The 71,381-nt window shown below is 43.8% G+C and overlaps 3 protein-coding genes and 1 long non-coding RNA gene across 6 annotated transcripts in view; 2 read left to right on the top strand and 2 right to left on the bottom strand.

The window, feature by feature from the left end:
- Positions 1–23,322: 23,322 nt before the first annotated feature.
- Positions 23,323–39,660, bottom strand: TENT5D (terminal nucleotidyltransferase 5D). 3 transcript variants are annotated; one of them, XM_053373169.1, is made up of 5 exons: positions 39,358–39,660; positions 36,159–36,378; positions 32,609–32,733; positions 30,418–30,554; positions 23,323–24,616 (listed from the first exon to the last, which is right to left on the bottom strand). In XM_053373169.1, exons 4-5 carry the CDS (start codon positions 30,510–30,512, stop codon positions 23,422–23,424), a joined length of 1,290 nt encoding a protein of 429 aa, XP_053229144.1. In that variant the 5' UTR covers positions 30,513–30,554; positions 32,609–32,733; positions 36,159–36,378; positions 39,358–39,660; the 3' UTR covers positions 23,323–23,421. The 3 variants fall into 3 exon arrangements, with proteins under 3 accessions (XP_053229144.1, XP_053229143.1, XP_053229145.1); XM_053373168.1 differs by lacking the exon at positions 36,159–36,378; XM_053373170.1 differs by lacking the exons at positions 32,609–32,733; positions 36,159–36,378; positions 39,358–39,660 and adding an exon at positions 29,674–29,763 and having other exon boundaries at positions 30,418–30,508.
- A 117-nt stretch (positions 39,661–39,777) lies between these two features.
- On the top strand, positions 39,778–40,150 carry LOC128406154 (uncharacterized). The gene is made up of 2 exons (XR_008328411.1): positions 39,778–39,885; positions 40,035–40,150. It is a non-coding gene; the product is annotated as an uncharacterized LOC128406154 (long non-coding RNA).
- Positions 40,151–57,267: 17,117 nt separating this feature from the next.
- On the bottom strand, positions 57,268–64,355 carry LOC128406150 (DNA excision repair protein ERCC-6-like). The gene is made up of 2 exons (XM_053373167.1): positions 64,238–64,355; positions 57,268–61,146 (listed from the first exon to the last, which is right to left on the bottom strand). Exons 1-2 carry the CDS (start codon positions 64,288–64,290, stop codon positions 57,597–57,599), a joined length of 3,603 nt encoding a protein of 1,200 aa, XP_053229142.1. The 5' UTR covers positions 64,291–64,355; the 3' UTR covers positions 57,268–57,596.
- A 5,905-nt stretch (positions 64,356–70,260) lies between these two features.
- The window catches only part of CHMP1B (charged multivesicular body protein 1B), a 12,634-nt gene continuing 11,513 nt past the window's right edge, over positions 70,261–71,381 (top strand). The window contains exon 1 of the mRNA XM_053373173.1: positions 70,261–70,406. Within this exon, the coding sequence (XP_053229148.1) occupies positions 70,391–70,406 (16 nt within the window). The 5' untranslated portion in view covers positions 70,261–70,390. The remainder of the gene's footprint in view (positions 70,407–71,381) is intronic.

Here is a 71,381-nt window from a genome sequence, read left to right as displayed (position 1 = left end):
ATAATTTAACAAGATAATAGGGTAACAGGGAAAGATCAGCAATGGACACTTCAGCAGAACCTTCATGAGGTCCTGGGCACTGCAGAGATATCCAAGGTTGCTAGGAACCATGAGGTTTGGGCCTTCTTAAAGGGGCAGTCTTCGTTGGGGCCATTCTGTCCAAAGCAGTCCCCTATGGATCTCCATACCAGGGTAAAGAAAAAGACTTGTGCCTGGTACCAGAAAAATGTTAGTGCCAGGTGAACCATCCTGGGGAGAGCATCCTAGAAATGGGATGCTACAACTAAGAGGGCCCTGAGAAGTCAGGGAAAAGAGGTCTATAAGAGCCCTTGAGTTGGATGCTGTGATGCATATTAGGAACAGATCCAGTTATGAACACTCCTAGGCTCCAGATGGACCTGGACTTGGAGGATGTGTGTCAGGAATATGGGGTCCAAATCCCTCATTCTTATGTTTACTTCCCATCACTAATGAAGATATCAAGCTGCATTCTTTTGAATCACACCTCAGGTTCATCTAGCCTAGTAATTTTTTCCTACAGCTTTTCCCAACCTGGGGCCCTCTAGATGGTGTTGGGCTACAGCTCCCAGAATCCCCAACTATTGGACATGCTGGCTGAGATTGATGGGTGATGTAATCTCAAATATTTTAAGAGCTGTTCTACTCATGTTGGAAGCAGATCTACAGTACAGTGGTACCTCGGGTTACATACACTTCAGGTTACGTACGCTTCAGGTTACAGACTCCGCTAACCCAGAAATAGTACCTCGGGTTAAGAACTTTGCTTCAGGATAAGAACAGAAATTGTGCTCCGGCGGCATGGCGGCAGCAGGAGGCCCCATTAGCTAAAGTGGTGCTTCAGGTTAAGAACAGTTTTAGGTTAAGAACAGACCTCCAGAACGAATTAAGTACTTAACCCAAGGTACCACTGTATCTGGGTCTTTCTCATCCTTGCTGCAGGAGATGTCAAAAAATGAAGCCTGGACTTTTTGCATGCCTTCTCTCCTACTGAGCTAGGAACCTGTGGCCTTCCAGATGTTTTTGGACTCCAATACCCATCAGCCCCAGCAAGTTTGACCAACAGTGAGGGATGAGTTGGCCTATACTCCCGCATCATCTCTCAAAGGCACAATCTCTTAATGAAGATGAAAGCAGTGCCACATAGCTGAGTGAGTGATGACTTAACCATGTCAACTCCATATCTATAGCAGTTGAGAATTCAGGGGTTTTCTATATGTGGTGGCATATAATAGAAACCTACACCAAGGATGCTTGATATCCAGGATTCCTGTGACAACTCATTTCTAGAATTAGAATTAGAATTAGATTAATGCTGAGACACCTTGAACCCCTCTCAACAGCATACTTGGAACCCCTTTCTCTCTTTCTTCAGATGAGCCAGGCTACAACTCTCTTGCCCCTTCTAAAGCAGCAGTGAGGAACATTTTCATCCCCAGGGTCATCATCCCTCCTGGGAAACTTTCTGGGGTTCCCTATCCCTGCTCTAAAGCCCTGATCCTCACCAGAACCTCTTCCTCAGAACTGGGAGCCTTCGAGCCTTGATAATGGTGTCCCTCGTTGTCCTGGGCCCCAAGAAAAGACCTAGACATCTTGCTATTTAAGACACCCCTCCCATCAAACAAGGCAGTCAAGAGTCAAGACAAGAAGTCAAGGCAGAAAATACCACAAGTCTCAGTCTCTCTCTCTCTCTCTCTCTCTCTCTCTCTCTCTCTCTCTCTCTCTGTCTCTCTCTCTCTCCCTCCCTCCCTCCCTCCCTCCCTCTCCCTCTCTCTCCTTCCTTGTCAGTAAAAGTGCAATAAAAAGAAATGTGATGACGAACAAATTGCTGCCTTTTGATTACATCTGAAATCAGCTGCCTAAATAACGAGAAGGTTACTGCTCATTCAGGCTAAAGGCCCATCTCTTCCTACATCATGTTCTCACAGGTAACCCACAAGTGGGATCAAAGCACAAGAGCCCTCTTTCCTCCTGCAGTTTCCAGCAACTGGTATTCAGAGATAACCTGCCTCTGACTGTGGAGGCAGAGCTTAGCCATTGTAGCTAGTAGCCATTGAGCTACTTGTCTTCCATGAATTCGTCTAATCCTCTTTTAGAGCCATCTATGTTGGTGGCTCCCCCAGCCTCATAATATAAGCATAATAAAGCAGGTAAGCATTGTAGGTCACTACACCTCAAAAGTTACTTCTTGGCCAGTGGTGTGAGGTCAGTGGATGAGGGGGACTAGGCTAGTCCCTAAATGTTCCTGGTGAATTAGAGTATTAAGGTGTGCACCTTTTACTCCAACTTGCTTGTATACATTCACTTTTAAACTGTGATATAAAAGTGACAAATCATTTGTTCAAGAGCTGTTCCCTTGGTTCATTTCCTGCTAAACCCATTGCTGCATGTGAATGCATTTTGTGCAGTCCTGCATCCATATCCGCTTGTGGCTAATGAGTTCTCAGTGGGAGTGGCCGCAACTAAGGAACAAGAAAGCAATAGCTAGTCTATAGGGTGAAGTGCCTTATTTTTCCGTCTATAAGATGTCCCCCATGTATAAGTCACCCTCTATTTTGAGGGACTGAGATTTAAGAAAACTGGAAGAGATGGCTCTGTGTATAAGACACCCCCTAATTTTTTTTATAATAATTTTTATTCATTTTAAAACATAGTAATTGTCATACATTCCACAAAATTTCACCTCTCGTACAGTCTTTTGGACTTCCATCAGCACCTCTGATGATCTCCCATTTTTATAGACACCCCCAAATTTTTGACACTATTTTTTAGGAAAAAACCCTAGTCTTATACACAGAAAAATACAGTAACTATATGTGGAATGCTGTCATTCAGTGCTTTACGTTTAATGTGTCTCCTTGTGTTCTGAAGACAACATCACACAGTTCTCCCCCCCCCCCCATGGCAATTAAAAGCATACAGTTTCAAGTGTTCAAGTGAAGTGTGAGGTGACCAGAAAGACCATACATCTGTACTTCAGATAGAAAGCATGGAGAGGGACTCGGTTGAAGAAATGCTTGCCTCCTTAGAGAATGCATCTGCACAACTATCACTGAGCTGCATGGCTGTGCCAAGGCCAACTCAACTTGGTAAAATGTGCCTGCTTCCACAACACATCGTTCGGAGCCTTGCATCTTCAAGAAGAACAAGACATAATATCAGATACATTCAGTGGTGTTAAAGCAGCTCCGCTGTACACTGACAGTTGGATGGAACCTGCAACTATTCTCAAAAACACTGGGTACTATCTACCAGCGTAGTTTCATAAAGCAGCTATTCCTAACTGTTCCCCTATGAAAAATTTCACCGCACACCACAGTTCTTGGCTTTTCCATGGGATGAAAAATGATCCTTTTAAAGAGCTTTCTTTCTTACCAGTAAAATAAGACATCCATTTCCCCTGTCCCACATCTAGTCTTTTGTGTAGCCACGAGAGATCCCTTTTCTGAATCAGCATATCTACTAATTCATAAAAGCTTCTAACACATGCTGTACAATAATAAACAAATGAGTTAAAATTCATTATATCTTGACATCAGCAATGACTGTATTTAGATTCAGTGCTGCGTGTCAATTTGACTAAAAGCTGGAGCGTAGCTCCAAGAGGAACAGTCTCCCTTAATAACACACTAATGAGGCCCAACTGCAAAAATGATGAATTATGAATCAAACTTACTTTTTCCCCTTAACAAAATACGATTACTTCTCCAGATGAACACAAATGGGTACAGATTAACTAATAGATTGGGATGTAAATCAAGAGCACCGTGACAGCAGCATGTGGCTGGCCAGCTTCTGTTCAGCTCATTAATAGTATTAGTATGTCTGTTGTATTTTATTTTTTTAAATGATTGTTAAATGTTTTGGTATATTTAAAGCAATGGTTCATAGCCTTTTTCTCTGTCATAAAATGGAAGGCCCTCTTAAATTCTGAAGAGCTTTTAGTGGTTGTTATACATGCATATTTACATGGAACAATGGAAGTCGTCTTATACTGAGTCAGAACATTGGTCCATTTAGCTCAGCATTTCCTACACTCCTGGGCAGGGGCTCCCTACCTGGAGATACTAGGAACTGAACCTGAGGCCTTCTGCAAGCAGGTGCTCTATCACTGATCCACAGCCCTTCAGTGGGAGTAAGTTCCATTGAATTTGATGGGACTTTCTTCCTGGGTTGCTACCTGTCCTGAGAAAAAATGTGATTGTTGTTTCTTTGGAGAAAAGCATCCCCTGTCCTGTTCAGACTTCAAATGCAATGCCTTTCCCCTCCATGTATTCGAGCTCATCCACCTCCTCATGTTCAAAACTGTGTGGGCAGAGGATGGATCCAGTGGGTGGAGGAGAGCAAGAGCCTGAGCTGGTGTTTGTGTGGGCAGAGGGTGAGTCCATGAGGAGGAGAACTGAGAGTAAGAGCGAGTTTTTGCACAGGCAGAGAGGGTGGGGTGTATCAGAATCAGAGTGAGAGAGGGGGCTTGTATGGCCCTGGTCAAGAGCAGGTAATGGGGAGAGAGACTTTTTGCATGGGCAAAGGTGGGTGGGTTGAAGACAGGGACTTAAAGACTGAGAGAGGGGTTTTTTTTTTTTAATGAATATTTATTAGATTTTCCAATTTTATATAAACACATAAAAAAAAAAGAAAAAGAAAAATATTAAAAACAATTCAGTTTCAGTAACATTTTTTCAATCACATGTTTCTTTGACTTCCTCATACCTCCCCTTCTTGTTCTCTAATTCAATTTGTTTATTCAGCAAATCCTATTCTCTTAGCATTCCTTTTAGAATATCACCTTATTTTCCACTCACCTTTTTTCTTTTTTAAATTTCATAACAAAAGCAATTATAATCCCCATTATCTTTATCATAACAGCTAGAGACCATCAAAGTTCAATCCAACATCTTTTCAAAATTCATTAATTTTATAATATTTCTGTAGATATTCCTTAAATTTCTTCCAATCTTCTTCTGCTGACTTTTCTCCCTGGTCGCGGATTCTGCCGGTCATTTCTGCCAGTCCCATATAGTCAATCAGCTTCATCTGCCATTCTTCCAGAGTGGGTAAATCTTGAGTCTTCCAGTACTTTGCAATAAGTATTCTTGCTGCCGTTGTAGCATACATAAAAAACGTTCTGTCCTTCTTTGGCACCAAATGGCCGACTATGCCCAAGAGAAAAGCCTCTGGTTTTTTCAGGAAAGTGTACTTAAATATCTTTTTCATTTCATTATAAATCATTTCCCAGAAGGCCTTAATCTTTGGGCAAGTCCACCAAAGGTGAAAGAATGAACCTTCAACCTCCTTACACTTCCAGCATTTATTTTCGGGCAAGTGATATATTTTTGCAAGCTTGACTGGGGTCATGTACCACCTGTATATCATTTTCATAATATTTTCTCTTAAGGCATTACATGCCGTGAATTTCATACCTGTGGTCCATAACTGTTCCCAATCAGCAAACATAATGTTATGTCCAAGATCTTGTGCCCATTTAATCATAGCTGACTTAACCGTTTCGTCCTGTGTATTCCATTTCAGCAGCAAGTTATACATTTTTGACATGATTTTAGTTTTAGGTTCTAACACTTCTGTTTCTAGTTTAGATTTTTCCACCTGGAAGCCAATTTTCCTGTCCAAATTATATGCCTCCCTTATCTGAAAATAATGTAGCCAGTCTCGGACTTTATTTTTTAATTTCTCAAAACTCTGCAATTTCAATCTATCTCCTTCTTGCTCCAAAATTTCCCAATATTTTGGCCAACTGGCCTCCATATTGAGTTTTTTCTGAGCTTTCGCTTCCATTGGTGACAACCACCTTGGGGTTTTATTTTCCAATAAATCCTTGTATCTAATCCAAACGTTAAACAAAGATCTCCTAACGATATGATTTTTAAACGCTTTGTGAGCTTTAACCTTGTCATACCACAAATATGCATGCCATCCAAAAACATTGTTAAAACCTTCTAAATCCAAAATGTCTGTGTTTTCAAGAAGCAGCCAGTCTTTCAACCAGCAAAAAGCTGCTGACTCATAATACAGTCTAAAGTCTGGCAGGGCGAAGCCACCCCTTTCCTTTGCATCAGTTAAAATCTTATATTTTATCCTAGGCTTCTTGCCCTGCCAGACAAATTTGGAAATATCTTTCTGCCACTTCTTAAAACATTCCATCTTGTCCACAATTTGTAATGTTTGAAACAAAAACAACATTTTAGGCAATACATTCATCTTTATAGCTGCTATTCGACCCATCAAGGAAAGCTTCAAGTTTGACCATATTTCAAGATCTTTTTTCACTTCTGACCAACATTTCTCATAATTGTTTTTAAATAAGTTCCCATTTTTAGATGTCATGTTAATCCCCAGATATTTCACCTTCCTCACCACAGACAGACCTGTTTCATTCTGGAATTTCTCTTTTTCAAACAATGTCATATTTTTCTCTAAAACCTTGGTTTTGGTCTTATTCAATTTAAATCCTGCCACCTGACCAAATTCTTGGATTAATTCTAAAACTCTTTTTGTACTAGATTCTGGCTCCTGTAATGTCAAAACTAGATCATCTGCAAATGCTCTCAATTTATATTGTTTGGCTCCGACCTGTATACCTTTAACCAACCGGTCCCTTCTGATCATGTTCAGCAAGACCTCCAGGACCGATATGAAAAGTAAAGGGGAAATTGGGCATCCTTGTCGTGTCCCTTTTTCAATCTTAAATTGTTCCGTAACCACATTATTTACAATTAATTTGGCCTTTTGTTCGGAATATATTGCACCTATACCATTTTCAAACCCTTGGCCTACCCCCATACCCTGTAGGTTCTTTTTCATAAAACTCCAAGAAATGTTATCAAAGGCTTTCTCCGCATCCACAAATATCAGAACAGCTTTAGTATTTATATCCACATCTAGCTTTTCCAAGATGTCAATTACGTTCCTCAAATTGTCAGATATATGTCTTCCCGGCAGAAAGCCCGCCTGGTCCTTATGTATCTCTTCAATCAATACTCTTTTCAATCTCTTAGCCAAAATGTCGGCAAAAATTTTGTAATCCACATTTAATAAGGATATGGGACGGTAGTTTTTAAGTTGGGTCTTTTCAGTCTCTGTTTTCGGTATAAGTGTAATGTAAGCCTCTTTCCACGATTCTGGTGCCTTTTTCCCTTCCAAAATCTCGTTGCAGACTTCCTTCAGAGGTTGTACTATCCAATCCTTCAAGGATCTATAATATCTGGAAGTCAGTCCATCCGGTCCCGGAGATTTGCCCAATTGCATATTTAAGATGGCACCTTCTATCTCCTGATCTGTTATTTTACAGTTCAACAATGCTTTACTTTCCTGTGAGATTTTTTGTAATCCATTTGTTTTCAAAAATCCATCAATGTCCCTTTCATTCTGTGGCCCTTGTGCGTATAATTGCTTAAAATACTTCTGAAAACAATTTCTTATCTCATTTGGGTTGTTTATGTCTTTTCCCTCTACTTCCAGATTTGTGATTGTATTTAATTTTTGTCTTTTTTTCAGTTGCCATGCCAGTAATTTCCCACATTTATCCGCCGATTCAAATGTCTTCTGTCTCATTTGTTTAATTTTCCATTCTATTTCCTGGTTCATCAGTTCCATATATTGTGTTTGGTAGATCTTTATTTCTCTCAAAATCTCTTGTGACTTCGGCTTGGCTCTCAGTTTTTTCTCACCTTCTTTAATTTTCTCCAAAATTTTATCTTTTTTCTCATTTTGCCTTCTCTTTTTTAATGCATTCTGTTGTATCAAAAACCCTCTCATCACGGCTTTACTTGCATCCCAGATTACTCTTTTCTCCACATTTGTTGGCAAGTTTAATTCAAAATAGTCTTTTAAAGTCTTTTGGGCCTTGTTGTATACTTCTTCATCTCTAAATAGGGTGTCATTCATCCTCCATCTAAAGGTACCGGTTGTTGTTGACTTCATCTCCATCTTTACAGCGTTATGGTCGGAGCATGTTTTAGGGCAGATTTCCACTTTTTTTATCTTTGGAGCCATTCCTCTAGTAATCCAAATTTGGTCAATTCTGGTCCATGTCATCTTGGCTTCAGAGAAGAATGTTCCTTCTCTCTCCAAGGGGTTCTTAGTTCTCCAAATATCAATCAAGTCCATGTTATCAGTCATTTCAAAAAAAGTTTTTGGTAGTCTACCATCTTTGGTAACTACCTGTTTTTGGGCCTTGTCCATATTAGTTGATACCACTCCATTCATGTCCCCCATCAAGATTATGTTGTAGTCCATAAAGTCCATCAAAGTCTCATGCAGCTTCTTGAAAAATTCCGACTTCCCCTCATTTGGTGCATACACACCTACTATCAAAAATTTTTCCCCTTGAAACTGAATTTCAATAGCCAAATATCTTCCTTGTTCATCTTTGAGGATGAATTTCGGTGAAAATTTCTCCTTAGCGTAAATCACCACTCCTCTTTTTTTGACTTTGTCAGACGAAATAAATTCTTGCCCTAATCTTTTATTTACCAATATTTTCCTGTGTAGCCTCATAACATGAGTCTCTTGTAAGCAAATCAAGTCCAAATGTTCTTTCTTTAATATATAAAATATCTCTTTTCTCCTTCTAGGGGAGTTCAATCCATTACAATTCCAGCTTAAAAGTTGCAGAGACATGGTTAGTTAATTGGTTTTCCCTCCTACTGCACCAAGTTGTTGTTCTTCTTCTGTCGGTGGCTTGTCTCTCCTTGGGCCGGAGCGTCCAGATAACAGATTTGCAATCTCCAAAAGTCCTTGTCCTGGCGTCAATACGTCCTCAGCAGAGTCCACTTCCTTCTGCAGGTCCTCTTCGTGGTCTTTCAAAAACTTGTCCTTGTCATTCACTGTCCTTATTCTTATTTTCTTTCCTCTATATTTAAAAGATAGACCTTGGGGGAATTCCCACCTAAAAATTATTCTGTTTTTCCTCAGCAACGCAACCAAATCTCTATAGTGGGTCCTTACCTCCAAGATATGTTTAGGTATATCTTTGAAGATTTCCACATAAGTGTCCCCAATTTCCAGGGTTCTTTGATAGTGTAGGTTCAGTATCTTATCTCTTTCTTCCTTAGTTTTCAAAATTATCAGACAGTCTCTTGCTTTGTTCTTTCCTTGCCTTCTGCCAAGTCTGAAAGCACTCACAATAGTAAATTCTTCCTCCCCCAGGTCTTTTTGCCAAAATTGTGTAAATTCTTTTGTAAGAAATTCTACCAAATTATCTTTCTCACCTTCTGGCACGCCTCTTATTCTTAAGTTTTTCGCTTTTCTTTCAAGATCTATCATCGACAACGTCAAATCATACTCTTCAAATTTCTTATGTACCGGTGGAATCTGTTCCTGGGCAGCAGTTGCAATTTCCTTGGCTTCCTCAGCAAGTTTTCTGGTTGACGCCGATTCTTCCAATAATTTTTCAATAGACTGCGTATTAGAATTCACCTTTTTCCCTAGTTCATTTATACTTGAGGTATTCAAATTAATGCTAGCGGTGTTCGCCTCAATTTTTGCACAGGCCTCTGCCACTTGTTTATTTGTCTCTTCAACTCTGTTTGCCAATTTCTCCAGAGATGCATCAATTTTACCCAATGCTTGGGCTAACAGTTCATCAGTTGACATAGCCTTTACTTTTGCCTGTGGGGCAACAGCTCCTGCTGTGCCCGCTACACCCCCCGTTGAGGGCCTTCTAGTAGTGTCTACTTTATATTGTTTTCCGGACCTGGTAGTTTTGTCCTGTGTCAACTCTGCTTTGTCTGCCATAACACTCACATGCACTCCCAAGGTCAGTCACACACTTAAGGAATTTGTTTTGGTAGAATAGGAATTTTCCCACAGCAAAACTTGCAGTCTAAAGTGTCTTTGCAACGTAGTTGCCACTAGGGGTCTCAGGCCAGCTTCTTATTGCAACTTTATAACCAATAATGTTCAAAAGGCCCCCATTTCTTAGTATCAAATTAGTATCAAATTTTTAGTCCCAAAATGTTACTTTCCTTTCCCAGCTACTGTATCCTTTGCAGAGCTAAATCAAACTTTTAACTCCATTCTCCGTTGACAGTTCCCTCTGATCGGCTTCTCTGTCATAGGCAGTCCGTTCCCAAGTTTTAAAGTCAGCAGATGTATTTTAAAAAATTCCTCTCTTTGCAGGTCTAAGATCTTTCAATATCTCTCCACTGTTCCTGCTAACAGTGGGGTGAGTTTTCTCTTCAGATATTGGGTTTTAATCCTCCCAGAAATTCTCCCGAAAAAGTCTCAGCTTTGAAGTCTCTTTACTTTGATCTGTTAACAGTCCGGGAAGACAGACTTCCTGTTTTTTGCCTTTCCCGTTTTCGGCCGAATTCTTTAAAAATTTTCTTTCAAATAGTGTCAAATTCCTACTCACGGGTAGTTGTTTTCGAGTCCGATTAACCAGAGAAGAAATCAGCGCTCTCCGATCCTGGCTGTGCGGCTTCACTTCGCGGAGACGGGTAAACGGCTCTCAGCTTCGCACCCTTTTCCCCCGGTCCGTTCCGGAGCCTTTAAAAAGGCTCCTTTGCAGCGGGGGGGGCACAAATGGAGCCCGCCGAGCCTACAGCTCACAGGCTTCCCCACCTGTGGTTTTTTTCGGGTCCCCGCTTCGCCGTAGCGGTAGAACCCCAGCTCCACGAAGCCGATCTCCTCCGGTGTTTAGAGGAAATCCGCCATTACGATCGCTGGCGCTGACCGGAAGTCTCTGAGAGAGGGGGTTTTTTTCCTTAACAGTTGGAAATATCATAGTGCTTTAGCCATTTTTTTTCATTGAATAAGCCACTGAAAACCCCATGTGTCATTGTAATGGGTTGCTTTGAAGTCATTTCTGCACCATGTAAAGTAATTTTTAGCCCCCAGCAGTCATTCCTCCTCTGGTCACTGCTAAGGATGCAAGACCTGACTGTTTGTGCACTGCAGTCGTCTGCAAGAAGTTGCCACACAGCAGGGTTGATGTTGCCAGAATGAATGAAAGCTGTCTAAAGCAACCAGCTGAAACACAGAGGGGGAAGGGAGGGTTCAAAATTCCTTTGCTATGCTTTCCTTAAACTCTGAAAGTAACTGCCCACCTTTGTTTTTTGTGAACAGGGAGCACATATGAATAATGGCCTGGCCACATCTGGCTTGGCCTTTAGAAAGGTGTGCAGAAAACAATTCCTGCAATCTCCTTGGCCAGCTTAGCTAGGACTCGGCCGATGTGACAATTACCTTGAAATCACCCAGCCCAGTGCTCCAGAGAGGGCTACCGATCACATTATGAATGCTGCTAATGAACAGCCTGTAAATTGTTTACATTATTTATCTTCAGCTATGACACACACTGAGATTTTAAAATGCTAGCTGCCCTATTGCAAACATCAAATAAAATCATTTCCAGTGCAACCCTTATGACCATAAATGCATTCACCGCTAATGATAAAATAAGCCTGAAAAACAGGCCAATTATACTGATGATCCCTAAAGCAACAATCACCATCACAGTTATCATCTGTCTTCTCTTTCTGAGGGAGAATGCAATGCATGTGTTCTGTGTAGTTGCTTCTTTAGCGAAAGGACCATAGTTGGAGGAATTAACATAGCTGAGTGACAGAGCATCCACTATGCATGCAGAATGTCCCGAATGTTCAGGCCCCAGATAGGCCTGGGAGAGAATTCTGTCTGAAACAGTGGAGAGCTGAGGACCACAAGCAGGAAAAGGCCATTGCACTCAGGTTCTGCTTTTGGGCTTCCCAATAGGCATCTCTGAAAAAAGGCTTGTGGTTCAGTGGGAGAACGTCCTAGGTTCAGTCCCCAGCATCTCCAGGTAGTTCTGGGAATGTCCCCCGCCTGAAACTCTGGTGAACTGCTGACAGTCAAGGCTGAAACTACTGAGTTATATGGACAATTGTGAGAACAGAATGCTGAATTAGACAGGTGTTTGGCCTGCTCAAGCCGGGTTCTTATTATATTCTTAGATAGCCCTTCTGTGAGCTTGGCAGGCTACTCTCCAATATATATCATTTTGGGTAGCCTGTCAGCAACAGCAGCAGGGAGACAGATGGCTTGTGGCCTTTGTGACTGCATCCACCACCAGCGCCACTTCAAGACCTTTATTCTGGGGCAATTAAAATTGTGGCATGGGTGAGTCCATCCATGCAGCATTCCTGCTGGTGTTTGGAAAGGGGGGTGGAATGACAGACAGACAGAGATTAAGTGTGTTATGTGATAGCACCAGGCTTGCTCTGTCAGAGTACTAGTGGTCCAACCTTGAATATGTTGGTTCAAGAATTCCTGGATGCCAAGATCCAAGTTTGGGGTAAGAACTCTTTGGTGAGAGAACCCCAACAAAGATATAAAAATAACAAAATAAGCAGCAGGGTAAAGTGTGGAAATATGGGCTGTTGGATCTTAAAAATATGCCCTTGTAAGTTCCAAAACTTCTCTCTTCCCATAGCATAGAAAAAGACCACATATTTTGTAAGTTAAGAATGGTTTACCTACAAGCTCTTCAAATGCCAGATTCATGTGCTTCAGAAAGTTGCATAGGCAGTAAAACCTGGCTTAGTTACAGGGGTGCAATTTCCATTGGTATAGGAACTCAAGAGTGGCTTGTCAGAGTCATGCAGTTGGAACTTGGAGCAACCAGCTCAGACCTCTTCATACTCTCAGCTTCTCAGGTAGACTGGGGTGTGTGGGGTGGGACAAAGATTTAATTACCTAGCCTATCCCAAGGTCAGCTAAGCCTGGTAGGACAACTTACTCTGTGATCTTAACCACTTTATGCATGAATTAGACTTAAGCATGTTGGTTATATGAGGCTGGTTATCTCACAGAATAAGGCACCATTCTGTGTGCCTATACCAAAGGTCATCACCATATCCACCAAGTCAACATATCTGTAGTTCAAGATCCATTAAAACAGGGCTGGAGAACTCAGAACCGAGGTCTAAATGAAGTCTCCAGAGCTTTCTATCTGTTCTGAGGGATTCCCCGTAGGCAGTGCCCCTTCTCAGACCACATTCCTGCTTACCAGGCTCCACCCTTCACAAGACATGCTTTCACACCTTCTTGAGTGATTCTGCATGGCTGGAATGAATTGTGACAATGCCTCTTGATTAGCTGTATGTTGAGAAGGGTAGATAGAAATCTCTGCCTTCTTCATGGCTGGAATATAGCCTACTATCCAAAGGTAAGAGTCATCTGTGTGGCTCAACCCACTGTTGTCTCTGGTCCCATGCAGCCTGAGGACAGTTGTCCCTGAGGCAATATGATTCTTGGGCTGAAAAAGGGTTCCCTGTCTCTGCTTTAGGAGAAATAAATGTATAAGATTCATTTCCTCAAATGCTTTGTGCCAAATTACATTATTAATCTTTGACAACGATTCATTCATGTCTAATTGGTTTGTGGTGTCAATTAAAGCTTAGAGTCTAGCTCTCCATTCTCCCTCAGTGCTTTATGGAAATCTTTATGTCCCCTACTTTGCCAGCCACAAGAAGCTGTAATATATTTAACTCAATGTTTCAGCCTGTATTCCTCTGGTCACAGTGACACACACACATTATTTACAACCTGCCAATCAGCTGGGAAATCTGTAAACCCTTAGGCAGTTTATTGAATTAAAATCAATGTCTTCATTTAGCCTGTTTCGAGATATGACATGAAAGTTGTGAACAACAGGATTATGTTGGTCAAAGGAAGGGCTTTGTTGCAGTTGCTGCCAATTCCTTCATGTGAGTTATTAAAATATAATGGGAATAGCCTCTTAGGGAAGCGAACCACTTTTTATGAAGGACATTGTGAATTTCTCATTCAACCTGTGCAATTTATCTTCACTGCTGAGTGGAAGATGAGCAAGCAAACTGATTCAGATGCAAGCTGTATGTTACCCTTAAGGCAACCTCATTTATGTGATGCAAGATCAGACTGTATTATTTTAAGACTAGGACAAACCTTTCGCCCTATTGCCCACCCCATGTTTTCAAAAAATATTCTTCCTCTGATTTTCTGCTGCTTTCCTGGACAGCAGGGAGAGAAATTGCTATAACATTTCCAGACGTGATTGAAACTTATCTTACCGTATCTAGCCAGAAAGTGTGGTGGGTAGCAAGTTGTGGAGCGAGCCATGAGAGGCCACACTTCTTGGAATTCCTTCAAAGTGGTGTGTTTTGATGTAATATAGCATCTAAGAATTGCTTGGGAGTGATACTGTGAGATGTAATGTAATATCCTGGAAGGTCTTGGAAGAGAAGCATTCTGATGCAATTAGCATCCAGGAACATCTTAGGAGGGATGTGATCTTTTAGGATCTTTTGGGATGATTTTGTTTTTTTTCCAACCCAGAAATGACCAAAAAAGAGAATTTTCTAATTGGCACAGCTGTAGTTTCTCTACCTTTGAGCAGGGGCACAGGTTGCCAGCACCCAGGGCTGTGCGGAGGGGTGGCTGGGTGGGAGACAAATGGACAGAGTACGCATGTGCATTCAACTGCGTAATGACATCTGCATCACCCAGGAGATCGCAGCCACAGAGGTAAGAAAAGAAGAGTCATCCCCCCCCACCAGATGTCAAAGAGAAAAATAACTACCAAACTTTTAGAAGACATCTGAAGGCAGCCCTGTTTAGGGAAGCTTTTAATGTTTAATAGGTTACTGTATTTTAGTGTTTTGTTGGAAGCTGCCCAGAGTGGCTGGGGAAACCCAGCCAGATGGGAGGGGTATAAAATAATAATAATAATAATAATAATAATAATAATTGTCTGGAGAGGTCACTTCCTGGTTTGCAGAGCCCAGCATTTGAAGTGCACAGCTGTATTAAGGCACTGTATTTTCAGCACCATTGGGTGCTGAAAATTTGCACCTCAACAATTTTGCACTCAGGGCAACCACCCCTATGGCTCCTCCCACCCATGCCACTGCCCTGAAGTGCTGTATAGCTGGAGTTAGTTCATATATAGCTTATACCATTCAACAGGAAGCTATGGGCCATGTACCAACTGGGAATGAAGAAGTATGAATGCCCCAGAATGTTTGCAGGCACAAAATGTATCGAAGCAGGATTGCTTATAGCCATCTGCATACGATCATACAAATCATCAGGAATGCACAATAAAAAAGAAGTCTGGATGGGCCCTGCCATAAAGCTGCCCTCCTCTGAACCCCTTCCAATTTGTCTATAGCCTAAATCTTTTAAGTGAGGCATTTTATGCTGCTGGTTTTTTTTTTATTATTCTGCTGCCAGTGCTGATTATTACTCATTCATTGTTTAAAATCTTCTTTAAAATGTGAAGTGCACTATAAATTCTTATTGAAGGGTGATATACAAATGAAAACATTAAAAAAAGACATTGTTGAGGGAGTTGTTTGGGATTGATTCAAAGGAGATCACCTTGCATGCATCTCCAGTTTGGGGAGGGAACAGCAGCCACTACAAGTTCAGAAACATTATGGGAAGATAATTAGCGGTTTAAGTTAAGAGGGACTGAAAGGCCCATTATGGTTCTGCCTGATCCTCTAACAAGAGCATGTCAGTGAGACACAGAAATATCTGTGATTGTTTACTCTCTCTGTGTTGCTATTAAACATAATGTGTAAAGTAATTGGTGGGAAAAACAGCAACAGTGACAGCTGTGATGGGATCTGAAGTAGTTGGCCTCTTCTGCAAATAAACGAACATATGGATGGCATGATGTTCTTGAAAGTGAGAAGATGTCTAGCAGCAAATAATGTGAACTGAAGTGCTGTAGGAGAAAGTAAGCACATGTATTTGAAAAAGGAGGACTCCAAGGATCATCTCTGGTGTGATTGCAAGGGAAAGTTGGGGACTTGTCTGTTTCTGAGCACTTAATGCAACACAGAAGGGTTGCTAGAGCTAAAACAAAACATGATCATTTTGATAACGTATGGTCCCCATATATCCAATATGTCAATAGAACTGAACAGCCACACACAATTTCTTATGGAGAGGCTACATCATGGATCGTTGAAGCCTTGGCATCAGTGGAAGCTAGTAGTGTTTTTGTGGGGGAGGGGATTTTCTTCTGAGATCCCAGTGCAATTGGAAAGGGATAAGCCCATGTCTGTGTGGCATGGCCCCAATTCTGATTCCCTTCTGACCTTCTGAAGTTGTTAATCAAATAACAACAGTCAGCCATATAAAATGCATGCATATATTTCATGTATCATATGATATGATAAAGAGAGGGAGAGAGAAGTGTGTGTATTCCATGTTTTATTTTTCAACATTATGGTGCTTGGTGAAAACTACTTCCAGCAGGCCTTTGAGTAAGCTCCTTGATTTTAACTGATTCGTCTCAGTTATATATTTTGTAATCACATGATACACCGCCACTTAGAAAACATGGTGTTAAAGATAAGTAAATTGATGAAATAAAATTTGGGAATGGGATCTAATTACCACCCTGTGTGTGTCCTATTTATCTCTCCTAATATTTTCTAGCATTCTGTTTGGGCTGCAACAAGTTTTTCCCAGCATGTTTATTATTTATTATTTATTAAGTTTCGAAACCTCCCTTCATCTGAGGTCCACAGGGTGTTTTACAACATAAAAACACAACAATACATAACATAGAAGGGTTGCCATATTTGGAAGGGCAAAAAAGAAGATACACACACACACACACACACACACACACACACACATATATATATATATACACATGGCTGGCTCAGTTGGTGATCTTAAAGAAGCCCCAATGCTGTTATTACTTGCCTGCTGCCAAGCAAAAAAAACCCCAGACATTTTGCCAAGGTTTTTTTAAAAAACCCACACACCCATACTCAGCTTTTACCACCAAAAAAGAGGACGTGTCCAGGCAAATCCAACCCTTTCATAGTCACACCCACACACCTACACACCTGTAGTTTATCTATCTAGTAAAACCCCTCCCACACTGGAGCTGTTTGTATGGATTGCTTTACTTATCCATTTATCCATACATTGGCCTTTGTCAGAGTTCTTTAAGAGGAATAAAAGGGTTCATCCATTCAGGAAGCACTGCTCTGACCTGGGCTTTGCTTATGCTTTCTTATTGGCTAGGGTCACCCATCTGACCAGTTGAATAAGGGCTACCTTTTCTTTCAATTAGCTCCATTGCCCTGCAACAATACCAGCACCTGTTTATACCTGCTATTGTGATGTCACCACATTCATGACATCAAGATAATGAATGTGGCATCTACCAGTCACTGTGGACTACAATGCTCATCAACCATCAAAGCCAGTGTTCAAGGATGATGGGTGTTATGAAGATTATCAATCTATGAAGAAGAATAAAGTTTTTAAAAAAGAAAAAAGCAAAGCAGTAGCAGGATACCAAGGGGAAAATGTCTTCCAACGGGCATGAAAAATGGAAAATATTCTCAGGGATGGGGTTAGGAAACATCACCATCCCTGCAAAAAAACAAAAAACAACAACACCCACTTTTGTCTCCAGATGTGACTATCCTATTTCCATCAGTAGTTGTTGAATGACTGATGTTTACACCACTCCAATGTTGCAAAACAATGAAATGAATCTGTATTCACAAAGAGACAAGACACTTAGGTTAAAAACAAATGTTTATTTTAAAATGATCTTTCCCCAAATACCCAAAGGCACTAGTCAACACATGGACTAATGACCTACAAATAGATGTGGCCAGTACATTTTTTTAGCATTACATTTTTTCTTTTGCACAACTTTAGATGGGACATCAAGTGAATTACGTCCTCACAGTACAATTTCATTCTCAGAACAGCAGATCATTGTCTGATATTAGTACAAAAAAAACCATGCAGATCGAAACAAGAACTGATTTGTTAAATCTGTGATGTTGACCAGGACTCACACACCTCCAGGTATGCACAGGTGCAATACATCCACGATGTCACATGTACATGGCCACTTCCTCAAGCTTCCATTTCATAATTATAGCACACAACTAAGATCCCAGGAAGTGAAAAACTAGCATCCTTACAAAATATGCCCCACCCTACCTCTTTGAAAGCAGAGATGCAGCTGTATAGACATTAAATTAATATGGAAGGGGAAAAGAATGTTCTTGCAAATCTACTAGAGAAACTGAACATTTATAGTCTTCTAATTAGATATATCTTCCACCTAGCATGCCCAGTTACAGACATGGTTAGTTCTGAGTGTGTTGGCAGGACTACTGCTATACACGAATGAAATCAGCCGATCCTAAATTAATCAATGAGTTTAGAAAACAAAGTATTTTTCAAATGGGCAAGCAGGATTCTTCCATGCATTTTTCAAAGTATTTTTTTAAAAACAGGAATGAACATTGGGTTGTGCGTGTGCGTGTGTGTATTCAGAAATATTGCTAGGTTTTGAATTTGTGCCAAATGTTACATTGTGCTTGTCTGGCAGTGGAGATTGAAAACCACCACATTGGGGTCCAATGCGCTGAAGCAGGACCATTTTATACTGAGCAATGGTAAAAACTCATGAAACAAATACCAGAATTTGCAGTAAATTGACCATGCTAATAAAATATTTGAGGGGGGCATCCCCCCCCCAAGTTGGTGGGCATTGGCATTCAAATGATGTGTGTGTGCTGCGTCTTGTGATCAGTTATGTGAGGAGGGGCTTACCTGCCCCCCCCCAATATTTTATTCAAGTTGGCACCCCTGTATAGGCATTTCCATCATTGCAATGATTGGTAAAGCTCTTTGGCTTACATAGTGCTTCTTAATACTGAATAAAACCATGGGTTGATTTATCCCAGTACATTGTCTTCTCTCCCTGAAGCAGCAATCCAGGGTCTCAGGGAGAGGACATTCCCATCACCTGCTCTTTCACTCTTTCTTTCTTTTTTAATAACTGAACTTGCCAGGGATTGAACCTGGGACTCTACCTCTGAGCTCTGCACATCAGAGGTTGTATTACTTGCACAAGACTGCCGTATAGACCTGCAGAGCTTTAGATCAGGGCAATACGTTTAGGGCTATGACAACTTTGGCAGGTATACAGTGGCAGAATACTGGATGAATCTAGCCCATTACATTTTATTCTTAAAAACAAACAACACTTTGCAGGATCACTAGACCACAGGAAAAATATTATCATGACAGAGAATAACTATACATTCCCCCCCTCCCTTTTACTCATTGTGAAAAACGAAGCAGTGTGTTTAAGTGATATAAATGTGACAGCTTACATCCTAAACAAAATACTATAAAATATCTGCTTTCAATCTTCTACAATTATAATGAAAAATGTCTTCAAGGATTTATAGTTTTATATATCTATATCTTTATATCTTTTAGGAAAGAACTTAGACCTTAACACACACAGCCTGACAATATTAGATTACTCAACGCTGTAAACTTTCGATAAGTTTGAAAGCAATGTGTTGAAATCAGGCACTCGCACCGTTTTTAAAATAACAATTACACAGTAGGATATTACATAAACATAAGAGTAAAATTTATAGATATGAAAAATGAAAAAAAACCAACAACACCAGAGTGAATTCTTGGTATAGATCTGGAATACCTGACCTGTGGCCCTCCAGATGTTGCTTAATGCAGTTGCTGTTGTCCTTGAGCAGTGTCCATGCTGGCAGTGCAGCTGGTGGGAATTGGGATCTGACAATATCTGGTAGGCCACAGTTAGCCACCCCTGATATAGATGTATACCTGAAGGTCATAAGATAGTTGGACAGTTTGTCCATCTCATCCAGTATTGTCTACTCTGACAGGAAGCAGCTCTCCAAGTTATAAGCAGAGGTATTCCCCAAAACTTGCTACCTGATCCTTTTCACTGGAGAAGCCAGGGACTGAACTGGTCATAGCGGTAAAGTACATTGCTCAGTGATAGATCACATATGGAGAGGCCCTAACAGAGAGATGGTGTTTTGCATGCAGGTCTGAAGCTCACAGGCCCTCCAAGTGTCCCTATTGTCCAGGGATGTCCCTGATTTAGAGTAGCTGCCCCAGTTTCTGATCTGATCCCAGAATGTCCCGATTTTCCCTAGGGTGTCCCTATTTTCGTGGGAGAAATGTTGGAGGGTGTGGAGTTATCCAACTCCCGAGCTGTCTGAAGGAATAGGGAAGGGTTTTTTTTAATGGTTAATTTTTTAATGTTTTTATATATGTTGGAAGCTGCTCAGAGTTGCTGGGGCAACCCAATAAGATGTGTGGTGTATAAACAGTAAAAATATCATTATTGAATGGGAAGCCCCTGTTTTCATCAGAGAAATGTTGGCGGGTATGAATTCAGTACCCAGGATCTAGAGGTTGGTCTGGAGAAGACTCCTTTCTGAAACCCTGGAGAGCTTCTGTCAGTCAATGTAGGCAATACTAATCAAAACTGATTTGTTATGAGGTAGCTTCCAAGGAGTTTACTTGGGATTGTTTGCATGCAAAACATGTGATCTAATGCTGAGCTGTGGTACCCCCTCAAAAGAGCCAGCTATTTATTAACTGCTGTGCACTGCCAAGCCCCTATCACTACTTAGATATTCAGGAAAGTGGGACGTAAGGGTTGGTAACACATAGTCTACCACATGCAGTGAATACATAGAGCAACCTGAGAGCCACCACAGACTTTTCTTTTTTAAAAAACCAGCCACTAGGGAGTAAATATACTGTGAATTCACTCAGAGTTACGCAAAAACACACCTGTGCAGTTGTGCAACTCTCATTCATTTCAACAGGACTTTCACCAGGGATGCTCCCTGAGTACTGTGCTCAAGACCGAGATAAGAGGTTTCTGCAATGCATCTTAGAAACCCAACATTCTCAAGCTGCTGTTTGGACATGAAAATCCCCTGTGATTAAAACAAACAAGCAAACAAACCAATCAACAGAATCAATGCTACTTTAGAATATTTATACATCTCTAATTGAACTTTTAAGAAATTATGAAACTTATGAAAAGTGGAGGGCTGAATCCAGAACATTTTCTGTCTGGAAGTACAAAGGCAAGCCTTAATGTTGCGAAACAAAAGAACCTAGTGCAACAATTGCAACAGCAGAAACTTGTTTCACAACAAATCCACACTCACACAAAATATATAGATATCCCAAGTGGTTACCATCTGATGACATTCAACTGCAACCTCTATGTAGGAAATATGAGACCTTTTAAAATCTATTGAAAGCTTCAATTTATACCTGAGACTTTTTTTTGCATATTGAAGTCTTTCATAATGTATAACATTGAAGATCTATATATCATGATACATCTTAGCAAAAGACCAAAAATGTCAACTGGAGCATATCAATTGACTTCTGTGGTTCAGTTCCAGACCAGCTGGTAAAGGTTGTATGGGCTTAAAAGTAACCAGAACTTAAAGATATAAAATGAAATTAGACAAATTGTACAAGAAGTAGAAGAATACATGGGCTGGTTTTTGAACACCAGTAGATTCCTTCATTGTTGCTTATACTTTTCACAATGAAAGCTTCATCTAACACAATAATAGTATGTGCCAGTTTTCAAAGGTAAAAATGACACTTATAGGCATAGCTTGATCTTCAAAGTCCAACAAGGCACACCAAGTGAATGATTCTCCTGACTACAGTATCTCTCACATTCAAATTTTGAAAACAAAATTTGAACATGTTCAAAATTCAAAAAGTTTGAATGCTGTTTCTTTTATAATCATGGCCAAATGTTTTGCAAAATTTTGCTTCAGCTAGTAATGATGCATCTACACCAAACTGGTTTAATACTCTGTCCAGGAAACTATAGTTCTGTGGAATTAAAGAATATTATCAGCATTATCAACCAACTGTCATCCCCAGGACCCAGGGCAGGGGGATGGGAAGGCAAGGAATGAGCATAAAAGATATTTGAGGCAACTTTCCTGGCCATCCAGGTGTAGCCTTTGTACTTAACCTGTCTCCTCCTTGAAATGCTTCTACTTCCCTGTAGTAATTACTAAAGCTTAACAGTTCAGCAAGTCAGCTGAGCACTAAGTATGTCCAGACTGTAAAAAAGACACTACATTTTGGGGGAAGATAGGATTGAGGCCCATTTTTAAAGTTATGGGAGCATTGTGATGGCAGCTGTTCCACAGTTCCATGTCATGTTGCTTCGGTAACTGCAGAAAACACATATGTAGGATGACCAGGCTCACACAAGAAGCTTTGTGATCATCCATATCTCAAGGATCAGAGTGTCAATTACTGAAACAAGTGAGTAGCTTTTACAAAACTTGTGAAGTTCTCTATCAGAATTTGCCATACTGAATTGTTTGGCTTTCCACAGTTTTCTACAGAATTTCTGAAATTGATTAGATACTTATCACATTAGGTAGCACAGCAACATGGCATTAAAATTGGATCCACTCACGAACCATTCAACATTCACTTCAGTGAGGCACTTGGATAAGATTTCCAGTTCAGTTGCACTGGTATTATATTCCCCCACTTCAGTGGGCTCGTGCTCTATACACTTTCACTATGAAATGAGGCATAGAGTCTTCACTCTCTTCGTTTCTTGCAGCTGAGGGACAAAAGCTCAATTTTGCACTCCAGAATGCATATACAGGTACAACAGATGAATCTATTGAGAATGGAGGACAGAATCACTCATGCCATATTTAGTGATCTTCTAGCCAGAAGACACAGTTCTGTCATCCTGCAGTATTGCTATCTCTCCAGTCGTACTGGAGCCAAAAACTTAAACACCAAGCCTGCACCTCCATGACAATGGAGCCTATTATAACTCAGGTCTGTTCAGCCTACATAAGACTTCAATTGGCTGTGCTCCCTGCAGAGGCAACAACTTCTGTGGCTCCGTTAAATGGAGAATGCTTTATGTCATCAGTGTTCTGCTGGAGTTGCCCAAGGTCTTGTTTTCATGCCTATCTCCTATATCTGCTTGTTTAGACTGGACACTGCCAGCTTTCTCCAGAAGCGTCACACTGTCACAAAAGTGGATAATATATTCCAGTCTCCATCCCTATGCCTTGTGCAGGTTTTGCCTCTTAGTCTCTTAGTAGCAACACAGCACTGTAACAAAAGAACAAAAGGCAGGAGTGTAGACTTGATGCTGTAGCCAAACTCACAAACTTTTGCATTTCGGTCCAGGCACACAACATTAGTCTCAGTGCTTGTGCCATTTGTAAGATACTATTGCTTGGTTGGCAACGTTGGTGGTCTGGCCAAATTGCTGCAAAACAGAGAAACTTGAGGGTGCACATAAACTGTTTTAGGAAACTTGCTGAGAATCTCACATGAACTCCAGCACACAGTTCATTCAATATGTAGGACAATATTTCAGTAGGCCAATGTTTGGCAACATGCACAGACTCACCCCAAAAAAAGATGTCCTGAAAATCAAAAGTGATAGGAAAATTTGCTTTAACATGGGCTTTATTTTGAAGAGCCCTCAGGGGAATGGGGGGCTAGGGAAAGGTTGGTCAATGATGTAAGGCAATGAGGTTTTGTGGTTGGCTACACCATGCCACTCTGCATGGGAATGTGAAAGGAATAGGGCTGGTAGATAATGGGTGGCTGTCTAGGAGCAATATAGTAATTGTTGAAGTTCCTGTCGCTGATGTAGGGAGCAGGTTGATAGTAGCATGTTACATTGGCTGCATTGGGAATGATATTCTGCTCTCCAAGCACTTTGAGAGCCAAGATGGTAATCATGTTCAGTGTCTGCCTTCGCTCATGTCCCATAAGGCAGACCGTGCTCTCGTCCACAACCCCACGCAGAGTCATCAGGTAGTCGTACTTGCTCTTCCCTTCCCCAATGAAGTGATTGCGCAAGTATGACTCAATCTTCCGCTGCTGCTCTGTTACATCAGGGAAATCAATGAAGAATCTAGAACACATGTAACGTTCCAGTGATTTAATTTCTGCCTCATTTACTGGCTTAAAATCCCGAACCAGAAGGTTGCTATATTTCAAAAGGCCTCCACCACGGATCTCTTCGGGTTTTTTTGTAGCAATCAGTTTGTACTTCAGGTGCTCCATGGCCTCATCAAAGTCTCCATACATGCTTTCAGCAATGATGGACAAATTAGAATCTTCTGACAGCTCACCATCTGCATTGCTATAGACATCTAACACAGGATTGAGGATTATCTGAAAGGAATCAACACTGAACTCAAACTGCCGTCGGAGAGAGTTGACAAATTTAAGCTCAACATTCTTCCCACTGTTGTTTGTCAAGGAGATAAGACTCCAGCGATCATAATCTGTAGACACTTTCACCATCTTCTGCACATAGGCATCCTTCATTGTCTTTGCTGTGATCTTTTCTTTGTTGACACCTTTTGGTAAGAAGTCTAAGATGCAATTAAGGACAGACTCCTTCACAACCTGAAATTGATGCTCATTTCGAAGCTCAGCAGAAAAAATGATATCCAGGTCCTTGTAGCTGGGACCATTTTGTTTTAAAAGGATGTGGCTTGCTGTGGAGCCATTCAGGCGTATGTCTTGGACAGCGATCTGATTTTTGATCAGCTGCTCCTTGACGGCACAAATGATGTATTTTGGCTTCACCTCCAACGTCGGGAAATTCCCTCTGCCATGAATGGGGATCACCTCACTTAACACTTGATCCAGTATTTTAATCTGATCCCAAGTGAGAAAACTGAACCTTGGATCTAAATCCTCAGTCATCATGAAATCAGCTGGTAAACTAAGAGGAAAACACAAAGGAAGAAGTCAGAGACATCTTAAAAAGCAGTGACAGATCAAGCACTTCAATGACATGACAAATAGCACAGGAATTGATTGATTGCCCCACCTCGGGTTTGGAAGGAAGTCCTACCCACCCAATCTAATTGGCTAGAGAGGGGTTCCTTCATTCATGTATTCAGTAGTTACATTGGAAGAGGGGCAATAGAATCATGCCTTATGGCCATAAACCTTGACCCCAAAATTACTGCTCACTATGTGTGTGTTAAGGCTGTCCTTGTTAAAGCTATCACTGAACGTGCAGTTCACAGAGGTACCAACAGTGGACAAAATCCTCCTCTTCACTCATAAATACAATGGTTGTGTGGGGAAAAACATAACAAGAGCCATGCTGGATCAGACCAATGGTTCACCTAGTACAGCAACCCATCCTCACAGTGGCCAATCAAACCTATGGGAAGCTCAAAAACAAGATCTTAATGCAGCAGCACACTGCCCACTTGTGATTCCCAGCAATGGGCATAGACAGGCATACCAACAGTGGAGATACATCATAACCATCGTGGCTAGTATTAGGAGCTTGTATTATTATTTTTTGCTACAGTAGATAGGTAGGTAGGTAGATCTATCTATCTATCTCAGCCATCAAAAAGTGTGTGTATCAAGGGGGGAAATCCAAAAGAATGTCAGGTTTCTAATGCTTCCAACACAACATTGGGAAGGCATTGTTTTCCTGGAGGTTTATTATGGGTTGTTGCAAAATTAAGTGCCCCAGTGTTGTGATTTTAAGTATGCACACTATGAATGTAATTAAGGGAAATTACAGTACTGTGCAATTAGAGGAAATTACAGTAATTAAGTACACAACCAAATATGGCAAATATGCAAGTAGATTTAAAAATAATAACAAATGTTCTGTAATGTCTATAGCATTGATTATTTACATTCAAGGAATCATCTTGATATTGTGGATCTGTAATCTTTGTGCTCTTGTCCAATAAATTGTCTGCGCTATATTTTTATTTCATTTCATTTCTTAAAAAAAGATTGGCCTGGTTTCCCGTCAAAGAATAAGAAATAAATGTTGCTTAGAGCACTCTTACTCAAAATAAAATAAATAAAATAAATTTGCCTTTCTTTATATTTTGTGAACACCTGATTATTGATTGGGGAATGGGAAGCAGGGTGGAGAGGGAGATGACAATGAACAGTAATGGCAATTTGGCTTTTTCTAGTATCTTGTACATACCAGTAGATACCTAAAATGGAGTTTTAGGTGAGTAGGAAGTTGCCTAATACTATGTGAGACTATTTGGCCATCCAGTCCAGTAGTGTCAATTCTGAAGGGCAGCAACTCTCTAGTGCCTTAGGCAGTACCTGCTAATTTCCTGACACTACCTGCTGATCTGATTAACTGGAACTGTCTGGGACCCAACACGGGTCTCTCTGCATGCAAAGCATGTGATCGACCACTGAGTAAGGGCAGTGGTGTTTGATTCCTGTTGGGACTGGTAGGGCATAAGAAAGGGAGACCAACAAGAGATGGACAAGAGCCAGAGCCAATGACAGGTGGAGCCCACTAATTCTAGTTTTGTTCTCAACCTCTTCCCTGCTTAGTTTTACAAAGGGCAACACTGAGCTGCAGAAGGATCAAGCTGACACGAAGGGATTATCACCTCAGTTGTTGTAAGAAAGAAGGCAGGCAGGTGGGGGTAGGCAGAGGACATACTAAGATTGATATAGCAGTACCCTATTTGCCCCAAAAGACCAGCGTCCAATGAGCGGTAGCCTTCTTCCCTCACTGCACATATTTATCAAGTAATTTAAAATTATTTTTATATTTATATATACAAATTATATTTATTTTTGTGGTGTTTTGGAATAGGAGTTTATGGTGAGGCATCTCAATACAATCTAAAGACTTGCAGAACTGTGTCTGACTCAGATGTCTTTGTAGTGGAGCAGTGAAGCAATAACCTGTATGGTGGGGGGAAAGAGACAAACTTGCGCAAAGATACAATGATATTGGGTTATAACCAACTAAGTTCTGCTCAGGGTAGACCCACTGAACTTCTCATTTTCAATCGACTTGCTGAAATTAATGAACTGAAATTAGCCATGAACATTGATTTCAATGTGTCTATCCTGAGTAGGACTAGCATTGGACACAACCTACAGTTATTTCATAGCACACCCAAGCTCAGATACCTTGCAGCTTGCATAGTAGCCTTGTTTCAGGGTGATGTGAATCAGCAATTACTCTTTGGAGGTGGAGTGAAGTGGATTCAAAGGTGCTTGCTACTACAGTGGTACCTCTGGTTAAGTACTTAATTTGTTCTGGAGGTCCATACTTAACCTGAAACTGTTCTTAACCTGAAGCACCATTTTAGCTAATGGGGCCTCCTGCTGCCGCCGCGCCACCGGAGCACGATTTCTGTTCTCATCCTGAAGCAAAGTTCTTAACCTGAAGCAATATTTCTGGGCTAGTGGAGTCTGTAACCTGAAGAGTATATAACCTGAAGCGTATGTAACCCGAAGTACCACTGTATAAGGAACGCAGAACATCTCCATGGGTGGAAGATCAGAAGAGCTCAGAAGACATCAACTGACTCTATTTGGCTGTCCTTTTCTCCCCTAGGACGTATCCCTAATTGTATCAAATAGGTATCCTTGCACATGAAAAATTATTTCTCCCTGCCCTACATTTTCATCTTTATATTCTTTTTCTAAATTAAATAATTTAGGCACCTAGTTCAAGATTTTGTTTCTGAAATTAAGTTGTGCCTTAGAATGGCTCGTCTCTAGCAAGAAAACAGAGATGAGGAAGAGTGGAGATGACATATAGAGAGAGACACCTGGAAAAGGTGTTTTGCTGCCATGGAAACCCAATATAATGGGTGCATGGCATGAAGTGTTAGGCCTACAGAGATGCAATCTTCATGTTGCCTTGCAAGTTAGACAGTGCAGAAGCACCTGGCAAACTAGCTGGCTAGCTCTAGCAAACATTGGTTTTTGTGCCAACAAAAATTAAGGGTATTCTCTCTCCCTGCCTACTGAAACCCACACTGACACTTTAACAAACCAATATTTATAATTCTAAATGTTATGGGTGTAGCCTAAATTTGGAGAGAAGTAGAGATGCTCAGGTGAATTTGGAACATCTAGTCTAATCAGTGGTGACTAATGGCCATTGGGGCTGGTGGTAGGATTCAGGCAGGGGGGCTCAACAGTAAGAGGAGCCAGAGCCAATGACATAGCCTAGTCTCCTCTCTACCGTGTTCTATAACAGCAGCACTTAGACTATAGGCTGATAACCAGTGGACAAGAAGGCAGGCAGATGCAGTAGGCTGAGGGTGTTTTGGAGCTAGTGGGGTAATCCCTCATTCAGTCTATATGAACCAGCCTCCACTAGGTTCAATGCAAGAGACAAAAATTAGCTTGCACTCTGAAGTGGATTTGAGAAATAAAGTTCCTATGCTCAATAAGATTTACTGCTGAGTAAGCTGCGGGTTAAACCACAGAGCCTAGGACTTGCCAGTCAGAAGGTCGGTGGTTCGAATCCCCACGACGGGGTGAGCTCCTGTTGCTCTGTCCCTGCTCCTGCCAACCTGGCAGTTCGAAAGCATGCCAAAGTGCAAGTAGATAAATAGGTACCACTCTGGCAGGAAGGTAAACGGTGTTCTGTGCGCTGCTCTGGTTCGCCAGAAGTGGCTTAGTCATGCTGGCCATATGACCTGGAAGCTGTACGCCGGATCCCTCAGCCAATAAAGCGAGATGAGCGCCGCAACCCCAGAGTCGGCCACGACTGGACCTAATGGTCAGGGGTCCCTTTACCTTTTAAGAACATTTAGGACCACATTGTCCCTAGCTTTCCTAGTCATTTAAGAATATTACAATTCCAGAATCCTCCAGCTAAAATATCCCCAATATGTCTGAACAATTAAAAATAAAATAAATACAAATTTAAGAAAATCATCCACTTTGCTATTTGGAAGAGTCCTCTGGAATATGTTAAATGCCTCTTGATGTAGTGACTGAAGATACCTGGAATGCACCATATGAATCATGATGTGCTCAAATACTCTTAGGCAATTGTGTCTATGATTGCAAGAAAGATTTGGGCTCATTATGATTCATGTGAGTCATTCTAGGCAGCTTCAAGCATCGCATCAAGAGATGCTTCTGAAGAGTGGGCATTGTGAGCTGCCTTGAAGTAGCATACAAATGCTCCTAAATGATTAAAAACACATTTCAGGATTTGCCAGGGAATCTCCAATCCTACCTCAACAGGCCAGCTTTGATGGTGGGCAGTGACTGGCAGGTGCGTTGCCCTTCCCGCCTGCCAAAGTACCTTGTGCAGCAGTTTTCAAGCACTTGGAAATGACAGTGCAAGGGCTTTGCCAATCCCATGCAAAGTACTGAGCAGTACTGCTTTCTGCAGGGATGCAATTGTGCAATCAAGTTCTGCCTGGGGAACTCAGATGCACAGCTGATCTAGCACATTTCAACTCACCACCCATCAGCTGTTGAGAGGTGAATTCAAATCTACTTTCTGCATGATGCAGGGCCACATTTGCCCATGGGCCAGAGTTTACTGCATCTAATTCATGCCAGGACACATGATCCTATAATGGACCTAACAAATTTAAGTATTGACAATGCCACAGGGGTACCACCCCTCACTTCTACCTGCATCACTCTTAATGTGGTGCCTCAAATGCTCCCTGGCAGTTTACCTTGTAGAAGTGGGGCATGTGAACACATTGCCATGCGCCAAACTTCACACAAAAAGACCCTTGGCCCTCACCACATCACATGAGCCAGGGTGTAAGAAATGGAAGCAGGCTAGAGCCAATCTCTTTTAATCATGGGCTTTGAAGACATGCTCCATTAAGCTAATTTCAACATACGTACTGTGGTTGTTTGTTTACTCTCTTATCTCATGGTAGTACATGGACTGCTGCTGCAAGCTTTCCATGCCATTATCGTCCATGCCATTATCGTCCTATATCTCTTACAAGACTCATGGTAACCAAAAACCATATGCCCCTAACCTACCTGATGGGGGGCAGGAAGAAGAGAGAAAAAGAGTCAGCTGCTTGGAAGCCAATGGTCTTGGGGAAATACGCAATATTGATTTTCTACCATCTGAAACAAGCATTAGCCAGGTTGTTAGCCTGAACAGAAGGCCACTAGGTAGCTATCCAAGTCCTGGTTATAACTTCATCTATGGCAGGGGTGGAGAACCTTGGGCCCCAAGGGCCAAATGCAGCCTTCTAGGGCTCTCTGTCTGGTCCTCTCCACAGGCTACACCCTCCACGCACCCTGCCCTCCTTGAGTGTTTGTTGCCTGGCTTGAATGAACCCTGATAATGCTCCTTGGTGGCAGATAGAGAGAGTTGTGTGATAGTAAGTATAGAAGCTAGCCTACCATATAAGGGGGAAAATATTACATTAATTGCTTTTCCCCACCCACCACTGGCATGTGGCCCTCAGAAGGTTGCCCAGAAGGGACTGTGGCCCTCTGGCTGAAATATATTCTGTACCCCTGAGCTGTGGCTAGAATCACACGGACATTTACCAGGAGCAAGGCCCTCTCTTGCAGTTCCTTGATTATGGAATGCTGCTCCCAAAATACATTCACCAGGCGCCACCATTAGCATTGTTTAGGTACCAGGTTAAAGCTGGTTTACATTGGCAAATATTTTGATGGTATTTAACTCTCCTGTCTTCTGGATTTTTATATACTATTCTAATTGTAACCAGGGCCATACCTGTGTGTTAGATAGAGCATATATTTTACCTGCAGGAGTTCCCAGGCCTCTCCAGGTTAGTAGATTTGGTAGTTGATGATGCAGCAAGTGATGGAAAAGACCTCTGTTCTTGGAGAACTTGCATCGCCACTGCTACTCGGGATAGACAGTACTTGGTGGGATGGATCTGGTATGAGATAACTTCTCCAGTCAGTGCATTTTTTTATTTAACTGTATTTTTGTAGCCTTTAAAAATGCATTTAAGTTGCCTTAAATATCACAGCGTCTTCCACACAAACTGGTTTTGAGCAATACTAATGGGGAACATTAATACTAAGCCTTGTTTAGTATATTAAGCAGCCTTATTTAAGAGTTGCATTGAACTCAGCAGTACTTACTTCTGGGTAAACTAGCACTTCCCACCCACTTCAGAAGAAATGTGAAGCAAATAGCACCAAGCCATCAAGTTACATGGTGATGGCCAGACCCAACCAAACTAAAACATCAATATCTACAAAACGTGACTGCTCATAAAAACATAGCTAAGCACTGGACAGAATCTGTCCATACTGTTTCTGAGGCCCCTCCCATCTGATTCTGAACCCTTTTTCACACAGTTGAAATCTGGGAATATTTATTCCTAACAGCCTCATATCTGTTGTTGTTTGAGAAGTATAAGGAACAACAACATAAAAAGCGCACTTCAGTTTCAAAATCAGTGGTTCAAATCACTGGTGCTTTGATAGGCTCAGCCCACCATCTTGATTTAAAATGGCATCCAGTTCTATCCAGATATAAATTTACTCCTTGAGCTCAGGAACCACCATGAAAAATTTAGCTATAATATTTTAAGAGGTGTCCAAATGCAAACAACTTTCCAAAATACATAGTAGACATGGAGGGAGAGCAGAAATGCCCTTGCTATTCTGACTCCTGTCCTGACTTCCACATATTGTTTATTTCTGAATGGAGTCTACACATATGCAGATTAAATAAGTGCAGCTGTTCACCCCATGATGGGGAACCTTATAGAGCATCAAATTGCACCTACCACTTCCTCAGGCTCTATGCACAATGGAATGGTCAATGCGTAGAGATCAGGAGTAGAGACAAAAGGTGTGTCCTCACTCCTGTTCTATGTGTTTTTCTTTATGTTATTAGTCTACATTCTGATGTTCCAGAGGGTAGGACCCAAACCAATGGATTCAAAATACAAGAAAGGCAATTCCATGTGAGAAAGAACTTTCTGGTGGTAAGAGCTGTTCAACAGTGGAACAGACCTCTTCAGAAGGTGATGGACTCTCCTTCCTTGGAGATTTTTAAGCAGAAGTTGGACGGCCGTATGTCAGCTGTGATTCCTGCATTACAGTGGGGGTGGGGTGGGGGTTGTACTGTACTAGGTGATCCTTTGAGTACCTTCCAACTCTTCAATTCTATGATTCTATGATTCTATGTTAAGTATTCCCATATTTCAATAATCAGAAAAGGGCTCTTGAGGACTAGGTAACTGCTCTTTTTAAATAAATAAAAATAGGCCAATTTTTTAGCATTCAATGATCTCTACAACAGACCTAGCCTTCCTAGTACCCAATAATGACATTCATATAATACAAAGTCCTCTTGTGCTTGAGTGCATTGTGTAGAACAGGACTGGCTATTGTTTCTAAGCCCAGGGAGCACATTGCTAGGCACCCACCTCTCTGAGGGCCATATTCCAGCAGTGGGAGTAACCAGCGTATGCATACACACACTATACTTTCAGACCACATACGCCCACCACATATGCCCCCCTCTCACACACATGTACACATGCATATGCACACACCCATAAACACACACCATTTCCAGCTCTCCCCACTCCAAATCTGTGGTGGCCTTTAACTTTGCACAGATCATGCTCTGAAAAGTAAGAGGTAGTATTTCCAGCCTGACATACACCCCCCCTCCAGTTTTGCTAGCTCGGGGGGGGGGGAATCAAATTTATCAAGCTCCTATTGAGACACCTGTTGGTTGATGAGCTTTGTTCAGATGTGTCCTCTGCCCCAAAATACAGAAAGAAGGTGGGATTAGCTTGGGGTAGAAATAATATACCTGAACATTTCTTCCTGATGAAACCCAGAAAGCTTGCACACTATTATCTAACTTACAATTGGGCTTCTGTATATATTTTCTACCTCCTATTGCAAGAGCTTAACTTTCTTAGCAGAGTCTCCACTGAGAAATAAACAGATTCAAACTTACGATAGCTGGATTTTTGCCAAGTATGTACTGCCGAAGAGTCAATGTGATGAATCACTGGATCCTTTGGCAAAAATATGAAATGCACATCTTGTCACCGATGAAAGCGTGAACCTCCCAATGAAATGCTGTGGGATAAGAACAAACAGTAACATGGCTTTTTGAAACCTGAGGAGTCAACCTGCTGTACTAAGTTATGGACAAGTTTCTAACCTTGCATTCATGACATTGCCCTTCAAAGACATAGGTGAGATCAGTGATTTGTCAAACACAAGTGTTTGGGGGTAAACTACAGCCCCCAGGATTCTTTGGGGGAAGCCATGCGCTTGAAATGTGTGTTAAATGTTATGGTGGGGAAATGACTTAAGCTTGGCCCCATCTGCACTATACATCTAAAGCCATATCATACCATCCTAACAGTCATGGCTTCCTCTGTTGTAACCTCCAGGCACACCTTCCAACATTCCTCTGATGAAGATCAGAGCACGTGTCTTTTGGTGCCATGCTCTCACATGAATCAGCTGACCTGCGTGAGTGAGCAGCAGCACTGCAAGTGCCAGCATCAACTGCTAGCTCCGGCTCATCCTCCTCCCCAAGCTTGGTGGCGGCAACACTAGAGAAGCAAAATGGGACATTCCAGGATCAAATCAGAAGCTGGGATGGCTTCTGTAATTCTGGGGATGTCCTGGAACAATCGGAACACTTGAAGGGGATGTCTGTGTATGGTGATTATTAACAGCCACATTATTACTGACGTGGTCTTGTGAATAAGTCCTAACTGTTGCTTGGCAGATGGGAGTTTCACATTTAAGCTTTGTAGTGATTTAGCATGGTCATTAAGAAAGCTGAGCCACACCTTCATACAGAAGCAACTGGCAATGGCATTCAGCAAATCTTATTTATGCTACAGGTGGGAAAGGCTTGCAATGCATATTGAAGCAAAGCTCCTCACTTTGGCCCCATCCATCATTCTCTCCTCGTCTTTCAGCAGCATGGTAATAACGTCAGCAGTGACATTTCAATCCATTCTGGCCATAGGAAAAAGTAGCAGCATTGTGATTTTTCGGTTCTAGCAGTTATCCTCTTTCCTAATGCAACTGAAACAGACTTTGAAGCAACACCAGCAGACAGTGGTGCAGTTAGGTAACTTTGGACTGTAGACTTAATTGTATTGAGATGTATCCTTTAGGTGGCAATATGCTCTATTTCAGTTACTTGAAAATGTAGAAAGCTGGTCCTGCTGTGTTTAAGGGTTGCCCTGCTCATTCTGCTCTGAAGTCCTACCCTGATGGCAACACTGATTGCACAACTAACTTTATGTGGCTGTAATAAGACCAGAAAACACAAAGCAGTGCAAACAGGTGTAAAACTTTCTTGTGTCAATCTATCCAGGGTCATTAACTGTCAGCAAGAAGAAGCTGATCATGTGGAGCGAAGGATGTGAAATCAATGGAATCAGGGCTTTCTGCAGAAGGAGCTGGCTTAAGATTCAGAAATCAAACTACAAAGCAGAATTCCTCTGGCAGGATTTGCACGCCCCTATGTAGAAGGTATCAAAAGACACCCCCAACACCTGTTAAATTTGTTTCACAAAGCAGAATCACCCCAATATATATGTTCCAGAAAACCAAGTGCCCATAATAAGAGGAGGATTCTTGCATGAGTCTCTAACAAAGCCATAAGTCCAGAATTTCCCGGAAATTGCCGAGATTTTGCCATTGGAAACAGTGTCCGGGTGAGAATCGCTTAAATCTGGACATATGTCAACCCATAAGTGTTGTAAGTGGGCTCTCCCCCCAAAAAACAATTCCTTTAAAATAGCTCAACAACTTTATGGCAACTTAAGCCTGTGATAGAAAATGTATATTGTGCCAATGTATGAAGTCTCCTTCTTTGGGGCAGTTCCAATTAAACTTGTTCTATGGGTGCTACTTACTGCAGTAGAATAAACTAGGGAGCTACTGGGTGCCTTACTTTATACTCCCTGGTCTTGTCTTTTATTTAACATCCCTACCTGGGAGACAAACTGTTTTGGTGGACTCCCTTAAAAGTTCTGCATTGCTTCAGGTATGAATCTGTGGTGGGTATCCCCTAGGGCAGGAACAGGGTAAATCTAGGGGCTGCAGATTTTTGGGCCACAGGGTAGGTTGGGGGCCTATGCACAGCCCTTCAAATTTTTAAAAATAGCTTTCATAGAGGCTAAGCTTTCTGCACAGGCTAAGAAAATACATGTCTTGGTGATTTCAGCAGATTGACAGGTGGGTGGCCTTATCTCCCTGCCAGAATGGCCTGCAGGGTTTGAGGGAGGTCAAGATCCAGCCCACCAGCCAGCCACACTTGGTTTCCTACCCCTGCTATGTATGAATAGCCAGCTCATTCAATGAATATGGATATTTTTACGTAGTCAAAAAGGCACCATCCACAGACAACAGAGAGGTACCAGCAGACTCCAGTGAATTCCAAAGTGTGCAGAAGCAGGGACAAAGGGGAGGAAGTAAAGCTCAGTGACCATGGTCATGGGATGCTGGCTGGCTGGTAGAGTGGGCAGTATTTGGGGGGAAAGGCATGGCTGCTGGACCTCTGAAGCCCTAACAGGAATACAGGCATATTACAACATTTTGTTGCAGATCCCACCACTTTCACTTATAGCCCACCTTCAAGTTCGAGACCATGAATTTCAGAGTCTAAAACAAGAGTGGGGAATCTTTTTCAACTAAAGAACTGCAATTCCTTCTAAGGCAACCTTCTGGGGTCCACTTGCAGTGACTGGCAGGGTGAAAGACAAAAGTGGTCAGTGGGATGAATGTCTGTCTTTGCTTTGTACAATAGACTAGTCTCCTCTGTCAGGGCAAGCAGAAGTCATTATCAGAGTTTTAGGATGTATTCTAGCCAGACGTAAACACTCAGTCAAGGTTAGGAGGTTGGGTGGGAGGGTGGATAGCAGATAGGACGTAGAAATATATCAAGGGTCATACAGAGAGGCCTGGGTCTGAATTTCTCTACCCTGGTCTAGTGTGGAGTCAGATGGAGGTGAAAATTAGTGGGCTTCTTTTTAATACCGTTGCTTCAGGTGGAAAAGCAATTGCAGTCTGCATTGGCTAGGATGTGGCAATTCACTCACTGTTTGTGTGTTCAGAAGTACTTTCTTGCTTTTGCATTATGACACAAGTTATAAAGCAGAGCCCCCTTCTGAAGCTTCAGAGCAAATTCTGCATCTGAGTTCAGTTTAAACTGTGTTTGCTTTCTAACTGGCTGAGAAATGCAACAAAAATAAATACTGCTGTTTAGAGTCAATGTTGCTGTTTTGAACCATAGCTCCTGCTATGGTAAAATAATAAACAGTTAAGAAACAGAAGTGCAGATGAATTCATCAAAGTGACTGCTCTTTTCAGCTTGCTGATTCATTGTAGGCTTTGGGGGCACAGAGACAAGATAAAGACAATTCAAGTCATATAAAAAGAAGGGAAAAATAAAGAACATGGAATAATTTTAGAAGCGGAAACTCTAGCTTGTTTGCCCCTCAGTACCAAATGTTTATACAGCCTCAACCCACCTGTGGCTGTAAGGGGAAATTATTCCAACATCTCTCTCCAGCTTCTAACAGCTTCTCAGAGAACCAAATCATTTTGACCAATGATTCATTTATGAAAATTTATTGTCATCAAAGCACCATGGGGAGAATTGGCATGACAAACTTGAAAGGACTGAATGAAGCACATTGGGATGGCTAAAATAAGAAAAATGGGAGAGAGGGTGGCAGGAGAAAGTTGACCCTGTGAATAGGAAGTTATTGAAGAATTAGTGCTAGAAATCTGAGTTTACAGTGCAAGTTGAATAAATGAAAGGCAAATGCACTGCCTTGACTTCTGCTCATAAAACCACTTATTTCACACCCCCGCAGACATCCACTACAGAGAAAATAAATGTAAGGCTTTAAAGGACAATAGTGACAATGGATGTTATAGAAAGTGCTCTTGAACCTTGGATTCCCAGAGGTCTAAAACTCCTATCATCCCCAGCAAGCTTAATTGATGGTCAGGGGTGATGGGAGTTGAAGTCCAACAGCATCTGAAGACCTAAGGTTGAATAATTCTGTCAACTCTAGAAGCAAATGCCCCTGTTTTTCACTGCTTACACACTTGCATGCACCCATGCACCCATGCACACATGATATAAGAATTCAGTGGCCTTCCTAGTATCACATAACACAAGTGAAATTCTAGGGCAGAAAAGGGGTTGGTCAGATTTCTCTAGTATCCGAAACTATTCAGAGCTTGGAAATACTTTTTTAAAGAGACCCAGGGATCTTAGCATATTTTGGGGTTCTAAAACCCTAACTTGGCCAAAAGCACCAGTGCTAAATGCACATGCTTAGTACATGCAAGGTACTACTCTTAATTTCAGTGACAGTTTCAAGTAGAGGAGCTGGGAAAGACATCTTCCTGAGAGACATTGAAGAACTTCTGCCGAGTATATTGTTTGATTGATTGCATTTACATGCTATCTTTTTGTCCAAGGAGCTAAAGGTGGCATACCTGGTTCTCCCCCTCCTCATTTCATCCACATAAAGAACTCTGTGAGCTGGGTTAGGCTGAGAGGCAGTGACAGGCTCAACATCACCCAGTGAGCTTCATGGCTGAATGGGAATTTGTACCTCCATTTCCCAGGGCTTTATCCAACAGTCTAACTACTACACCATACTGACACTCTAATAGTAAATGACCATGGACTAGATGGACTAATGATCTGACTTTGCATATATAAAGGGGTTTTGCAGGTTCAATAAAATAAGTCTACAGTCCACTGATGAATCCAAATGTATCTTGAGAAGTCTCATAATCCAAAACTCAACAGGTTCCTAGATAGTCCCAGGGACGAATAATGTCATAGCACTCACCATTTTATATACTTACAACTATGCAGATTTCTTTTAAACTAAAGGTAGTTGGTGGACTTTTAGAACGTATAGTGCTTTAGAAGCCATTTAGCAAAAGGGAACATATATTTGCCAAGGGACTATATATGAGGCTCAAGAAGTATACAGCATCCAGAAAGACTGGAGAATATAATGGTTGTTAGTTTGGTAGGGTTGCCATATTTTAAAGATCAAAAAAGAGGACACTATGACAGCTATTCAAAGCAAATAAATGCAATTTGTCTCAAATTTTACCCCTGAAAAAGAGGACATGTCCTGGAAAAAGAGGACACATGACAACCCTAAATTGGGGTCCTATATAAAGCTCAGGGGCTCTACATGGACAGAAACCTTTTATGCAAAGGCATGTCCAGGGATTTTGTATAACTCTTTAAGAGAATGACATTTACCTACACAATATAGCTTTCCCAAAACCTTGTAGAAAACTTCAGAACATAATTCATGAAATCAATATGCAAAGGGCAGATCTTCTATAGCATCGAGAGTTCCCACAGAAAATGTAAAACTCCTATAGTATCCAAAGCACCAGAGCAAGAGGGAGAAAGAGTGCTTATATATACCACTTAAAGATTATACAGCATGCCTAGTCCTTCAACATGTGCACACCTCTGTAGCTCAGATGGTCTTTTATAGCACTTATACATGACTCAAGAATTCTTTAGCCCACATGCACATCTTGCAAAGGATCTATAATAGTATTTAGGAAGTCCTGCAGTCTGGAGACCTTCTATAGTTATGAACATTTTTACTCAAAAGTAGACTTTAAATGAATGGGGGGGGGAGCGACCCACATGACGCTGACACAAAAACCTTGCACATAGATTATGTAAAATAACGAAAGTTTACTACCCCCCCTTTTCTCTTCCCCGTTCTATCCCCCCAACCTCTCTTCTCCCCGAACCTCATACTGTCTATAACATTAGTGTCTAACATTGAATGTAAACGATCCACAGAAAGGACTCTATCACCTGAAAGCAGAGACGCTGTATGTACTTTCGTTACCCAAGAAAAACTTCAATAAAAACATTTTTTTTAAAGCAGACTTCATAGAACATCCAGTTAGTATATACCAGCCCCTATTTTTTAATCCAAAAAGTCAACCCCGGGTAGTTTCTAAGGACGCTCTAGAAAGTCCGAAAGATACCGGGGATCTCAGACACTACACAGAACCCAGGGATTCTTTACACATAGTAAAGAATTGCACAAGCTACGGCTTCAACTCCTTCCCTCTTCCCTTTTCCATGTTATATGCTACGGATGGAATTCCCATGTTCAAAGACAGCGTCCCTCAGTTTTCCATTTTCGGGGGATGAGGACAAAGCAACAGAAGTTAGACACTTCCAACACACGCTTCCTTGCAACCAACGGAAAACCAATGGAACTCGGCTAGAAAACAATGCGACTCACTGGAACTTGAGCGTCTCCCGACACTTTGATGGGCTGCGGCCAAAGGTTTTACAGCAGTCGGCAAAAGTGAGATATGCTCAGTCAAACAATTGCTGGGCTGCTAAACCCCAAGAAGGTTCATCCAAGCCCCAAAAACAACCGAATGCACGGACGCGCTGTCCTCCGTCTCTATAGAACTATATGCAGAACTACGTCCAAAAGACAGACCCTATGTGAGGGTATAGTGTCTAGGTTCCTTACGCTCTAGTGTTATTCTGAATGCCACGCACATTTATGCTGGTGACAACAACGAACGATCACAACGAACAACCTGGAGCGCCAGAGGCGACTCCAGAAATATATGCCTCTGAGCTACCTTAAAAGGAACCCCTTCGTGTAGACCTTTTCCTTGCCTCGGTCAAGTACTTACCGAGTTGGCCTCGTGGAAGCGGTAGATCCTGGTCCCCCTTTCCCCCTCAGCGTCCCTCAAGCCTGCAGGCGAGAGAATGGCAAGGCGCACCCCTCACAGCCCTTGTCCTCCCTCCGTTTCCCTTCGGGGATGGATCAGTTGGAGCTTGTGAGGGCGCCAGGGGGAGAGATAGGTCCACAAGGGCTCCGCCTCCCGCCAGTCCCCCTCGGAGCCAAGGGGGGGAGGGAAGCCCGAAATCAGGGAACGGGAGGGGAGGGAGGGGGGAAAGAAGAGCGGAGACTCGGCGCCGAGGCTGCTGTCCGCGGCCACGGCGGTGCTGAAATGCGCCCCGTGCCTCTCCCCTGGCTCAGCCGTTGTAGCGTAAAAGAGTGGTCATGGCAACTCCGCGTCACACAGTTTGAGGTGGGGCTGCCTAATGGGTTTTCCTCCTTGCTGTGTGCCCGTGGGAGGCGGCAGACAGAGTCCGTGGGGGTTAGGACACCCGACCCCCCCCACCGCAGGGAAGGGGGAAGCCCAGCGATCCGCCTGGTTAGTTAGCCTGTCAGTTTCTGCCTGGTTAATTTCACTCCCGTCTAAGGCTTCCCTTCTCACCAGAGACCCCAATTCTCTTCTTCTTCTTTTTAAAAAAACTGCCGGCATTTAAAAAGGGGGGGCAATGTTTTTTCTTTCTTTCAAAGGATTCCCAATTCTACGAGAAAGGGCTCAGCTTGAAGCAGGACATCGTGACGCCCCTGCACCTGTTTTCAATCCATAATTATTGTGGGTTACAATAAAGAGGAGAGAGAGAGATTCAGGTCATATGTGGTGTATGATTGCTTTCACCAATGGCCAACCACAGCTAGCCCGTCGAAACTGAGATGCTGAGAAACCTTGCCGAACCCTGGGCCACAGCCTCTGACTAACCTTATTTTGCATCCTCCTCCAATATATTTGTGGGTAGCACTGTGGGTTAAACCGCAGAGCCTAGGGCTTGCAGATCAGAAGGTAAAATCCCCGCGATGGGGTGAGCTGCCGTTGCTCGATCCCTACTCCTGCCAATCTAGCAGTTTGAAAGCATGAAGTGCAAGTAGATAAATAGGTACCCCTTAGGCGGGAAGGTAAATGACGTTTCCGTGCACTGCTCTGGTTCTATAGAAGCGGCTTGGTCATGCTGGCCACATGACCTGGAAGCTGTACACTGGTTCCCTCAGCCAGTAAAGTGAGATGAGCACCGCAACCCCAGAGTTGTCCATGACTGGACTTAACGGTCAGGGGTCTCTTTACCTTTACCAGTATATTTGCCTATCTGGAATGTCTTCTTATCATCTCATAATGCCTTGGAGATGCAGTGTGTGCGTGTTTAGAAACAAGACTACTCAGCAAAGGTTAAATTTGCTTTAGTTGACCATCCTATTTTACCTCTTGTCTTGCCCACCACTGGCAAGTGCCCCCCCACCCCAAAAAAGCTATCCAGAAGACAATGCAGTCCTCAGACTGAAAAGGTTCCCCATCCATGATCTATTACAGTGGTACCTCGGGTTACATACGCTTCAGGTTACATACGCTTCAGGTTACACACTCCGCTAACCCAGAAATAATGCTTCAGGTTAAGAACTTTGCTTCAGGATAAGAACAGAAATCGGGCTCTGGCAGCGCGGCAGCAGCAGGAGGCTCTATTAGCTAAAGTGGTGCTTCAGGTTAAGAACAGTTTCAGGTTAAGAACGGACCTCTGGAACGAATTAAGTACTTAACCCGAGGTACCACTGTACTAGAAATTGAGGAGAGCTGGTACTTTGAGACTGCCTCATCAATGTGCTTTGTGTCTGAAGCCTATTACCGGCCATGGACTGGATCACTCCCACAGAGATTGTCCGTGGAAAGGACTGGCACTGTGCTGGTCCTGGGGGGTTACCGTGCGGCGTGGTCCGAGGCTGATGCGGGGTCCAAGGTAAGGAGCCAGGTGTGGTCAGGAACTCTGGCAGAGCAGGTCAGGGTGCTGACAGGAACAGGTTTCCACTGATGTTTCTCCTGCAACCTGGGACTGGGCTGACTGGCCTTTATCTCCTCTGAGGCCTAGGGCGGTCCTGGCCCACAGGTGACTCGCCTCCCCTGGCCTTAAGACGAGCACTCCTCCTGAGAGAACTTAGTTCCCTCCACCTCTCTGCCCTGAGCCTCTGCAGCTCAGGAGAGGCTGGAGGGTTACTGGACCCAGAGGCAACCTCACCTTCCCCTGACAGGGCTGGGAGAGGAGCCCCTGCAGGCAATGGGTCCTCAATCACCTCCGGAACCAGAGCGGATTCAGCTGGTGTCTGCTCCTGAGGATCCAGCACAGGTGAGGGCCCTTCACATTCAAGCCCCTGCCCCGGCTCAGCCGGCCCTGGGATTCCTCCGGTTCAGCCTCTGAATCAGATTCCCAGGCCATCACAGGCACAGTGCAATGCCAGAATTCACATCTGCACATGTCTGCGGCACTGGAAATTGCTTCTGCGCATGCCCAGATGCAAAAAATCGCACCTGCGCAGAAGCAATTTTCAGCATCTGGACATGCACAGACGTGATTTCCAGTACAGTCATAACTTGGGTTACAGACACTTCAGGTTGCATTTTTTCAGGTTACGGACCGCCAAAACCCGGAAGTACTGGAACGGGTTACTTCCGGGTTTCGGTGGTTGTGCATGCGCAGAAGTGCTAAATCGCACTTTGTGCATGCACAGAAGTGCCGAATCACAACCCGCGCGTGCACAGATGCGCCACTGTGGGTTGTGAATGCTGCGGTTGCAAACGTGCATCCCGCACGAATCACGTTCGCAACCCGAGCATCCACTGTATCTGCATGTGCGCAGATGCAATATCCGGTGCTGCCCGGCAAGTCCCTGTGCTACGCCAGTTTAGCGCAGCGTGCGGGGGACTCACTGAGCAGGCAGCTCTGTTCAGCTCATGGGCCAGTAAAACAGTCTTCATGGGCCGCATCCAGCCCATGGGCCGCACGTTGCCGACCCCTGCTGTAACCTGAGGAGAGGGTGTGGCTTGAGTATGACCTGAGGAAAGTTCTGAGGGCCATGCAGAGAGGACTGGAGGGCTGCATTTGTCCTGAGTCAGGGGTCAGGAGTCGAGGTTTTCAGCAGGGGGGCGAACCTCTGTCCCTCAGACCTTGTGGGGGACCAGGCTATATTTTGAAAAAAAGAAAAGAATGAATTCCTAGGTCCCACAAATAACCCACAGATGCATTTTAAATAAAAGGACACATTCTACTCATGTAAAAACATGCTGATTCCTGGACCGTCCGCAGGCCGGATTTAGAAGGCGATTGGGCCAGATCTGGCCCCCAGGCCTTAGTTTGCCTACCTATGGGCCTGAAAGCCTATGGTTTCTCAGCAATAGTCTGTAGCCATTAATGGATCCCAAGGCCAGCTAAGCTTTAGTCACTGAGGCAACTTCCAGAAATATAGAGCTATTCATTCGAACATTTTTATAAGTAAGAAAACTCCCTCCTGACACAGTGGTACCTCAGGTTAAGAACTTAATTCATTCCAGAGGTCCGTTCTTAACCTGAAACTGTTCTTAACCTGAAGCACCACTTTAGCTAATGGGGCCTCCTGCTGCCACTGCGCCGCCACCATGCGATTTCTGTTCTCATCCTGAAGCAAAGTTCTTAACCCGAGGTGTACTATTTCTTGGTTAGCAGAGTCTGAAACCTGAAGCATCTGTAACCTGAAGTGTCTGTAACCCGAGGTACTACTGTATAAGAATTAGAGACCAAGGGTGCAGATTTTTAAATTTATTTTTTAAATGTTCCAATATTAATTGCATTTAAACTTTGACCAGAATGCATCCATGAATTATTCATGTGTGCCTGCATTTTGTAACACTCATTCCTCCCCCCTTCACTGCATTCCATCTCTCCTATCTGACCCTGAAAGCGGCGCAAACGATAGGATGTTTTCCTATGTTGTGAGTTAGCACCAGCAGTGCCTCAAGAGGTTCCAGGAACAGATACGGGAAAGCCTGGTTGTCTAGACACCTGCCAGATAAGTTGTAGGCTGAGACCACATGTTTTGAAACACACCAAGGAAGTTGATACCAGTGTGAAGTTATGCAACTTTATATTCTTTGATCTGTAACCTTTCTTTACGTATGTAGAAAGATATTTGGTGTTTTACAACTCTGTTGGTTTCTCTCCCTATGAATCCTTGTTCTAATTCTCCTTGTGGCAGACTTTTTAACTGGCAGTTTAGCTATAACAACCACGTTAAGTTGAGCCCTGACCTATTGCAATAGTTACAATAAACGCTGGTTCCCTCGATGGATTTGAATTAATTTCCTTAGCTCTGTGTTTTATTTAAAAGCTTGTTTCTCACCTGGGTAACGAAAAAAGTGATGTAGAAATAAATTCTTGCCACACTCCCAAGTTCCAGGTTTGTACTTTCCAGGCCTTTCTTTGGGTAACTTAAAACTACCTCAGCAGGAACTTCTTGCAGCCAAAATGTTCACTTCACCTTACTGACTTTTGAGATTGAAAACTCTGTAAATATTGGCAAGCACATTAGGTATCATGCCCACTTCTTCTTCTGTTATGGATTGAGAATTGATGGGGGGGAGGCAGAATGCATCCTGCCTTCTCTCTCTGCTTATATCTGAATTAAGGTGACAGGAAATAATGAAGGAACTGTGATGCAAGAGGGGTGACGGCTCATATCGCAGGGTAATAAAGGTAAAGGTACCCCTGCCCATACGGGCCAGTCTTGCCAGACTCTAGGGTTGTGCGCTCATCTCACTCTATAGGCCAGGAGCCAGCGCTGTCCGCAGACACTTCCGGGTCACGTGGCTAGCGTGACAAGCTGCATCTGGCGAGCCAGCGCAGCACACGGAACGCCGTTTACCTTCCCACTGGTAAGTGGTCCTTATTTATCTACTTGCACCCAGGGGTGCTTTCGAACTGCTAAGTTGGCAGGCGCTGGGACTGAACGACGGGAGTGCACCCCGCCACGGGGATTCGAACCGCCGACCATGCGATCGGCAAGTCCTAGGTGCTGAGGTTTTACCCACAGCGCCACCCGCGTCCCACATCTCAGGGTAATACTACTGTACTATTGCAATGTTATCAGACACTTGTAATAGGCCAATAGACATTGGGCAGGGAGATGGGGCTTAGGCTAAGGGAGAGATAACACACCCTGCATGCAGGTGGTCCCAGGTCCAGATCCTGGCTTCACCACTTGAACAGATCAGGTAGCAGTCGGTGGGAAAGGCATCGGTCTGAGATCCTGGAGAATCACAGCAGATCAGTGTTCTTGAACCTCAGGTCTCCAATGTGATAGGACTACAACTCCCCCAGTCCCAAGCCAACTTAGTTAACGGTCAGGGATGATGGGTGTTGTTGGTGTCCCAGACTAATGCTCTTGAACCTTGGGTCCCCAGATGTTTTTAGACCAATACTCTCACCAATCCTAGCCAGCTGTGACACAACAGACGAGCCAGCAAGTGGCCTGCATGTGTGATCTGCATATGTGTGTACTACATGTGTGGTAAGAACACTTGTGTGCTGTGTACATGCAAGAATGTGGATTGGCAATACCTGCTTTTGCTGTAGCTACACACACTGCTGGCATGTGGTCATCCTCAGAGCGCTGCATACCAGAAACTGCAGCCACCAGCTGAAAAGCATTTAGCATACAATTCATCTGTGATCCTCACTGCCTTAGGCAGCTTCCAGACTTCATTATTACTAATATTTTATTAAAAGAATTTCAGTTATATAAGATAAAGAGATAAAATAATACATACATACATACATACATACATACATACATACATACATATCCCAATCTCCCCAGCCAGAGCCAGGCTCAGGGCAACTAACACCAGTAAAATTACAATAAAACATAATGGGGGGGGACCAATTTAAAATACAGGTTAAAAATACAATTTAAAATGCAGCCTCATTTTAATAGTAGCCCATAGATCAAAACCGTAAGGGGAGGGAAAGATAAGGGTCAGACTGAGTCCAAACCAAAGGCCAGGCAGAACAACTCTGTCTTGCAGACCCTGCAGAAAGATGTCAAGTTCCGCATGGCCCTAGTCTCTTGTGACAGAGCATTCCACCAAGTTGGGGCCAGTACTGAAAAGGCCCTGGCCCTAGTTGAGACCAATCTAACCACCTTGCAACTTGGGACCTCCAAAGTGTTGTCTTTGGTGGACCTTAAGGTCCTCCGCGGGGCATACCAGGAGAGGCGGTCCTGTAGGAATGTGGGTCCTAGGCTGCAAAGGGCTTTAAAGGTCAAAACCAGCACCTTAAACCTGACTCTGTACTCCACCGGGAGCCAGTGCAGCTGGTATAGCACTGGATTAATGTAATCCCGTGGCAATGTAATCCGTAAGGAGCCTCGCCGCGGCATTCTGCACCCACTGGAGTTTCTGGGTCAGCTTCAAGGGGAGCCCCACATAAAGCAGTTACGATAATCAAGCCTGGAGGTGACCGTCGCATGGATCACTGTGGCCAGATCAGGGCGAGAAAGGTAAGGGACCAACTGCTTGATACGGCGGAGATGGAAAAATGCCACCTTTGCTGTGGCTGCAACCTGTGCCTCCATGGAAAGAGAGGCGTCAAAGGTTACACCCAAGCTCTTGACAGAAGAGAGAAAAGAAAAAGAGAGAGAAAAAGTGCAAAGAAAAACAACAAGAAAGAAAGATATAATGTAATATAGTACACTAAATATAATCAGTACACTAAATATAATGATTTCAGACTGTTGCTACTTTGCAGGTGGGACCCACTGCATACTGGCAAATTCAGACTGTAATTAAAGTGGAAGAGCTATAGCTCAGTAGTAGAACTGCCTTGAATGTACTACAGAAGGTCTCAGGTTTAATCAGAATCTCCAGGTAGGGCTAAGAGAGCTGAAACCCTGAACAGTCACTGCCAGTCAGTGTAGACAATACTGAGTTAGAAGCCAAACTTAACAGATGTGTATTCTTGTTATAGTTAACATGGAAGAGGCTACTGCTACAGAGCTGTTTTGCTGATGGGCAGATACTCAGACCACAGGAATACAACTGGTAGCAAGGGCTCTGTGTGATGTCATTTTCCCTTCCTTTCCTGGAGAGGAAGGAGCATATAGTACTTTCTGTTCTTCTCTCTTTTCCTTTGGCCACTGTTGGATGCAGATGTTTGCTCCAGCTGCCTGAAGCTGGTTATACTGTAAATAAAAGTATATTGCCTGCGTAGTTACTGTGAACCAATGCAAGTAAGTGAATCTTATTTTTAAACTTACTTTACAAGTGTTGCCTGATTCTTTATTTAGCAGTGTAAGAAAAGGGATCCAGCTTACTTCATAGCTAGACTTGCTCAAAACAAGGTTTTATTATTTATTATTTATTGAATTTATATACCGCCCTATACCTGCAGGTCTCAGGGCGGTTTACAGCCTAATTCCTATGCTTTTAAGTGCGCTGCCAAGGATGGGATTTTAAAACTCTCTACAACCCATACACATGGAGGCCTGCAAGATAAATTGAAATTAATATACCCTCTTCTACATACATACAGTGAGGGGGGGGAGTATTTGATCCCCTGCTAAATTTTCCCGTTTGCCCCCTGACGAAGAAATGACCAGTCCATAATTGTAATGGTAGGTTTATTGTAGCTGTGAGAGACAGAATAACATCAGGAAAAACCCCAGAAACCCAGAAGACAAAAGTCAGAGATTGATGTGCATTATAATGAGTGAAATAAGTATTTGATCCCTTTGCAAAAGATGACTTTGTACTTGGTGGCCAAACCCTTGTTGGCAATTACAGAGGTCGGACGCTTCTTGTAGGTGGCCACCAGGTTTGCACACATCTCAGGAGGTATTTTGTCCCACTCCTCTTTGCAGATCCTCTCCAAGTCAGTAAGATTTCGAGGCTGATGTGTAACTACCGTATTTTTCCCCCTATAAGATGCACTTTTTCCCCTCCAAAAATGAAGGGGAAATCTGGGTGCGTCCTATGGGGTGAATGCAGGCTTTTGCTGAAGCGTGGAGAGCGAGAGGGGTCGGTGCGCACCGACCCCTCTCGCTCTCCAGGCTTCAGGAGGACATCTGCAGCCTAGGCAGCCCTGCGGGAGTTCCCGCAGGGATGTCTAGGCTGCGGATAGCAGCCTGCTTCCCGGAGCGTCGGGCGCCCTGAAAGCAGAGCGCCCGGCGCTTCGGGAACACATCCGCAGCCTAGGCAGCCCTGAGGGAGTTCCCCGCAGGGCTCCCCACACTGCGGATAGCAGCCTGCCACCTGGCGGGCGGCGCGCCCTGAAGCAGAGCGCCCCGCGCACCAGACAGACATCCGCAGGGTGGGGAGCCCTGCAGGAGTTCCCCGCAGGGCTCCCCATGCTGCGGATAGCATTCTGCCACCCGGCGGGCAGAGCGCCCCGCATGCCAGACAGACATCCACAGCGTGGGGAGACCTGCGGGGAACTCCCGCAGGGCTGCCTAGGCTGCGGGTGTGTTCCCGAAGCGCTGGGCACTCTGCTTTCAGGGCGCCCGACGCTCCGGGAAGCGGAGTTCCCCACAGGGCTCCCCACGCTGCGGATAGCAGCCTGCTGCCCGGCGCGCGGGGCACCCTGAAGCAGAGCGCCCCTCGCGCCGGGCAGACATCGGCCAGCCCCACAAGCTCGGGGGACAGCAGGGAGGCGCAGCGCTGCCATCCCGCTGTTCCTCGACCTGGTTCGGTTTCCCCGACCTGCTTTTTTTTGGGGGGGGGAAATAAAGGGGGAAAAAATTCCCTTTATTTCCCCCCCCCAAAAAAAGCTAGGTGCGTCCTATGGGACAGAGCGTCCTATGGGACGAAAAATACGGTACTTGAACCTTCAGCTCCCTCCACAGATTTTCAATGGGATTAAGGTCTGGAGACTGGCTAGGCCACTCCAGGGCCTTAATGTGCTTCTTCTTGAGTCATTCCTTGTTGCCTTGGTCGTGTGTTTTGGGTCATTGTCATGCTGGAGTACCCATCCTTGACCCATTTTCAATGCCCTGGCTGAGGGAAGGAGGTGCTCACCCAAGATTTGACGATACATGGTCCTGTCCATCGTCCCTTCGATGCAGTGAAGGTGTCCTGTCCCCTTAGCAGAAAAACACCCCCAAAGCATAATATGTGCACCTTTGACGGTGGGGATGGTGTTCTTGGGGTCGTAGGCAGCATTCCTCCTCCTCCAAACACGGCGAGTTGAGTTGATGCCAAAGTGCTCGATTTTGGCCTCATCTGACCACAACACTTTCACCGACTTCTCCTCTGGATCATTCTGATGTGCACTGGCAAACTGCAGACGGGCCTGTACATCTGCTGTCTTGAGCAAGGAGACCTTGCGGGCTCTGCAAGATCTCAGTCCTTCACGGCATAGTATGTTACTAACTGTTTTCATGGTGACTATGGTTCCAGCTGCCCTGAGATCATTGACAACTTCCCCCCCTGTAGTTCTGGGCTGCTTCATCACCGTCCTCCTGATCATTGCAACTCCACAAGATGAGATCTTGCATGGAGCCCCAAACCAAGGGAGGTTGACAGTTATTTTGTGTTTCTTCCATTTGCGAATTATTACACCAAATGTTGTCACCTTCTTACCAAGCTGCTTGGCAATAGTCTTGTAGCCCAGTCCAGCCTTGTGCAGGTCTACAATCTTGTCCCTGACATCCTTGGACAGCTCTTTGGTCTTGGTCATGGTAGCTAGTTTGGAATCTGCTGGATTGATTGCTTCTGTTGACAGGTGTCTTTTGTACAGGCACTGTAACGAGCTGGGATTACAGGTAAGACTTCTCCCTTACAGCAGGTGCTTCTAATCTCAGCTCATTACATACAGTGAAGATACCAGGTAGCCTGACATCTGGCTGGTTGATAGGGGATCAAATACTTATTTCACTCATTATAATGCACATCAATCTCTGACTTTTGTCTTCTGGGTTTCTAGAGGTTTTCCCTGTTGTTAGTCTGTCTCTCACAGCTACAATAAACCTTTAAAATTACGAACTGGTCATTTATTTGTCAGAGGGCAAACGGGCAAATTTAGCAGGGGATCAAATACTTTCCCCCCTCACTGTATATGGTCTGGCTTGGCATAAGGCAGTTTGTCCCCATGGAGTTGGCACTCCTGTACAACTATTCCACTTCTCCCTGCAGAACCAGCCCTTTTGCTGTAAGTGATGAGAAAATGTAGAGAAAAGTGTGGAATAACTAGTGTCTGGTTTTTTCACATAGCCTTCCAGCAAACCAGGAAGAATGAATGTTCAGTAAACACTGGCCATTGGAGAACACCACCACCATAAATGTGCACAAGCCATCAGAACCAGTGTTCCAAAACAGGCCACCTTTAAGCAACCACAGTCTGATAACAGAGAGGCTTGCCTTTTGATTCAGGATGCCTTGTGTCCAAAATATTACTCATGAATGAATCAACTACCTTGGACCAGCTGGGCAATGATGAATAAGCTACGGTTACAACAAGTCATTATGTTAAACAAAAGCCATGTTTCTCTGTTACTTATGCTGAGTAATACTATTAGTCTTTTACTTTCACATTGGAACTCAATGGGGGTCAAAGCACAGTGTTCCTGCCTATCAAAGAGTGCGTGTTGCTGAGCACTATACGGGGGGGGGGGGGGCTTAAACCAAAGGAAAGGGCAGTCATTTGGACCATAGAGCAACTATAGCTGTGGAGTGCTGTAGCTTTTTATTGCAAACTGTGCAATTCATTAAACCCCCCATTAAAAGAGGATATAAATAGTTTTATCAGACTCAGTATTACCCATGCCACTAAGGAACAACACAGGGACCTTACATACCTTCATTTCAGAGCTTGCTCTTAATACGCCATACTATTAAAAAACAGCCCAATGTGTTTAGACATCCATTGTCAAGAGACTCGATTGAAACAGAGCTGTATGAATACAAAATTACCTGGGGCACATCTGCCATGTTCAGAGAACAGGAATGTCATCTTACTGAATCATACGAAGGGATGTGATATTTTGTATAGAGAGCTGAGTTTGTTTCCCAGCCTGGGGACATAATGTAGCGAAACCTACAGGCTATGGCCTATTAGTCAGCATCATGTGTCCTCAGCTCCAGATTTCAGGTCCAGAGAATGTTAACACATGTTGAAAGATTTGGGCTTCTTTCGCACAGAGAAGACTTGACAACACTTTTCAAATGCACAGGGCAGCTAGAGAATGAGTAACAGCTGCTACCAGTGCAGTCCTATGCTTGCTTACTGAGACGTATATAAAAAACTGACTTACAACAGTTCAAACAGCTGGAATATTTAATTCAGTCATTCATATTCCTAATTATTGTGTTTAGGACTGCAGCCTAAAACAGCATCACTATCAGCAGCAACAGATTCAGATTAGAGCCAGCTGGATTCCCCTCTCCCCCGCAAAATTGCAAATATTTCATTCACAATTCCTTTAGGTGTACACCTAAAAATATAACACATTGTTGGAAAGGTTGTGTACCACTCTCACTCTCTGCAAGATTCCAAGGGGTTCAGCGGTTCAAATCCCTGCGACGAGGTGAGCTCCTGTTGCTCGGTCCCTGCTCCTGCCAACCTAGCAGTTTGAAAGCACGTCAAAGTGCAAGTAGATAAATAGGTACCGCTCTAGCGGGAAGGTAAATGGCATTTCCGTGTGCTGCTCTGGTTTGCCAGAAGCGGCTTAGTCATGCTGGCCACATGACCCGGAAGCTGTACGCTGGCTCCCTCGGCCAATAAAGCGAGATGAGCACCGCAACCCCAGAGTTGGCCACGACTGGACCTAATGGTCAGGGGTCCCTTTACCTTTACCAAGCACTCACCCAGGCTTGTATTCCCCTTGGGAATCAAGGCATGATGGAGAAATATGGTTTAACATGTATTTACAACATGGGTGCAGACAGGAGATAGCACATCCACTGCATTAAGTATTTATATTGATTTTTAATTTGAATTTTATTGCTTCTTATATTTCTATGAAAAAACATGTTAGATTTGAATTCTATGGAATTAAAATTATAGTACAATTAAACACAAAGCAGAAGCAATAAAAAGGTAGTGTTTCCCTATAAAAACAGTGTTTCCCAACCGGGGGCCACATGGCCCTCTGGGGGTTTCCTGGATATTTCAAAATCACATAAATGGGGGGGGGCACAGCACGAGGCTAGGGGGCCACAAAGTGAGAAGTGAAGAAGAAAAATCATATATATATATATATATATAATCCTGATTGCCTTGTTATCTGCTTGGCCAATCACAAGCGGGTAAGGGCACCACCAGGGTCTAGCATGCCTTTTTTGCCACATGCATTTTATTCAAGCAGTCCTAGTTTGTTTTTTGACCAGTAGAGCTCATGACTGAGAGCCCCCAGCTCAGGTAAGTGTGGTGGTGGGGTGGCAATGAGTAGGGCTGGGCGAGCTGGAGCTGCTTGTTGTTGCCACCAGTGCTGGTCCTGGTGGCAGCCTGGCCCCGGCTCTGCAAGGCCTGGGGTGAAATCCACCCCAGCGCATAGTCAAGTGGGGTCATCTGGTGCTGCTGACTTGCATCTAGCAAATAACTAAGTGTCTACCCAGAAGAAAGCCACACTGAGTTCAGTGGGCTCTCCTCCCACGTAAGGGTGTAGGGGGCTATAGTGTTTTATTCTTCTAGGCAGTCAGAGCTCCTCTGGATAACAAGATCTTTTTGCACCACGTCAGTGAGGACCACTTGCTTTTTAAAGTTCTCCCATATATACAGAACTCCCTCTGCACGTTTTGTAATTATTATAATAATAATTTATTATTTATACCCCGCCCATCTGGCTGAGTTTCCCCAGCTACTCTAGGCGGCTTCCAATCGAGTGTTAAAAACAATACAGCATTAAATATTAAAAACTTCCCCAAACAGGGTTGCCTTCAAATGTCTTTTAAAAATAGGATAGCTTCCTTGACATCTGATGGGAGGGCGTTCCACAGGATGGGTGCCACTACTGAGAAGGCCCTCTGGTTCCCTCAGGTCATGTGGGTTTCCCTTGCTGATTCCAGTATCCTTCCAGTCAGGACCAGACCTGGAGGCAGGGATAGTCCTCAAACAACGACTAAGCCTGCCTCCTCAGTAATGACATGGTCTGGTCTTAGTGTAACTCCTCCTCCTGCCCGTGACCACTGAGATCGGGTGTCCCAATACATTCCCTGCTGTGGAACCTGCCCCAGACATTCTGTTGGCTGAGGCCCACTCCCAGGCAGCCCTGACCCTTTCCCCTTAAAAAGCAAAATACATTTTTTAAAAGTGTTAAAATGTGGTAAAACCAATGAATGGATCAAGAGATATTGAAATTGAACAAAACTCGTTATGCAATGGCAGCAAACAATTACAGTGGTACCTCGGGATGCGAATGGGATCCGGGATCCGTTCCGGAGCCCTGTTCGCATCCTAAACAGAACGTAAGACGCGTCTGCGCGTTGCCGCTTCAGTGCATGCGTGTGATGCCATTTTGACCGTCTGCGCATGCACAAACGGTGAAACCCGGAAGTAACGCACTGTTACTTCCGGGTCGCTGTGCAGCGCAACCCGAAAATACTTATCCTGAAGCATATTTATCCCGAGGTATGTCTGTAATCCCGAGGTATGTCTGTAAACACGGCGTTCCGTGTGCTGCTCTGGTGCCTGTTCGCCGGAGCAGCTTCGTCACGCTGGCCACGTGACCCGGAAGTGTCTGCGGACAGCGCTGGCTCCCGTCCTCTAGAGTGAGATGAGCGCACAACCCTAGAGTCTGTCAAGACTGGCCCGTATGGGCAGGGGTACCTTTACCTTTACCTTATGTCTGTAATAGAGGGACGCGGGTGGCGCTGTGGGTTAAACCACAGAGCCTAGGACTTGCTGATCAGAAGGTCAGCAGTTCGAATCCCCGTGACGGGGTGAGCTCCCATTGCTTGGTCCCTGCTCCTGCCCACCTAGCAGTTTGAAAGCACGTCAAAGTGCAAGTAGATAAATAGGTACCGCTCCAGTGGGAAGGTAAGCGGCGTTTCCGTGCGCTGTCTGGTTCACCAGAAGCGGCTTAGTCATGCTGGCCACATGACCCGGAAGCTGTATGCCGGATCCCTCAGCCAATAAAGCGAGATGAGCGCCGCAACCTCAGAGTCGGTCACGACTGGACCTAATGGTCAGGGGTCCCTTTACCTTTACGTCTGTAATACAGAATCTGTAATAAGGAATAGATGGGAAGTCTGGTAGATAGAAAAAAACCACTTTAATTTTATGTTTTGAAGGTTACTAGCTGATGTACTAGGGACGCGGATGGCGCTGTGGGTTGAACCACAGAGCCTAGAACTTGCAGATCAGAAGGTCAGTGGTTCAAATCCCCATGATGGGGTGAGCTCCCGTTGCTCAGTCCCTGCGCCTCCCAACCTAGCAGTTCAAAAGCATGTCAAAGTGCAAGTAGATAAGTATGTACCGCTCCGGCAGGAAGGTAAACGGCGTTTCCGTGCGCTGCTCTGGTTTGCCAGAAGCAGCTTAGTCATGCTGGCCACATGACCTGTACGCTGGCTCCCTCGGCCAATAAAGCGAGATGAGCGCTGCAACCCCAGAGTCGGCCACGACTGGACCTAATGGTCAGGGGTCCCTTTACCTGTAGCTTCTCTTTTTTTCTTTGGTGGTGATGGAAATTTATTTTCTTTTTCTGTATGGTGTGTTAATGTGAACAGTAACAATAAAAATTAATAAAGGGGGGGAGCAAAATACAAACTATACAATAACTTAACAAAATAGTGAAAGTAAAAACAAAGCAAGAAACAATTATGCTAAAATTGAACTACTCCCCGCCCCGACTAAACCTTTGTCCCACCCCAAACAGAAAGAAAATAATAAAATATTTTTAAAAACCACCATTCAAGGTGCAGCAGATTAAGAACACTTTTTAAACATTTTAAAACATTTTATTCGCCACTTGCTGCAGAGAGCTGTTCAGAGTATGTGTGAGTGTAGGTCCCTTGGGCCTGATGGAATTGGCTTGCAGCGGGGAGTGGTCTTCCCAAACACTCACAGGAGCAGCAACAACTGTATATTGGACTGTATCTGTAGGTTTCCCCCTCTCTGTCAAATAACTGGGGTCAAATAAGTCTCGTTTACTTTTTATAATACATGGAAGATGGATCTCTCTCAGGAGGTTCTGGACTCTCCTTCCGTGGAGGTTGGATGGTCATCTGTCATGGATATGCTTTAGCATTCCATTATGTCCCTAACATTTTATGTAAATGTTTTGTATAAATTATAAAAATTATCAATAAAACATGTTCTATTTACAAACAAAACATTTAAATAGCTACCTTTCTATCAGTAGGATGGGGGGGCATGGGTATAGCCAAGATTTTTGTTAGGGGGACAGACTTTTGTTAGGGGGCAGAACCTCATATTTATATTTATTTTTACTTATTGGGGGGCAGCTGTCCCTCTTTGTTGTTTTTTTAAATTTTTTGAAAATAATTTTCCGAGTGTATAACAGACATATCAACAAACAAAAAAAACATCAAAAAACAACAAACACACACAAAAACCACATTTATCCTAACTGTAATAACCCCACTTTTGTTATCATTGTTGGGTGACTCCCTCGAATCCCCCTGGCTGAGTTTCCATATCAATCATTGTAGCAGTTTCCAAAACTATTTTCACATAATATTTACTTGGTCAATTAACAACTTTCTTTCTTTTCATTTTAACTTTTATCCATAGTCTTCTACATATCACATATTTAAATCCTAGGCCAATCTGTTACTCACAAGTAATTCTATTTAAGTTATCAGCTGCCCCCCTTTGGCTACGTCGGGGGGGGGGCACAGGAAGGAAATCAGGTCAGAAGGGGGCCACGGTCAGAAAGTTTGGGAAACACTGGTTTAGAAAATCATTTAAGAGGTCCCTCAAAACCCTCAGGGGGTGGAACCATTGTCCTAATCAACAAAGCTATTGGGTTCACAGGGGGATTATGACCTGCAACAGTCAGTAGTTTATGGAAAAATAATTACAACTCAACTTCTGGAAGGCTTGCAGAGGAGCCTACTGATGATCCCAACACATACATACAGTAACTAATAATTTTAAAATCAGGTTTGAGTAGTAAAGGCTTAGGGTTAAAGGTGAATCCTGAGTCTGAAAATTACTTAACTTAGAACACATTGGCATAACTTTTCAGTATAAAAATACATCCTGTGAAATCAGTAGAGATGCTCTGATACTTCAAAGCCAGAGGAGAATTTAGCCCTAGGAGACGACTCTGTGACGGAATGGAAGATCAATAGAACTTGACAGGCATGCAGCTGTGTTGCTTCCAGTGACGTTAAAGCCCATTTACCTCTTCTGAGGAGTGATGTCAGCTAGGCATGAGTCAGAGGAAAGCAGTAACCTTAGTCAGTGTTCTATATTTATAAATTCATGACAAAAGAATAGTACTCTAGCCAGGATTGGCTTGTTATTGTTGTATGTCAAACAAATGCATGTCCTTTGGGACATCAACCTATGGGGGTCTCTTATGGTAGAAAAAAGTGGGATAAAATGTTAAAAGATTCTCAAGAAGTACATAAATGGTGATGGATCTCTGTTTAAAGCAGGAAACCTTTGGTCATCCAGATGTTGTTATAAACTCCAGCTCCCATAAACTGTAGGCAGCATGGCCAAGGTAAGGGATGATGAGAGCTAGAGCCCAGATACATCCAGCGAGAGTATATTGGACAAGATAGACAGGAACACAATATTATATAGCTTTTCTTCAGCAAAACGTTTTTCACCAGATCACATTGCAAGCACCTAGGTGCCACAAACTATTCCACCAGTCTTTCTCAACAGGAAATGAATACATATTTGCAACATTTTGAGGTTTTAGCTGACATTTAACAGAAGTGTGTAATATAGGAAGGATCTTGCATCAAACAAGAGTTGTGAAAGAATAGGAAAATGATATTTTATATGAACAAAAAGATACTGTAAAGAGACACTCAAGTGTACTTATTTCTTGAGTATTCCCCCCCCCCTTATTTTCATTATATGGTTTGAGACCCAGCATGCAATCCAATTTCTGGTCTCTCTTCCCTTTCTTGATTTCAATGGCACTTATTCCCAGACACTGCTAGATTGCAACCTAGGATGGGGTAGGTGAGAACAAATTTTAAACCAAAACTTTTTAAAGTATATATAGTACTTAGGAGAAAATAACTTTGACATCAGACTGTATTTATTTTGTGTAAACCTGGTTAGAAGAATCAGAATAAACTCCTCTGAAATCTTTTTGAGAAAGTCCAACAGTTAATGGGGAACATTTAATAGTACCAATCTTGCCTGCACCAAGCTTAGATTAGGTGAATTTTTATTTCATTAATACAATATCTCATTTTCATTTTATACACCTGTGATTTAAGGGATCCCTAAGAGAACCAATCACCAGCAAGCACTTGGTTACCTCCAGGAGAGCTAAAAAAGCAAGATAAGCTAGTGGGCCTATTCATTCATTAAAAACATCAGTCTCTATTCTACCTGAACTCCAAAGCCATGCAAGAATTTGTTCGCTGCCCTTCCCACTTATTTATCTGTTAGATGTAATGCAGCCGAGCTCTAGTTTACCTTTCCCCTTTATCACGCCAGTTTACTTTCTTCAGGGAACTTTTAGTATGAGGAGCATTTGGTTTGGTGATCCTCCAGCTGTGAACATAGGAACAGTCCAAATATAGGCTTGGACATTTTGGTGAGAACTAAGCCTCTGAAGCAGAGGCAGGAACTTTTAAACCTCACATCAGCCCCAGCCAGTATGCCCAAGTGATGCCAGGGACCATGAGAGGTGTGATCCAGCAATGTTTTGGCGAGCACAGGCTCCCTATATCTACTTGGAAAAAAATGACTCCTTGCCTTCTGTGGGAACAAAGAAGTAGATGGCACTTAACTAAAATGTGGTAAAAGAAAGAGCAACTAATACAATAGGCTTTCAAAGTTAAACCAGGTTTATTTTAAAATCTTAACAGCTAGTTTTTACAAAAAAGAGAGAGACATACACACACCCCAAGTGAAAGAAGCTGGGCCTTAAATGTTACAGATCAATGTCAGAAGCAATTTCCCTCAAAGTGCAGGTTCATCTTTCCACTGCTGTGATTGGATGAAAATCTGCTCTGGAAGGAATCAATAAAAGGTTACCATAAAAGGGGTGAGTGTAACAGTATAAAAACTCTGGAAACTGCTGTAGTAAAACTCTAGCTTTGCTCTCAGACTCTATCATTTCACTGGATGGCTCCTTTTCCAGCCACTCCAACTCCTAATCACAATAGTCCAGAGTTTTTTCTGCTTCAAGGTAAAGCTTAAAAGAATCTTCACAAGACATATAACTGGTGGATTCAATGGTCTCTGCAATATCCTCCACCTGATCCAATAGGATACTAGCAAGGGATTTTCGTGAAGCGGTTGATCTTCTTCCACTAACTATTATCCTAGGAGAGAAACAAAGGCTGGTTGTGGACAATTTAGACTTTGGCGTTGACATGATATCAGGTAGTTTGTTTGTGGGAGATTCTTGTCTGTGCTTGCTATCATCCCAATCAGTTATAAAACAATCATCATCCTCTTCACTATCTGAAACGATTATTTTAACGGGCATATTTTTATGCTGAAAAGAAAGCTCACTGTTGTTCATCAACACATCATCAGAGCCCCCAATAACCATAGATCCCATTATACTTTTGCTGGCTTGGAGACTTCTGTTGTCCGAATTTTCCTGAAGCCAAGAGTGAGCCCAAGAGCTACAGTGGCCATTCAGTGGAAATCTTGTGTTCTCTGTATCCTTCAATGACATTTCCACTCCTGAGATATCTTGCAACTGATCCTCGGAATCTTCTAAGACAAGTCTGAAATCACACTGGGGAGAACCAGATAGAGCCTCATCAACCATTATTACACTCATTCCAGATTTCTGCGCAAAACTGAGGTCTGACATTTTACTGGTCTGCAGTTGAGATGCTTCTGAGGCGCCTGGCTCAGCAACTTCACCTGCCTCTCCATGTGGACTTGTAGGAATATTGAGAGACATGTCAGTCTCGCCTTGTTGCTTGACATGGTTAGACACATACTCTGATGACTGCTGCAATGGGACCCCTTGGATATCAGTAAGCATGCCATTTGCCTCGACAGGAGGGTCATGGCAGATTGTTTGAAGTTCAGAACTGCAGTTTACCTGGAAAGACAAGTGAGCTTGAGAAGAAGAGGATACATGACTTTGATCATGGTTTTGAGTAGTTTGTAGATCATCATCAGGCACATAGTGAAATGACTGCTGCAGTGGGGCCACTTGGGCATCGTTAAACTTGCCATTTGCCTCAGCAGGTGGGTCATGGGAAGCCACCTGACATGCAGGGCTGCAGTTCTCCTTGTAAGATAATGAATGATCTTGAGTAAAAGAAGATATAGGAGTTACTTCTTGTGGACTGGCTGGTTTGCATTCTTCGTTCATGGATGCAGAGATATCCATATTAGTTATGTTCTGAAGCACTTGTTCATCCTCCTCAATAAGTAGCTCTGTCATCTTAGAACTCACATTGACAATGTCATCATCACTGCCACCTACAAGACTGATATTCTCACTGCTTGCGGGTTCATCAGTTACAGGTGGGACGAGAGCATAATTCGGAGAAGGCTTTGATGGCTTTTTATTTGGCTGGGTGGACAATTCCATATCTCTCAGCCATGCCCCTTCAGTCGTGTTTCGGAGGTTTCCCATCAGTTGGTCCTTTAGCTGGGATTCCAGCTGTACCAGCTCTTGGGCTTTCTGTACCCTGTGTTCAATGTCCATGAGGACTTCTTCATCCTCAACTTCATCTCCATGAACCGCTTCATGTGTGTACATTAAGTCATGGTCTGATATGCCAAATATATCCAGTGAATGGAGATACGCAATGTGCTTGTCCAGCTGCTTATCTGTTTTTCTTTGGCTTGCATGCAAAGACTGAAGCTGGAGCTGTGTTACTGAGCTTTGAGTGTCTCCCAGTGTGAACAACTCCCTTAGTTCTTGCATAGTGAAATATCTGTATGGGTCTTTCCTATCTCCCATGCTTTGTCGGATTAATGAGTCTTTGAATACTTGCCTTCTGTAGATTTTCTCCTCCACTGTCCCACAGCTAATTAGCCGGTAGATTACAACATTGTCCTTCTGCCCTATCCTGTAAACCCTGTCTACAGCTTGAGCATCTGTAGCTGGATTCCAGCTAGGATCAAAAATCACCACCCTGGTAGCTGCTGTTAAGGTTAGACCAACCCCACCGACTTGGGTAGTAAGCAGAAACACAGAGTACTCTTTGCTCTTCTGAAAGACACTAATTCTCCTTTTTCGCTCCTCCAACTGGCTTACTGTTCCATCAATGCGCATTAGCTTAAAGCACCTGTGAGTCAAGATGCGCTCTATAATATCCAGCATTTTTCTTGAATGAGAAAACACCAGTGTTCTGTGCCCCTCCTCCTGCAATCTTTCCAGCAAGGCCATGAGGAAGGACAGCTTTCCTGATTCTGCCATCAGAGTCTCATCCAAAATGTCCCTAAGGTTTCTCTTCATGCTGGAAGGCTCATTGTTTTCATCACCATCCACCATATTATAATTGGGAGCTTCCAGACCAAGTTTGCTACATGCTTGTGCTGACAACAGCCTGGGGTGATCACAGAGTTTCTTCAAGACATTCAGTTCAGCAAGTGGGGACCTTGTGGTCATTAACAACTTTTGGATATGATCCAAAGACAGAAAGTCCCTATATATTTCTTTTTGTATGGGTGATAAGTATACCCACACAATGAAGTCGTTTTTTCTGGGCAGAGAAGGCATTTCAGAAGCAACAGTCTTGCTCTGATATTCTGGGAGACTGATTTTAAGTTCAGGCTTAGCTTTGTTCTGTAGTTCATCTTTACTCCGTCTTAGGAAATACGGCTTGATTATGGACATCAGGTTTTCAGAGATCTTAAGTCCCAGTGCTTTCTCTTCCTGGGTTGCATTCTTTGTCCTGGCTCTTATGATAGGTTTTTCGTATTCCATCCCGAAGGTTTTCATCGTGCCTAGAAGCGATCCCTGACAAGCAAAGTCAAAAAGAGCCCAGAGTTCTTTTAGGTTGTTTTGGACTGGAGTGCCTGTGAGCAGGATGCGGTTTTGAGAAGGGATAGCATGCACAGATTTTGTCGTTTTGGCAGATGGTGTTTTAATTTTATGAGCTTCATCAAGGATGACGTAGTCCCAGACGAACTCCTTCCCATCAAAGCTCGATAACTGCTGCCAACTGCTGAGGACCAGCTGATAAGTCGTGAGCAAGATACCACTCCTCTTCTGGATCCTCTTTAGATTTCTCTCACATTCATACTTGTTGGGTCCATGAAAGACACTCACTCGCAGCCCAGGAGTCCACTTGGCAAACTCTTTAAGCCAGTTGCTCAAAAGGCTAGGTGGCATAATTAACAGCACAGTCCGAATGAGTTCTTCATCAAACATGCCCGAGAGGAAAGCAATGATCTGAATGGTTTTCCCCAAGCCCATGTCATCTGCAAGGATACCGCCTTTCCTTCCATCGCGGTATAAACTGTATAAGAAGGCAACCCCTTCTCTCTGGTGGTCAAATAGCTTGTCATGTATTTCTCCAAACAACATTAGTCCACTCTGACAGACGTCCACAAAGACATCATCTTCCTGATCCAGGGCTAGTGAAGCTAATGCTTCCTCAACTTTTTTCATTTTTCTTGTCAGCTTTTCACAGGGATAGATTTGATGCGCCTTCCTGAGAAGGCAGAGAGATTCCTCCAGATTGCCATTTTTTGCTTCCTGCTTTGCTTGAGAGACAAATCTGAAAATATAAAGTTTGAAGAGTCAGAAATACCCCGCAAAAATCAACTCAGGGTCTTAAAATGTAGGAAGGACAGTAGCATCCATGCATTTGATTCACACAATATAGCATGCCTACAAAACAACGGTCCTTTATTATTATTTATTCTCTCTCTCTCTCTCTCTCTCTCTCTCTCACACACACACAGTATGTAGTGAGCTACAAAAATCACAAATTTAATAGTAAAAATAAATCAACTATCAAAGAGATAAACACAATAGCTCTAAAAACTCAGAGACCACTCACACACAGCATTAGAAATTATATAAAAATTTGGGACTGGTTTACTAGTATCATTTACTTGCTCCATGTGTTCTAGCTCAAGCACTTTGATCTGCAGAACTTGCACTTCTATAAGTGCCATATAATGTTCATTCTGCATTTGCTAGGAGTTTATCTTTCAGCGTGGCACCATGTATGCTTTCCTTTCCAATCAAAGCTAGACAGATAGCCTTGCTTTCTATATTAGAAATCTGCTAAAACCATTTTTTTAAATTCAGAAATCCTGTCCAGACACATATTGGTTTACCAATATTTGCTGAATTCATTTGTGTATTACTGATAATTGTTTTATGCACGCTGTTTAAAGATTTGTTTGATTAAGCAGTTTCTAAATAAATAAATATAAAATATTAAAACCTTTGTGGAATAAAAAGATGTTCAACACTAGGGTTGCCATATTTCAAAAAGTGAAAACCGGACACAAAAGTTGTTGAGCTTTTTTCTTTTGTCAAAGTTGTTGAGCTTGTTTTGCAAAATCTCAGCTAGAAAAATATTGCAGTTTTTGAGCTATTTTTAAGGAAATTCACCAAAATCGAGACTTCTGACATGGGTTGCCAAACGTCTGGATTTTCCTGGACATTTCTGCGATTTCTGCCCAGACCCTGTTCCCAACTGCCTTATTCCATCTAACACCCAAAGATCACTTCAACTCAATGGAACTTGCTTTTGAGTAGACTAAATAGGATTGCGTTGGAAAAATTAGAAGTGAAGTTTTGGTAAGTTTCTCCAGAGAGAATTAGGCCTCATCTGCCCAAGGACACAGTATTTTGGGTGGTGTCAGTGCAGTTCCACAAGACCCCACCTGACCTATGCATTTAAATCTCTAAGAAACCACTTTAAATAGTCATGGCTACCCCTAAAGAATTCTGGGAACTGTAGTTTGTTGAGGGTGTTGAGAGTTGTTAGAAGATCCCTGTTTTCCACATAGCAATCCCTCTTCCCAGGGAACCAATGTAGCTCTATGAGGAAAATAGGGGTATTCTAACAACTCTGTGAAGTGAATCAGGAGACTCTCAGCACCATCAGAAGTCTTTAGGGGAAGCCATGGCTGTTTCAGTTGGTATGATAGTGCTTAAATCTATAGCACAGGTCTTACAGAACTGCAGTGACACCACCAAAAGTCAGTCTCTCTCTCTCTCTCTCTAAAAAAAAGGCCAAATCACAGGATTAACCATGCCATTGAGCTTTTATCATCAATGGGAAACCTCTGGCCCAACCTCTGTTTCTAATTAGGCCCAGTATGGGTCCTAATCTGAACACAAGGTTGTGGGGCAGGTACAAATGTGATTGCAAATGAACAATCAGGAACTTAAAGTGAGCAGAAGTAAAAACACCAACACAGTAATCCTTATATTTGCAAAGCTGGAGATTTAGCAGATACTTGGTAGATTTTATATTTTAAAAATATAGAGGAATGTTGCTTCTTCGCCTCAGCAGCTTTTCATGCATCTTGAAATATTTTTTACACCTAGCAGAACCTAACCTGATTAAGGCTGCAGTCCTATGAGAGTAAGTACCATTGAATTCACTGATATAGTCATACCTCAGGTTGAAGTAGCTTCAGCTTGAGCATTTTCGGGTTGCGCTCCGTGGTGACCCAGAAGTAACAGAACGTGTTACTTCCAGGTTTCACCACTCGCGCAAATGCTAAAAATGACGTCACGCGCATGCGCAGAAGCGCGGGTTGCGTTCGCTTCAGGATGCGAATGGGGCTCTGGAACGGATTCCGTTCGCATCCAGAGGTACCACTGTATATACTTCTGAGTGGACATTGTAGTGTTAGGGCAGAGGCACACCACATATTTAAAGCACATGGCTTCCCACAAGGAATCCTGAGAAATGTAGTTTCCCTCAAAGAGCTACTCATAACAAATTATAGTTCCCATGATTCTTTGGGGGAAGCAATGTGCTTTAAAAGCATTCAGTGGGTATCTTAAAAATGGTAGATTTTGGAGGTTCTGCTTTTTCTCTGTACACACCCTTTAACATCCAGCATGAAGAACTCAGAAAGCTTGTACAGTCATACCTCAGGTTAAATATGCTTCGGGATGAATATTTTCGGGTTGCGCTCCACGGCGACCCGGAAGTAATGGAGCTCGTTACTTCCGGGTTTCACCGCTCGCGCATGCGCAGACGCTCAAAATGATGTCACGCGTGGAAGCGGCAACCTGTGCATGTGCAGAAGCAGGTTGCGTTCACTTCAGGATGCAAACGGGGCTCCAGAACGGATACCATTCGCATCCAGAGGTACCACTGTATGCTATATTTTAGGACATTCTGAGTGGTGGAAATAAAGCTATTCTGTACTGGGTCCCCACCTCTTCCTCATAAAAATAAGCCAGCAGGGCTACATACATTTTACTATTGTTATTTTGAATAACTTTCTGACCTGCTGTTATTTTAACACTATTAATTGTTTTTGCTGCTGTTTTACATCCTGGAATTTTAACACTGCATTTTTTAGATCTGCTGCAACCTGCCAAGGGAACTCGTGCACCGTGAAATGTGAGCTAGTAATCATTGAAATAACTGTTATTAAATATTTCGAATATTACAGCTCCACAAAGTAACCATACACAGGTGTATTCAGAAGTAAGACCAACTGAGTCCACCGGGCAAGTGCTAGGATTGTACAGTCTTGACTCCCATTTGCCCAGAAACGGCGTTATCACATTTCTTATCCGGGAAAGGAGAAACGCTCTAGAATCTTAGCTCAGAAGTAAACCTTAAATGCAGAATCACCCTCCCGTTCCAAATCCTTTTCGTTTACCTCCGGTACTGTTCATCCCGCTCAGGATTATCAGTGCCCAACGGCTCAGCCATACTTTCGCAGCAGAAACAAACACGGAACCGGCTGCCAGTGAGATTTCAAAACTGCGCGGCAAGCAGCAGCGTCTACTTCCTTAACCTTCCCAGCCTATCACTGAGCGGAATGCAAATGAGGCACGAAGTTTTTTGCCTTTCAGCTCGTTCCGAACACAGAGGAGGCGTTCTCATTCCAGAAGGAGGTGGCGGCTCATTCAATGTTTATTCGTTCATTCACACCATTCATTCATTCATTCGCACCACTGAGATAAAAATGTAGAGTCACAATTCAGATGTGTGGAAGTTCGGTTCCTGGATTCGTTTTACTCCGGCTGCTCCCGCGCCGCCGTTAAGTGACCATAGAAAACTTTGAAGAATGTATGATTTGGGGGCAGGAGGTGTAACTGGAGAAGAAAAGAGGAGCATTGATGCTCTTCCTAATTCAGATCGTATTTCGCGTGAAAAATATGATTTAGGCTTTAATGAGACTTACTTTTGAGTAGGCCTGCACAGTAAAGGTAAAGGGACCCCACGACACCATTAGGTCCAGTCGTGGCCGACTCCGGGGTTGCGGCGCTCATCTCGCTTTATTGGCCGAGGGAGCCGGCGTACAGCTTCCGGGTCATGTGGCCAGCATGACTAAGCTGTTTCAGGCGAACCAGAACAGCGCACGGAAACACCGTTTACCTTCCCGCCAGAGCGGTACCTATTTATCTACTTGCACTTTGACGTGCTTTTGAACTGCTAGGTTGGCAGGAGCAGGGACTGAGCAATGGGAGCTCACCCCGTCGCAGGGATTCAAACCACCGACCTTCTGATCGGCAAGTCCTAGGCTCTGTGGTTTAACCCACAGCGCCACCCACGTCCCATAGGCCTGCACAGTACTTTACAGTTAAACTGCAGTACTGTACTATTCATGTATTCAGAATGAAGTCTCATTGACAGCATTGGATTCACAGGATAAAAGACTGCAACTTTTTAGCCATTTTAAAATCACCCTACAGGCAATTAAAGAATCCTGTGCCACAGTGTCCTGTAGCAGTTAGAATGTTGGAGGCCAGGATTCAAATCCCTGCTGAGCCATGAAACTCAGAAGGTTACCTTGGGCCAGCCACAGTCTCTCAGCCTAGCCTACCTCACAGGGTTGTTGTAAGGATAAAATGGGGGTGAAAAGAACAATGTGCTGCCACTTTTGAGCTTCAACATTCTCACTTTGTGATCTCCAAGATAATGTTCTATTCATTGCATTACCAACAGCGCAATCTTAACCATATATGAAAATAGAGATAATCCAGAAGCCCCTCATGTTTACTCAGAATCAGGAGTGCCAACTTGGCCCCACAACCATGGGTGCTTGGGACTGTGGGTGCCATGCAGCGTGCATGGCCCTGGAACTGAAATATGTGGGTGCCCGGCCTCTTCGTGAGGAATTATGTGGGTGCTCGGGCACCCAGGGCCACAGGGAGTTGGCATGTATGCTCAGAATGGTCTTTTTACCCAATAATTCATCTTCTTCTTTGGCTGTCACTTGTAGTCGAATGAGATTGTCTTCCATATGGTCTTAACAGTGTGTCCTTAAGTGACTGTGGAGGCCGATTCTGGATTTGCACATCCTTCCACATTGGGGACATAGGTTTCCAGGTGGAAATTGATCAAGGTGAGGATTTGCCAAACGTGCCTTCCTAGGTTTTCTGTCACCCAGGTCAAATACCCACGCCCCGGATGTGTGTTTGCGTACATACAAACACATACACACACCTCAATACATTTATTCATAAAGGGCATAAAAAGTAGGTAATATATCATTTTAATGCAAAGGAATCCTAGGAAGAACTATGACTGCGTGACCAAAGTCAAAAAGAGTATCCCTTTCTAGTAAAAGCAAATTGTTTGTCAAAAGTAGAACTTCCATGTGCAGCAATTGTCTATCTGAGATCAGGTTTTGAATTGAACACTGTCCAACCATCTCGTGCTCTGTCGTCCCCTTCTCCTTGTGACCTCAATCTTTCCCAACATCAGAGTCTTTCCCAGGGAGTCTTCTCTTCTCATGAGGTGGCCAACGTATTGGAGTCTCAGCTTCAGGATCTGTCCTTCCAGTGAGCACTCAGGGCTGATTTCCTTCAGAATGGATAGGTTTGATCTTCTTGCAGTCCATGGGACTCTCAAGAGTCTCCTCCAGCACCATAATTCAAAAGCATCAATTCTTCGGTGATCAGCCTTCTTTATGGTCCAGCTCTCACTTCCATACATCACTACTGGGAAAACCATACAGACCTTTGTTGGCAAGGTGATGTCTCTGCTTTTTAAGGTGCTGTCTAGGTTCTCCCAAGAAGCAGACGTCTTTTAATTTTGTGACTGCTGTCACCCTAAGGATCATCTATCTAGTCCAGGGGTTTTCATCCTGGGGTGCCTTGAATGAAGATCAGGGGTGCTGCGGGCAACGCTGGCCTCTGTCCCTCTTCCCTCCCTCCTCTGAAACCCTCTTGCATCTCTGCTTACTGAAAGGTTTGCACAGCTGTTTGTTGCAGCCCTGGCTACAAGCTCTCCAGGCGAATGATGCCTCTGGGGCTGGCCAGGGGGTGCTGGTTGCCAGGAACTGAGGTGCCCTTGGAGTAAGCAAGCAAGTGGGTGAGGGAACCCAGCCAGCTAGTCTACCAGTCCCTGCTGTTGGAAATGGATAGGCAAGTGCAAGGCCAGGTTGGCAGGCAGACACTGCACTGGCCGTTATTGTGCTTGCTGTGTGCAAGGCCTGCCTTGGCGTTGAGTGCCGAGTGCTGAAGGCTTTTCCTTTATGCAGTCCCAGCAATGCCCACTGCTGCCACCGCTGCTTCCCAAGGTAATGTTTACCTTTGGCCAGTCTCCGTTGGGTCACTAAGTCTCCGTTGGGTCACTAAGGCTGGGGACATCTTCTTCCCAGGCCCCTGTGGGGCAGTATGAGGAAGTACTTCTTTTTGGGGAGGAGGGGGGCAGCTTAGAGACTAGGGCGGCAGCAGCCGCTGCCTGGAGCAGCGGTGGAGGAAGCCGCTCAGGCGCCTGGGGTGGTGCGCCCAGGGGCGGGGCAAGCTGCCCATAGGGGCAGGGCGCACCACGGAACTCTGGAGTCTGCCTGCCTCCTCCCACTCAGCCACCCTAAAGCTGGGGTGGAGGTGGCAAGCAGACCGTTTGGGCAGCGCACAGCCTGTGTGCTCTCAAGCCACTGCGTCACTCCCAGGAGAGATGTGTGGCTCGGGCACACTGCAGGGCCTGTGGTGAGTGCCGCCCGGCAGTTTGTCACCCCTCTCAGTGGTGACACCCAGGGTGGCCCGCACCCACCACACACCCCTTCCTCTGCCCCTGGCCTGGAGGACTCCCAAGGAGAGGGGGGAGGAGAGGAGGGGGAGGGAACATTCCACAAGGGAGTGTGTTCGAAAAAGGGTGAGATGCTTTCAGCTCTGCAAGCAAGGGGTGACATAACTCGGCTCCTGAGCCCCACAGGGGTGCCGCACAAAGAATGTAGTTGGTCAAGGGATCCATGGACTTAAAAAGGTTGAAAACCTCTGATCCAGGCCAACTGATTCTCTTCCTCAGCTTCCTGCCCCTCCCTCTATCCCTCCAGAATTTCTTTCTCATACAGTAGCAAACCCACAGGGGATTTCTATTTTCTGCTTCGCTGGGGAGAACCACACAGCCTTTCCAGATTTTCCAACTCCCCCTCAGTCTGGATCGAGTTGTAAATGAGCCTTCTTCAGCTTCATGGGGAAAGGCGAAGGGTGGAATTTGTGGCTACCTTTCACTTTTTCATCTTTCTCTCTGGCTGAAGCCCAGACATCCTGGGAGGCTGGGAGTCTCAATGGCGCCCTTATGGAGGTTTCACCTGGAGCAGAAACCATTGTTAGACCCCCTCTAGCCATGGCTCTGCTTTCCTCTTAGCTTGTTTCTCCCTTTTATCCTGATTTTGTGCTTCTTCAAAGTTCATGATGCCTTTGGTAGAGGCTATTCTCCAATTGGAATGCTTGCAGGCCAGTGATTCCCAGTTGTCAGTGTTTATACTACATTTTTAAAGATTTGCCTTGAGAGCGTCTTTGCACATTTCTTATGTAACATAAAGCAGTAATCTCGAATGCTCAGTAAGAAGGCTAATGAAATGAAAATCCAGACAGATGTTTCCCACTTCCCGGCTTCTTTGGTTTCTTGTTTCCTTCTTTTGCCTGAGGCTACTGGCCAGGGAGATGAAGGTGGCTGAAACTGTTTCATCAAGTGAAGTTAAACATACACCCAACTTCAGAGGAAAACTTCAGGCAAGACTGCAGGGTGTTCATAAAATGGCAGAAAATCAGCAGAATGAATTGTCAGCTTGGAGCAGGGAGAGGTTCAGTGATGGACATTAATGTAATATGCCTGCTTATCACTTCCTGTGGATTTTTTTGGGGGGGTGGGAGGGAATCGGATGAATACTAAACTTGCAATCCTACACTTAACAGGGGGCAAACTCTATTGAATTCAGTGGGATTTAACTTTTAGTAGACATGCATGTGTTAAGTTGTGGGTGAACATATCAGACGACACAGCGATTCTTCAGACAGCTCTTGTTTATTCACAGGTCAGAACAGAGATGGGCTGAAGGGTTCAGCCAGCCTGCTTATATAGAGCTCAACTACAAACAACAGTAACAACTTTCTGTATCTATCCAATCACTGACTGTCACTTTCAATTCCTTATTTGGATAAGTGGACCTGAGTGAAAACTATCTAAAGTATCCCCCTGCTGGCCCAGGGTGAGAACTTCAGTACATAACAGCATGATTATCCTTCTGCAGGCTGTTTGCATCACAGTCTCATAACAGATTCTAGCAAAATTAACATTTGTGCTAACAAACCGGAGGGGAGTGGGAGGCAGTAAAGAGAACCAGTGTGGTTGAAACTAACCTGAACATAGGTGCCAACACCCTGATGCCCTGGGTGCCCAAGCACCCATGAAATTTCCCATGAAGGGGGCCGGGCACCCACATATTTCAGTTCCAGGGCCATGCACGTTGAATGGCACCCACAGCCCCAGGCAGCCATGGTTGTGGGGCCAAGCTGGCAGTCCTGAACCTGAAAGTTGTGAATGGTGGGTTTGTTGTTTTTTGTTGTTCCTGTTTTAAATGTTTTTAGACACAGAATCATAGAATAGTAGGATTGGAAGGGACAAGGCATCATCTGCTCCAACTTCCTGCAATGTTGGATTTTTTTGCCCAGTGTGAAGCTCGAACCTACAACCGTGAGATTAAGAGTCTCATGTTGTACCCAGTGCTTTTTTCGGGGGGGGGGAACCACAGGGGTACACATACCCCTAAACATTTTGTGAATCTCTGTACTTTTGTCCGTTTACTGTATTCCCCTCCCCCATCTGAACTATAAAATGGTGGTTTTCTTGAGTCAAAATGAGAGTACCCCTAAACATGTTTTTTTGAAAAAAGCACTGACTGTATCCACTGAACTTTTTGTTTAATTTTTAATTGCATTGTTTTTCTTCTTTAATACTTGATGCCTTGGGCTCATTCGGGAGAAAGGATGGAAGAGTAACAAATCCTTATTGAAGATTTAGAAGCATGTTTGCTCTCTCCATTCCATCCTCAAGAATCACTGCGCGTTCCAAAAAACTACACTACAAATTGGAGCTGACACGTGAGCGAGCGATCAGCGCCAGTCAGTTGCCTCTGCTTCCCTGTAGGGGGCAGTGCTTCAAAATCCCAAAGCGAGCACTGACAGGCGCCCCCGCCTTACTCGCAGGGCCGTGACGTCACCACCCAGTACTAGTACCCATTAGGCTGCAGGAAAAGCTCCTCCCGTCGCCCTCCTTTCTACTCCCCTCAGAGTGAAGGCTGCGCTCTCATTGGCCAGGGCTCTGTACGCACGCGCAGTTTCAGTACCCTCCCTTTCCCCCCCGTCTTTTCTGCAGCCCTGACACTGACCCGGACCACGTGACAGGATGCTGACGGGAGGAGGAGGAAGTAGGAAGTGGATTCCCGAAAGGAGGAAGAGGGGGAAAAAAAACACTCAACACGGAACACAAACAAGCCGGGATTTTAAAGAAGCAGCAGACGCCATCGAACCGGAGCTCACCTGCCTCCCACTTTTGCCGGCCCTGAAGCGCCGCCATGTCCAACATGGAGAGTATCCTTGGTAACGCTGGAGGGAGGAGGCGGGGGGAGTGGGATCTCCGGAATGGAGCCTGGGGGGGCAACGGGAGCCCCTCCCCCGCTGCGGTAGACAGGGGCGAAGGGCGTGGCTATTGGAACCACCCGGACGGCAGAGGGAGCTCTCGATTGGTGGGCTTCGGGTGTTCTATGGGTGGGCGGAGCTTCGGAGCAGACCTTTCCCACCTTGGTGTTTCCCTTCGGGAGCGACAGCTGAGGGACAGGGCGCTAACCCCTTCCCCAAAAACCCCTCCTGGGAGGTGTACTGCTCTGTTTACAATAATAGAGAGGGTGGGGGGTGTTATTGCACTTTTTGCATACTTGTTTTATTTAATAATAATAATAATAATAATAATAATAATAATAGTAATAATAATAATTTATTTATACCCCGCCCTCCCCAGCCAAGACCGGGCTCAGGGTGGCTAACAACCAATAATAAAAACAAATTGATTAAAATACAATTTAAAAAGATTAAAACACAACATTAAAACATTAGGATGCAGCCTCTTCACAGGAGGAGAAAGGAAAAAGGAAGAGGGGAAGGGAATAAAACTGATTCTAAGCCAAGGGCCAGGTGGAACAACTCTGTCTTACAGGCCCTGCGGAAAGAAATTTATTTATTATATCATTTTTCGTCCAAGAAGCTTTTGGTTGCCCTCCCCATTTTTTAAAAAAATCCTCACAACAAACCTGTGAGGTAGGTTAACCAGAGAGGCAGTGGTTGGCCCAAGACCACCTGGGGCGTTTCATGGCAGAGTAGGCATCTGATCCCTGGTCTCCCAGGTCCTAGTCTGACAATTTTCTCCCCTTTTCCTTTAGATGATTTTATTAATCACTGCACCACACTGGTACTCTTCCTCCCACACACCTTTGCCTGTGTGGTAAGATGCTTTGTGGGGGTGGGGGCTAAACTGGCCCTAAGCTACTGCTTTGTGGCTGAATTGTACTT

This window comes from Podarcis raffonei, chromosome Z (genome assembly GCF_027172205.1).
Source record: "Podarcis raffonei isolate rPodRaf1 chromosome Z, rPodRaf1.pri, whole genome shotgun sequence".
Lineage (NCBI taxonomy): Eukaryota > Metazoa > Chordata > Lepidosauria > Squamata > Lacertidae > Podarcis > Podarcis raffonei.
This window is presented reverse-complemented; position numbering and strand designations above follow the sequence as displayed.

Coding starts and splice junctions, on each gene's coding strand:
- TENT5D (XM_053373169.1), bottom strand. CDS start 30,512: ATGCAAGTTCTCCAAGAACAGAGGTCTTTTCCATCACTTGCTGCATCA. Junction 24,617..30,417: donor AGGCCTGGGAACTCCTGCAG/GTAAAATATATG, acceptor TTTTCCTCTTAG/TTTACCAGCTGATTTCATGA.
- LOC128406150 (XM_053373167.1), bottom strand. CDS start 64,290: ATGGCTGAGCCGTTGGGCACTGATAATCCTGAGCGGGATGAACAGTAC. Junction 61,147..64,237: donor CGGGATGAACAGTACCGGAG/GTAAACGAAAAG, acceptor TTATATTTTCAG/ATTTGTCTCTCAAGCAAAGC.